Here is a 60,075-nt window from a genome sequence, read left to right as displayed (position 1 = left end):
ATTCTTCCGGATGAACCACTTCTTCCGGAAAGTTCCCGGAAGACGTTTTCCGGAAGTCTTCCGGAAGAAGTGTTCTTCCGGAAGAAGTGTTCTTCCGGAAGACGTTTGGTTACTTCCGGAAGAACACTTCTTCCGGAAACTTTCCGGAAAAGGTTCTTCCGGAACTTCCGGAAGAACCCCTAACGGGTCTTCCGGAAGTCTCCGCCGTCAGCCTCTTTTCCCCATTTTTTCCGGCGTCCTCTCCTCTCGTTTTCTACCGTCCTCTCCTCTCGTTTTCTACCCTAAAGTTACTATCCTAAGGTAACTATCCTAAGGTTCCACTGCTACAAGCTATAACAATGTTGTATCAAAGGGGAGTTAGGGAGACTAACCTCGTTCGCGGAGAAGAAGAAGACGACGTTCGCGCTTGCCTTGCCGGAGAAGAAGAAGCAGTTCGCGGAGAAGAAGAAGCAGTTCGCGGAAGGAATGAGCAGCAGCAGAAAAGTTTCTTCCGGAGAGGGGGGGCTTTTTATAATTTTTTATTAAAGGGCAAAATTGTCCATTCATAAAAGTTGCTGGGTGCACCAGCAATATTGCTGGGTGCACCTAGCATCTCCCAGCAGACTAGACATCCAATATAACAAGGGGTAGCCCAAGCAAGAACTTGGCAGATCAAACTCAAAAACATTGAAAAAAAGATTGGATCCAAGGCACTACTCATCCATGGCATGTGAATTCTACACTCCCTTATTTAAATTCCGCACCTTGCAAGCAATTTGGTAAAGACCAAATTACCCTTAATGAGAGCACCTCCCTTCCCCCAATCCTAACACCTCATTCTCCACCTCCCAAACTCTGGAAGACAACAACTTTGCGAAACTCTCCTACCATCAACCCTCCTACTTTGCAAAGTCCCTGCACCTTTCTCACGCTAGATTTTACATCTCACACGTTTTAATTGGTATTTCAGCCGTCATAACATTTGTGAAAAGAAAGAACAAAAAATGTAAAAAAAGACCAAGCAATAAAGAAAATGGTGAAGGCAAAATCTAACGTGATGATATCATTGAGCCTACACAGAGTTACTCAATCATCAGGCACATACAAACAAAACAAAACCTCTATTTAATAGAAAAAATGGTGAAGTGAGATAAAAGCGAGAAAAAGCCCTCAGATCTCATAGCTTAGACCAAATCACGCGGATGAAATTAATGATTAGGGAAAATCCAGTGACAAACCAAAAACCATTGAGAAATTGCTCAATGCTATCAGTGTTTTGAAAAAAAAAAAGGAGTGAAAAGTGAAAACAAAAAATGGAGAAGAAAGGACAATGAAAAAGATGGAAGGATACTTTGTGAAGCCTATTCCATAAAGGCTATTCCAAAGTAGGATATTTTTCTAAAATAATTATTCCATAATATAGTTTATCATATTTGGAATACCTATTCTATAATAGGTTTCAAGAATAAGATACTCTTTTGAAATAATTATTTTGAAATATAATTTCATATTCTAAAATAATTATTTCATAATAGGATAAACATTTTGAAAACCTATTCCATAATAGATATTCCAAAATATGGAAAATTATATTCCGGAATAGTCATCTATTCCAGAATGGGGGTATTTTGTAAAGGGGTACTTTTGTCCACTGGAGTTTTTTGGGGGTGCAGGATGCAAAATGAGAGGTGCAAAATATAAATGCTCTCATCCATGCATCTTTCAACTTAAAACAAAAACCTCCATACACCAACTAAAGTCCCCAGCCCAATCCAAGGCACTACTCACCCATGCATTTTTCATCCAAAAACACAAACCTCCAAACATTAACTAAAGTTCCAGGTGAAGGTTTATTTATATTTTTTATTAATATTTTATTTAGCATTAGCTACTTTGTCTCTATTAATATTTTATTTAACACTTACCCATAAGATAAAGGGCCTTGAATAACTGAATAAGTCTCCTTAAGACTTAACCAGCCAGATAACAAAAGAGAAAGAACTAAAATCTTCATTACGAACGATGACCCAATTTGAATGAAGCTGAAAAGCCCCTTAATTAATAGCTTCCTAGGATATTTATTTTTGTGAACAATAGCCTTCTAGGAATTGGAGCAATCCATAATTTATTCCCTTATGTGGGATAGTGTTACCTAGTGTGAGCTTCTACCCTAAGGCACCTCTCTTTGTTAGGACACATTCTATCCAATCTTGACAAATGGCAAGTAGTGGCTTGATTAACCCCAAGCCCTCCCCTAGGAAAGTTTATGGGAATCGTTTGCTCTCTTGTGGGGGAAGTTTCTATTCATTCACCCCATCAAGGAAGTCACTTATTCTCTTTGGAAGAAGATCAAAAGACGTGTGGTAAGAAGGGATAGCATAAGGGATAGAATTAATGAGGGTCATCCTTCCAACAGGGTGCACAAATATTCCCTCCATTCTCTGAGCCTCTACTTTGTCCACATTCCACAATACTTGCAAAATCCTTAAAGTATGTTTAGTCTTTGTATCACGCACCCCAATGCTTCCCCAATAATCAACACCAAGAATCTGATTTTCTCATTCCTTAACTCGTGAGATCAACATTTTTATACATTCTAGACTTATCAAAGTTCTCAAAACCATAAATATCAATAGCGTGGTCTAGGAGATCCATAATTCAATTGCAATTATAAACATTAGGCTTAGGACTTTGTCGTCAGCATGAAATATGTATGATAAGTGGATGCAATACATGTTTGCTATCTTGATCGTATCGCACTAATCAGTCATTGCAACAATCCCTAACAAAAGGGACAAATTCTTCAAGGCAAAAGATGAAAATATAGAAGAAGGGATTCCATTAAGACCACAAAAGATGGGATCAAGGCAAACACACCATTCAGAATAATTTTAGTGGAGACACTAGTGATACAATTCATGACAAGTTGAAACTTGAAATCAGTAATGCAATTCAGGACAAGTGCTTAAGAAGACATGTTTAATGTTATTTCATATAATTTTCTTCATCTTTACATAGCTCACAATTTTCATAGTATTTACATTTTTATTTTTTGCTTTTCTGTTTGTCTCTTTCTTCAAAAATTCGCACTATCGATATATTTTACTTTTGTAAGTTATGCGACTTGCCGACATATATGAAGCAAAATTTACTTTTCTGTGACAACATTATATTATTATATTGAAAAATGATATTTGGACACCCAAAAATATTAATTAGCATATAGTGAGAGAATTTTTTTTAAGTATGATAAAAAATAAATATTGATAGAATATTTAAAATCATTCATTGTTCACATATCATTTTCCTTTTATATTTAACGGGTAAAGTTAACTATGCAAAATCAATTTGAAAAGACATCAACCGTGTTTTTGGGAACTATGTCATCATGATGGCATCTTTTTGACAAAATCATGTCCGCTGATATATTCTCCTACATTTTTTTAGCCTATTTGTAAATTTTTGTGAGGAGCTATTTGTAGGAATTATACAAAAGGGCAGTACTTTTCTGTCCCATGGAAAACTTTGCCTCCATCTCTTTCGGGATTTCACTTGAAAAGAAAAATAAAACCAGGATCTTAATTTTTAAATTTTAGTTTTTTGGTTTAATTTGTTTTTTTTTTTAAATTTCTTTTACCAACCATAGGTATCTCTACTTACATGAGACAATTCTATTAAGTCAAACATATATAAGACCATTATAAATAATATAATTATTCCATTTCATATTTGTTCTATCATCAGAAATTTAGTTACCCCCCCCCCCCCCCCCCCTCATTAAAAACTATGTTGTTTAATCAAAGGAAAAAAGAAGAAGAAGGGTAATGAGAAATGCTAGAACATATTCTTCAGAAATTTTATGTTAGAGAATGTATTCTTACCCGTTTATTTAATAATTATACATTTATAGTGCAAAGTAATTTTGTACGGTCATTTATTAATAAATTATCGTTAATATAATTTTTAAAATAATTATTTTATTGATTTAAAATAAGGGTACAAAATTTAAACATTTAAAAATCATTTTTTGTCAAACTCAAATCTCAAATGATTATTCTTTTCTCTGGAAAAAAAACATTATTCTTTTCATTTTTTTCCAACAATAATTGAATTGATTAAGGGATTACTCTAGACATGACCACGACCAACAAATCAAAATTTTATGCAATTTCATTGAATCAAATTGTTCTTTTATTTTTTCATTTTATACAATGGTTAATAAATTTTTAAAGACTTCTTGCCATTGATGTATGACTTACACTAAAATTTTATTGTGTTTCGTTTTTAATTTAATTTCTGTTTCTAAATATTTGTACAGGAAACATGAAAATACAACATTTTTTTATTTTTCTGTTTCTTGTACAAATCTTTAAAAAGCGAAAATAAATTAAAAAGTGACAATTTTATAATTAAATTGAAATTAAAAACATAAAATAAAAAGAAAGTTAATAGACCCTGAATCTCTTTAGAAGGTCTGATTAATTTCTGTTATGACTATCGACCTTTTTTTTATAGTGACCACATGCATCTTAAATTAGATAAAATCATTATAAATCAAAAATTTCATTCTGTAAAAAAAAAAAAAAATCCTCAATAGTGTTCTAGCTACTAATATTATGTTGGATGTGATTTTTTCTTTTACAAAACTGGTGCATTAATCCTTGGTACTATTTAACCTGCTGTTATGATGAATTTTTTATAGGCGATTCTCACGGGCTTCCAATGTAATATGGGTTTCAGTTCCTTTAGCGATTTTGATAGTGATGTGCATATGAATTTGAGTGTCGCCCCCACTTAATATAGTTTTTCTTATTAAAAGATATTAATTAAGGTTTTAGATACCCATTAAATAAGAGCAAAATATCAATAACTATCAGTTATGCTAAAAGGTGCATCAAATGTTTTTACACTATATTTATAGACTGTGAGAGCCAATCTCCTATTAGTATTTGTAGACCTAAAACCCAATTAATACTCTAATGAAATAAGCAAATCTTAAACTATGATAAGATAATCCTTGCTCAAATATATAAAATAATATCAAATAACATAAACAATGTAAGATAATCTGCGTGCAAATAATCTTAAATTAAAAATTCATTTCACAAAATAATTAAGATCCTAAACTAAATTATAGACAATCTACTTCAAATAAGAGTTTTCTTTTGAAGGGCACTTACCTGCACTTTTTGCATGCATGTGTCCACTTCCATCATAAAGTAACATTATCTTGAACATTGGGCTACAGATCAGAAGATCCATTCCGCTTGGTCCCCCCGACATCTACTTGTAAACACTAAACAAGAGGACGCTAAATTTCAAATAAAGGATCCAACACATTTTCAATTTTAAAGTTTCTTATACTGAAAATTCTCCTATTTTCATTTACATTTCTGTTTTTTTTTTTAGTTTGCAGAATGATATTTTAATTAACGTTTGCAAAGTATTTTGATTACTTAATTAGCAGTTAGCATATGTTTGGATTTGCGGTCCTAGGATGACTCACATCCACGTTTAATTTGCAACGACAAATGGAGATTTAGGATATGTTTGTTACAAAAAAAATTCTGAAAAAGATTTTTTTTAACACGTTTATTTCAAATTTTTAAAAATAACTAGGAACCGAAAAGAATATAGCATTTGATTAAAATCAGAAACTATTTGAAATAGCCTCTCTTAAAATTAACTGTTTATTTTAAAAGTGATTTTTATGACCCCAAACAAACATAAATGAGCCTTTATTTTTATTTTTAAATCTCTACAAAATACTCACTAAACTATTTACGTCAGAATTATTATTTTTAATTTGTAATAAATTGACCCTTAATTATTTTCAACATGTTTGAATTTGCATTGAGTTGAAACAATTTATGGAGTAAACCTTTAAATTAGTCAATGAGATCATACATATATTTTTTTTTATAAACTACATGTATTCTCTATATAAAACATTCTTAATCGGATCGAATAAAATTAATTATTATGCGCGACAAGATGAGTATTTAATATAATTATATACCCATACCTCCAATTCATTATTATTGTTTAATTAACACATATATCCTCTACTTGTTCTTTCTCTTCATTTGTTTGGAAACAATGCTACAAATGGGCGGGTTTAAGTTTTGATGCCAAAAGACCTTAGGAATCGCCTTTAAAACATTGTTATGGTCTCATAGGAAAACAACAAAAGAGAGCTCGATGGGATTTGTGATTTGCTTCTATATGGTCTTTAATAGTTGCATAGAAATAATATTATTTAAAATAATGACGGTGCTAATGTTGAGTATGTAATAGATTTAATTTAGTTTAGATCCGGACCTTGGCTAAGGGCTAAGGTGGAGTGATTTTCTTTCTCTTATCTTGATTGGTCTAAAGAGCCTTTGTTGTGTATGAAAGTTTTGTAACAAACCTATCCCTTGTAGCGGGTTGGGGTACTCCTTGCGCCATTTATCTATCTAATATAATACTATGTCTTTGCTTATATATATATAAACATAATTTAATATTACTGATTAAAGTTAAAATAATGCCACCCCCATCCACTGGATCTATGTGTTGAGTGGTTAGCTTAATTATATGAGTTTTACGTTTTAGTTTTTAAAATTTTTAAAATTATCATTTCCTTATTGTCCTAGCGATAAATTTTCTAAGCCAATTTTAATTTATTCCTCAAATTTGTACTTTTAGTTTTTGACTACGTCTTTCCATGTTGACTACTTTTTGAAGAATCAGATGTTCCTCTCCTTAATTATGGCCTCCATTTTCCATACTAGGCTAATAAAATCCCATCCCTTAAAATTTCCTTTCAACCAATAGCCTTTTTCCCCAATTGAAGAGTACTAAGTCTTTGATTCTTAGACATCATCAATTTTTACTTACATACCCTTTCCCAATTTACCCCTTCCATCACCAAATTGCCTCAGGAATTATTTTTGAATCGTTGTAAGAAAATGAATTACCATCCTTGGCTTGGAGCTTTGTAGAAAAACAGAAAGTACATCAGAAGACAAGAGATGACAAAATTGAGGATAGTAATACATTCTCTGAAAGAAATGTGCTTGTTGTCTAGAAAATAATTTGTTCTCTCCTTATGTAACAAAGGTTTACAAGTGCTTACTCTTCTAGGATTAACTCCCACTGAAATTCCGAGATATTTGGTAGATCACCAATGTTGCAATTAAAAAAAAAGGTATTTTCTGCCTCCTCTTCTGAGTTTATATTACTAACACCAAACAAATTAACTATTCTCGTACAAGATTATCTTTTGCCCCGAGACAAGCTCAAAAATATGAAGCACACATTTCATTTTCCAAATATATAAGAAATTTCAATATGCTCGTATCCCCTAAAGAAGTTTTTTCCTGCTGCGGATCTCATGATTCCTCTAAGACTTTCTATTATAATCAAAAAAGAGAAGAGGAGAAAAAAGATTTCCTTGTCTACCACTCATGACATATATTTCAAACATGCAACTAAATTTTCAGAAAAGTAAGTTGTCTACCGATTGATATCACTTATTTTCATTATATTTGCTTTAAAAATAACATATGAAGAAAATAATGAATTAGACTAAAGTAAAAAAAGAATATAAGAATAGAACATCATATATTGTTTGGTTAGAGTAAAAAAGAGATTTGATCTCTGACAATCAACTTGGCGATGAAATCTCTAATCGAAGGATGCATGCTTAATGCGTATCCAGAATCAAAGCCTTCAGCAATATGTTCTAATCAACACCTACAAAATTTATTAATTCATAGCAATTGATTTTTGCATATTGTATTATACAAATTAATAGAAAAAAGCTAGAGTAAACTAAACTAAACTAAACTTCACCAATTTGTAACACTTGTACATTTTAATATAAAATGCATGCATTCTATCGCTATAGTAAATTTCAATTGTGACATCCATTGTGAAGATTTGGACGATCCCTTAACGGAGAGAATGATTGAGATTACTATATTTCATTTTAAAAATTATTTCCTAGCTCTTGAAACAATAAAATGATATTTCTCTTGTTTAAATGTACCAACCGAGTAGGGTATTTTATTTATTTATTTTTTTGAAAAGGCTTGCAAGCAGACAAGGCCTAATTTATATTAAGAAAATATGAAAATAGAATATTGGTGAATACTATAGTTGTGGCACAATATCCTTTACCTGCTGCTACCTTGCACCTATCCTTAATAGATGCTAACCTTTTCAAGTTCTTTTTACAAATCACTTTCTAAAATAATTATAATTATATTAAAAATGATAATCTAAAAAACTATTTTTTGTACGTAATACAATTAACATAGTTTGAGGTATAATTTGAAGAAAAATTATCCATTCAGTAAAATGTTTCTAGTAACAAGTTTTATTTACAAATTTCCAAAATAAAACAATTGTTTTCGATAATATAATAACCTAGGTGGACAAAATGTGCTAATGAACTACTTATATGTGAGCTAATGATATATAATATCAAAATATTGTAAAATAATCATAATAATAGATTATTATTATTATGAATTTAAATAAGCTGATTTGTTAAGTCTATTTTAATGACGCGTGTGACACCCTCTACCCTTACAATTATAACTAACTAATTAAATAAATCATACAAAATTTAATTAAAAGATTATAAACACATAATAATAAAAGAAGGAAAAAAAAAACATGCAAAATTAATTAATAATTTTTCTTTTTAAACACATTTAATTTAATCAATTCAAAAGGATAAAGGTTCACATCCACTTAGTGAAAACATAATAGAATATTATTTTTTTTAATAAAAGATAAGATTATCCCGGCTCAAAACAAGGCCGTCCACTCTAAATAAATAATAAAAAGAAACTAAAGTAGAAAAGTATAACACAATTATATCATTCAGTAAATCATAATCCCTATCACAGACTAAGTCTCTCTATCTCTAGCATGTGACTCATCATATGAAGGCTCACCTGAAACAAAGTGACAATCAGCCCAAACACAAACACACACCGGGAGTGAGTTATCACATTCGTATATAATAAAACATTAGAGCATGTGAAACATATAATACTTAAAGCTGAATTTATATAAATAACATTACTGTACAAAATCGCACACATTATTCACACCCATTCAAGTTTACACACTCCATAAAATAACATCAACCACAATTGTTAACTCAATGAAATTCAAACACAAGCGTTATGCAACAATTATACTGAGACTCAAGCCTATATGCAATGTGGTACCATGTCAGTGAAAAACAACACTGAGGCGCTTAGGAGTACATGACAAAGCACACCACAGAATGGGTATACTTGGTCACTCTCATTAAGTAACATCATAAGGTGACCAGTCAGGGTTACTCTGTTTTGCGAGAATGCCCCAACCACATGGGATCAACATGGGCTTAAAGGAGCACTCAAACCGAGTATCTTTACCACCAAGGCCTAGACTCTGAAGAATCCGTTTGGGTCTCACCTTCCTGATTCAGGTCCAACCCCAAAAATATTTTTTTTTATTTGTACGCAGACACTGTTTATGAGTTATATAATACCCACGACCTTACTCTTATATTTTAAACATATTTAACAAATTGCGCTATAGTTTAACCCTTCAGGATCCTAACTAGGAATCCTACAATTTTCTTTAACACTGCGCATAAAAGTTCTCTCAAGGTACACATTGGTCGGGTTACTGTATAACTCATAACTCACATGACAAGTAATATCACTACAAATATCAATCACACACTCATTCACAACCATGTTTCATGTCTACAGTTTAACATTTCACACTCTAACTAATTACAAAATATACTCAACAATTAGATAACAATGTATCATAATAATAATAACATACAATATTTAACTTCAAGGCTTATAAACAAGTAACTATAAAATACACGTAAAATATATATATATATATATATATATATATATATATATATATAAGTATATTATATTCAAAATATATAACAAAATATATATTAACGTAAACGTGCATATTATATATAACATATAAAAAGTATTAAATATATATTAATATAAATTAATCACAATAATATCAAATATATTATTAAGTAAATACAAATTATATATAACAATAAAATATATACTCATATTGATTTCTATGAACAACATGTATACCTATATTTTAAATATATTTCAACTAAGTTGTCAACATCAAGAAAATGCCTAATTACAATGTGAATACAACTTTAGTTAATTTCTTTAAATGATTTTAGCCAATTCAATTATCCAACAATTCCTACACCTATGAATTTCATGACAAGAAATCACCCACGTGAAATAAAATATACAGTTTGTAAAAAAAATAATATCAATATATATGTACACGTATACACTGCGGTGTAAAAATAATTATCTAGACACAATATACATTAGATTGAAAGGCCAACATATCTGGTATAAACAAAATCACCACCACACAATTTTTATGCTAATTATAAAGAATTCTAATTCTTAAGGTACACACCTAACACAGAAACACATCAATGCTACAACAAACTCGCAACAGAACACATCAATTCTACAACAAACTCGCAACAGAACACCAATTGGTTCATCAAACACACTCAATCCGTGATTAAACATGAAAACATAATTAAATTCATAAACACCCCAAAATAACCCAAAAATTGATCCTCTAGGGATCCCTACACATGTTCATTTTAATCCCCAAGTGTGAGTAACTCATCCCTTACCTCGAGGTAGTCGCTTAAATGTTCTCTGTTAGCAATGGTGGCATCTCTGGTGCTCTCTAGAGCTCCTCCTCTGATTGCTCTGTTAGGATTCTTGTGCATCAGAAAAGAAGAAAGGAACAGGATGTGTTTTCCAAAAAGTTGCTCTAGGTTAACATTTGGCTTATATAGTGGAAATTTATGACCTAAGAATTTTTATTTTATTTTTTTTATTTATTTATGTATTAATTTATTAATTTATTATTTTCTTATTTACTTATTAAACTTACGGCTGTTACAACGTGGAGTTTGACTTTTTAATTTAATATGCCTTTTTTTTTATTAATCAGAAACATAAAAAAAAAAAAAACAGAAGGAGCAAACTACAAGCGCCTAGTACGAAGTCAATATGCTTTTAAAAAGTCTTAACCTAACTTAATTATTTAATTAATATGTTTGACTTCGCTTAGGTTTGATATTAGTTATGCGTTAGGCCTAGGATCTTAGCAAGTAGTAGTATTATTAACCGATTGCAAATATTTTTCAAGGTATATTTAAAGAGAAAGGCAACTGTAAATAAGGAATAAGTGAACTAGGGAAAGAATAAATAATAATTTCTGATAATATGTTGAATTTAATTATAATTACTAATTTTGAATATTTCGTTCATACCACAATTTTTTAATAGTGTCATTGATAATAACATATATATTAGAGGAGAAGGATAAGGTAAAGTTTCACATCGTATGAAAATAAAAAAGTCGAATATCATATAAATGAGAACAAAATTCATAAACTGAAATCTTAAGGTTTTAGATTAAAGTATGATATCAAAAATTTACTTCATTGATGAAGATTTTTTTCAGTTTTCAGTGTTTAAGTTTCATGTGTGGTTAATTACTCACAACTTTATATTGTGTTTGGATGGAGTAATTTAATAGGGAAATTCATTTTTTTAAAGAATTTAAAATGATTCGTGATGAAATAGCTTGTTTGGATAAATTATTTGAAAGGAGATTCAATTTTTGGTATTTCTATGAATCATTTTGATTGACTAAAATAGTGAGATTTTAAATTTTCTAAAAAAATATAGAATTTGAAATTCTTTTTTCGGATATGCTCACTCTAACTCACGTTCTTGCTCGCAACTCTTTCAAGCTTAACACTCACAACTACGGGTGACCAAAGTTTTTACGGCCGATATCGACATAAGTTGTTTTTCAATTACGTTGGCCGAGGTTTTTTCGGTTAGAATTTTTTTGTATGATGTCAACCAAAACTATTTTTTTATCGATATCGACTAAGATTTTTTTTAGGTGATGTTGGTTAGGGTTATTTTCTCACTGACGTCAGTCATGAGAAATTTTTGCTAATGTCGACCAAGGATTTTTTTGGCCGTTGTTATCCAGATTTTTTCAATTGATGTTGACCAATGATTTTTTTTTTGCCAACGTTGGCTAGATTTTTTCTACTGACATCGATCATGACTAACTTTTAAGTAAATACCTGTTAGGGTTTTTCAGGTGACGTCAACTAGGTTTTTCCAGCCAACATCAGCCAAAACTATTTTTTAGCCAATATCGGCTAAGGTTATTTTTTAGCCGATGCTAGTTAGGGTGTTTTGGCTGATGTCAACTACATTTTCTTAGCCAACGCCGGTTAGGATTTTTTTGCTGACATCGACTAGGGTTTTCTGGCTGACATCAGCTAGAGCTATTTCTTAAGCACATTAGCTAGGTTTTTTTGGTTGATGTTGGCTAAAGTTTTTTCTGCTAATACCAGCTAGGTATTTTTGACTGACATCGAACATGACTATTTTTAGTCGACATCGACTAGGTTCTTACAATCGACATCCATTAGAGTTTTTTCTGTTAACATTGGTCAGAACTATTTTTTAGCCAACATCAGTCAAGACTATTTTATAGCTGATATTGGGTAGGTTTTTTGTCCAACATTGTTCAGGGCTATTTTTTTAGCTAACTTCGACTAGGGATTTTTTGGCCAATGTTGACCAATGATATTTTTTGGCCGACATCGGGTAGGTTTTATTGGTCGGCATTGACCAAGTTATTTTTTAGCCGATATTGGGTAGATTTTTTTGTCAACGTCTGCTAGGATTTTTTAGGCCGACATTGGCTAAAAATAGCTTTGGTCAATGTCGTTCGAAAAGATCCTAGCCGTTGTCGGCCAAACAAACCCTAGCCGACGTTGGTAAAAAAAATCTAGCCAACATCAGCTGAAAAATAGACTCAACCAACGTTAGCCAAAAAATAGTCCCGACTGACATCAGCTAACAAATATTCTCAGCATACTTTGACAAAAAAAACCCTATTTGATATCGATAAAAAAATAGCCTTGATTGATATCGGTTTAAAAACATTACTGGTTTTGGTCAGACAAAACAACCTGATTAAAATTATCAATATTTTATGTTTATAAATTATTAAAAATTAAAAATATTTTTTAATTAATATTTCAAAATTAGATTGTGTTTATTTTCTATAAAGTTTATTAAAATTTCATCTATTTAAAATATAAAATTAAAATTTTACATATGGAGAAAATTGAATTGTCCTATCCAAACAAAAAAATTAAAATGGAAGAAATTTGAATTGATTTATCCAAACAAAACATTTAAAAAATGAAAGAAATTAAAATCAAAACAATTCAAATTCTAGACATTTCAAATTTCTTAAAATTTTGAAATTTCTAATCCAAACATAAGGTTAAAGTTTTCCCCCCTAAAAATTGTCATATGAACGTAATATTCAAAATTAATAATTATAATCAAATTGATCATATTACAACAAACACCCACCAATAATGCCCTAATTTTCTAAACATGTGAGTAAATACAAGGAAGAACATAAAAGTTTAATGTGTTGTTAACTATACACAACTATGAAGTTCTTTTTCCTAATCACTGACTAATTTCTACTGCAAATCACTTGCGTGCCTTAAATTAGCTAAACAGCCGTCCTGCTTCTGGTTCTCATCTACTTCTGCTAAACTAGTTCCCTAAGAATTCATACTTCCAATTAATACAAATAAGCTATAATTGAATAATAAACTTTTTTATGTTATAATTTTATACCTGCCTTGAAATAGCAAGTTTAATTATCGTAAAATTCAACTTTTATTGATGTATGTAGTAAGCATACGTTTCTCTCTTTTTATTGCCAATGTATGTTTAAAAAGATGATGTTCGAAAGAATGGAACTGTATAAACATGACCTGACCAACGCGTTGATGGAAATGCAGTGTACGTACACAGGGCAAGGCACATTTCAAGCTTTAGTTTCATCAACTGATAGCTTCTTTCATAATCCTTTTTTTGTTGTTAAATTTAATAGCTGTTTATATATATTGAAAAAATCGATGCATATAACTTATTTGTGGCGAAGGCAACGTGGACGAAATGTACAAGTTCTTGTGGAAAAATAAAATCAACACAAGTGAAAATTAATAGCATGAACGGTCGATGTAAGCACGTGCTATTCTTGGATTTATAAGTCCCTTTTGTTTCAAAATGTTTATCCAGTGTTTAGAGCTGTGCAAAAATTAGATTTTTTTAAATATGAACAGACTTATTTTCAAATTACTTTTATAAAGTGAATTGGTTTGGATTTTTCAAAATAGTTCAGTTTTTTAGATTTAGTCCGATTCAAATCAATTATTCATTTTATATTCATATATAGATAATACTAAACCAAATCAAATTGAATCTCTTTTGAAAAATGGCTCAATTAATTTAACTATTTTCATAAAGTAGTTCAATTTAACTTTTTCTTCAAAATGATTTGATTTTTTCAAAGCGATTCACTTTAGTTTTCAATGTTATCGATTATTTTGGTTATCAGTTTATTGAATGAAAGAAGAAGACCAATGATAATAATAAAAAGACCCAGAACGACTAATTAAGTAATGATAAATGAAAATCCCAGGTGTAAGACGTTCACAGGAAAATACATGAACATGTACAGTAAAATGTCTATTCACTTTCTGATAAAAACAAAGGATCACTATTCACTTTGCAAATAGTACACCGCAATAGATAACCCGAGGCACAAAAATGGACAAAAGCCAATTTACAATCCATGCTATTTCCATAGTCCTTCGACGTCATTATTGTTACTAACCCTTACTACACCTTTATGTTGACTTACTGTGTAATTAACAAACATTAATAATAATTTGATTTAGACATCAGGTTGATTTAGAAGATTTTCTCATTTCATGAACTTGAACCCCTTGAGGGTCAGAAATCAGAATAGACTTGAAAAAGGTGTTAGTTAAAATATTTGTTTGAAAAGAAGAAGAAAAAAAGTGGTAATAAAAACTAGTGAAACATTTGTCAGCCTATCTGTCTATCTTATCTATCTATCTTTCACAATTCACATGCATACATTGAGTAATAAGAGCACACACATTCACACACTATAGTATTTCTTTCTATTTTTCTCTCTCTGTGTTAAACATTCCTAGCATTAATATCTCGCCCCCCTCGTCCGCTACAGAAAGCCAGTGAGAATGGGTCACTCCCACCCACTCATTTTCTCAATCATAACACATCCACCCCCAACACCCTCACTCTCTGCTTCTCTGTCTTTTACAAAGAAAAACATTTGATTGACATGTAATGTGTTATTTAACACTTAAAAGAGAAAAATTAAAAATAGAAATATAATAGAATTTATAATATGATAAGAAATAATATAAAAAAATAACAGCACATGTTAATAAAATATAAATAAAAGATAATTTATATATCATTACTCCTTTTCAAACACACATACAAACACAAAAATATTTTCACACCTCCTATAATCCATCTTTTCCAATTCATAATTCAAAAGTGTCACTAATCCCACTCACTTCACTGGTTTTCCCCGACCAGACTAGTCCCATCCTAACCATTCAGATTTTAATTTGTACACGTCCTCTCTCTCATACACACTCTCTTTCTTACCCCATTTAAGAAAAATAATAATAACAAAGTTTCTTTTCTTTATTTAACCTTTATGATTCTCTGTCTTATATTCTTCTGGGTCTTCTGTAAATCCTTGATCTAGCTTGTTTCACTTTGTTTCAGTCAAGAAACTCTCCTCTCTATAAATCTACTAAGCAAACACAAAGGACAGTCACAATTTTATTTTTTTTTATAAAAAAATGTCAATGGACATGATGGCAACCGAACGTGTTTGTTATGTTCACTGCAACTTCTGCAACACCACTCTAGCGGTACAGTTCTGAATTCTCTCTTTCTATCTTTCAATCTCTCTCTCTCTCTCTCTCCCTCTCTTTTCCCTGAATTCTTCCAAGTTTGTTGTTATTATACCATGTGTTTCACCAGCTAACAATTTGTCAATAAGGTTTTTCTATATTTTTCTTGAATCGAGATCATGAAAGCAAGGAATTAAAGAAGGGTCACTTCCCCCAAGGAATTGGAATCCATCATTGAAGTGAACTTCTTGACTGGAATAATGTACTTTAGATCATGAATTAATCGACTCCTAAGTCCTATCTTATATTTTATGGGAAAGTGTAACTGGGTTTTCTAAAATAGCCTCTATTTGTGCCAACAAGTTCAGCTAGGGTGTTAATTTGGTTAGAGGCAAGGCAAGTGATACACATATTTAACACTCTCATGAGTAATAGCAGAAGACAAATATTAAACTCGAAATCCAGAAACTTTCAACAATTGTAAGGCATATACTAATTTTAAAGGGTAACAAAGCAATTTTGTGAGCCTGAATATAAGAAATTTGACGGTTGTGAAAAGGTAGGGCTACTCCCAGGTATTAGGGTTCTTGTAATATAGGGAGCCCTTTCCCCTCTTTTTGTTTTTTTTGGTTTAATTTTTCAGAAGAGTATATAGCATCGTATGATCTCACATGCTATATATGTTATGTTGTATAAAAAGTCAACCGCTAGCTGTTTTTGATTTATCAGTATTTTATTTCTTGTTTTCTTTCTGAAGTATTCACACACAGCTCATAAAATTAAATCTATGTGGTGGTTTTTTTTTTCTCTTTCCTCAGTCTATTTCGCTTGATTCCCGTTCACTGATGAGTGATGAGGTTGAAGGTGGTGTATTCTGTTCATCATGATATGCCAGTGAAGCGTCATTTTTTTTTTTTGATGATCAAGAATTTTTCACAATTTCAGACTTATTGCTACCTTTTAAGTACTGAGACAGTGTCCTCTCTTTTCTTTCTACAAGAACTTGTAGCGATTATGACGTCCAGACAAATCCATTTACGCACCAGAAAAATGCCATGCCCTCTCTCTCTCTTTTTTATTTTCCTTTACCTTTCTCCCCTTTCATCATAATATCTCTGTTGAAATTACTCCTTTTGAGAAAGCATTATCTTTCTTTCTTTCTCTCCTCCGATCTTGACACTGCACAAGGAGCAGTAAATTTAATCTGCTTCATGATGGTGGCCATCACTTTTCTTTAATCATACCTGTTTGGTAGCAGTAGTGGTTAACGGTGTATTGTGTTTCAATTTTATTTTCATGGTTTCCGTTCCAGTCATGTCATTTTCATCTTTCTCTTTCCTCCTCGATCGCTATGAGCTACAATGTCTATCTTTTTTTCATCTTTGCCTTGCAGTATCAGCCAAAAAGTGAATGGAAACATTGTGAGAGTGCTAACTTTTAAATTTTGCCATGTCAGTTCCTCAGCTTCCTGCTACGCGCTATTGCTAACTTAACATGTTCTAGTATTCAATATAGCTTGCACTCACTTGCTCTCTCTCATAATGAAACAAAATATTACTACTTCCCTTACCTTTCTCTCTCTCTCAAAACCTCATTTGTCGTCCTCTTCATCAACCTCTTTCTTCTGCCTCACCAACCAATTTGTTTTCTTTTTGCAATGCTGGTGCTTGGAAGCATCTCTCCATTGAATGTGATAGCTTCAATTCTCCAACATTTGTATAAATACTTTAACATCGACAAGTGTGAAGCTCTGATATTAATTTGGTCATGGCGATGGTCCAGACAGTTATGTACGAAATCATTTAATAAAGCATTGAGAATCCCAACTTAGATGATGTATATACATCAAAGTTTGATTTGATCAGTGTTTGACATACACACTACTCTTCTTCAATTCCCTTGTGTGTGAAGGAGAGACAAATTAAGATTATATATTTAGCTTAGTTTCTAGCTAGTGGCTACTGAAATTGAAACTGATAACATGTGTTTGTTTTTGTATTCCGAAACGGGTTTTTGCAGGTTAGTGTTCCATGCAGCAGTTTGCTCACCATAGTTACGGTTAGATGTGGACACTGTGCCAATTTGCTGACAGTTAACATGGGAGCATCACTTCAAACTTTTCCTTCTCAAGACACTACTCAGGTATATATTTCACAAGCTTAATTTTGGTTTCTTTCTTGTATGTATTGGATAATATATACTTACTTCCTTTGTTTCAGATCATATGGCCATTTTAGAAAAAAAAATCATTTCAAAATATATGTCATTTTATAGAATTAATGTTGCATTAAAAAAAAATATCAATGCCATTAATCAATACTTAATACTTAATGAAAGTAGTATGTAGTAAGAATAAATGAATAATTAATTAGAAGACTAAAAGGTATATTAAAAAGTTACTTAATGTTTTTTTTTATAAAATTCAATAAATAAAGTACATTCTTTGTATCAAAATCTTCATCATCATATAATATGAAACGGAGAGAATATCTTTTATTATTTCTATTTACATTTTACACGCCTTTTGTTGGGCTATATACTACATTTATGTGTGTCTTGTCTTAGCGATTTTCTACCGTTGGTAAGTTACAGAGACAGCATCTAAGTGTTCAAGAAGCATGCAGCAAGGAACTAGGATCATCATCAAAGTGCAAATCATTTGAGACTGTAGACCATGAGCAGCAACCTAGGATTCCTCCCATTCGTCGTAAGTTACACAAACTATATTTAATTTATCTCATTAATTCTTATTTAGCTTTTTGGCACACTATATAATATCTGAGTTAGTAATATGAATGAAGAAGCCGGGTCCTATAGCTAGACCAGCCTGAACTTTTTCCGTTAAACTCTGAGAAGGTTTAAGGACAAAATGATTCAGGCTAAGTTATGCCAATTAATGTAAGCAAGCAGAACAATGTCATCATTGAGGCCAGTTGTCCTTAAACTCAGTTTTTCATGAGAGTGGGCGTCCATCTCTCTGAGTAAAAAAAATTTTGGGTACAAAGGTACCCAATTTGGTCTATATTTTCTTCATCCATTTAAGTGTCCCCAACCAGATGGTGACCTTTCGCAACAAATTGACCTATCCTTAATCGATTGCAATCATGTTGTGCCCTAGCTACATTCATAACACTATTTTACATTTACAGTTGCAAGCTAGTTACAACTCGCAGTTAAATAATTCTTTTTACTAATGTTTATTATAATCACATTAATCAATCAGTTGAGATATGTGCAAAAGGATATTTTAATCAAAGAGAAAAAAGCTTTTTCTAACATGATTTGAGAAAATTATTTTTTGCACATTTAAAGAGACAATTTTTGTTGTCTCCATTAATTTTAGAGAATATTTTTAATTGCGTGTGTACGAAATAAAAGGTGAATGAAAGATATAGAAATAATTATATATAGTGTCTAATATCGTATTAATTGTTTGTTTTTCAAATAATGGTACAATATGACTTATATACACTTCTTCATGTCAGATTATTGATTTGATTGTTTATAATAAACTGTGACTACATAAGAATTTTCGTCCCTCTCTTCGTACAAGTAGCAGCTAATGATAATTGAATTGATATTGGTAAGTGATATATACTTTAGTAACTTTTTAGTGGATTGAATGTGCCCCTGTGCCGGCCAGTTCGTCCAACTATATATGTATGGGGACGCCTCTTGCTAAAAGTTCTAGCTCAACCTGATTTAATTTGGTTGTTAGAAAGTCATAGTGTTAATATGTGTTAATTAATTTAAAATTGTTGATTTATGATGTTTATATTTATATTCTATGCAATCTGTTCAATATTTTAACCAAATCATTTTTTTAACACAGCTCCTGAGAAGAGACAACGTGTTCCTTCTGCTTATAACCGGTTCATTAAGTAAGTGATCTTTTCAAATTTACATTTTAAATAAACTTCCTGCCATTTCCCCAGCTACTTTGTACATAATGTATATCCACGCATTCTAATTAGTATATATGGTTGAATAGAGTTTGGATCCCATGATTAATATGTTCCAATTAAAAAAATAAATAGAAGGATTAATGAGAATGACTATTCATGATTCAAATAATATAATTGGTTAAGTGATGGACAAGCATGAGATCATAAATGCATACATTTGAAATAAATCATACTAATATAAACAATTATATACAAATGAAAATTCTTATGTATATAAAATTATTAACAAAATAAAATTTTAATATGACAGTGGCAAAGGGAATGACTACATATTAAAACTTTAGAGTATGTTTCTCAAAAAAGAAAAAAAAAACTTTAGAGAATGTTTATAAATAAAAATATAAAAAAATTCAGATAAATTTGGACACTATTATAACCTGAAACAACATGAAGATAGCTTACAAATATTTGCATCAGTTCCTTTTATTTATCTTTTTTTATAATTAAAGATAGCTTACAAATTAAAAATATAATATTTTAATTTCATTTATATTAAAATTATTTCTTAACTTCTTAATATTCACTATTTTATTTTTCATTTATGATAAACATGTAAAATATTAGGAATTAGGTAAATTAAGAATATATTTAAAAATAATGATTAAAATTGTTTTGAACTTTTTAAAAGATAATAAAATTATCAAGGGAATCTAATTCAGTTGATTGAACAAATTATACAAGTTATTATAAATTTTCTGATATTTTTTCTATTCCTACCAATAAAAAAATAATAAAAACTTCAAAAAATGGACAAATAAAGAAAATTAAGGAAGTAACTTCATTTAAGAAAACGTGTTATGTGGTTAATAATCAGTGCATTTATTATTTTTATAACTCATAATCATTGAATAATGATAATAGGCATCACAGAGATAAAGAAATGTAACAAGTATAATTTTTAGATTTGTTAAACATATTTAGAATTGTAACTTATTAAAATATTTTTTTCTTAAAAGAAAGTTGAAAGCATATTAACACAAGGTGTTACCAAAAAATATATATTAATACAAAAGGTATTAATATACTCTTCTTATTTTCCAAAATGAATATTTTAATTAGTAAATTATGACTTGAAATTGTTAAATTACTTAAAGATATAATTGGTTAACATATTTTTCTAAAAGAAAAAATAAGTCAACAAAGTCATTATGTGCGTTTTCATGACATTGTAATTTTTCTCTGAATACACCTGTTATTCCATTTGGATATATACATCATTCTGGTTGCAGGGAAGAAATACAAAGAATTAAGGCTAGTAATCCAGATATCAGCCACAGGGAAGCATTTAGCACAGCAGCCAAAAACGTGAGTTTAAGCTTTATTACTATTTTTTTTCCATTTTTGCATATGTATACCGGTATATGAATGCATGCAAGTTCTATCTCTATTTTTTTCACTCACATGTGATGACTACACAATAAAAAATAACTTTGTCGTTTATATGAACTCGGTGAAGGTTGAAATCCAATATGCCCACAATTATTGTAGAAATTTTACCAATAAAGCTAATGTCTCCTTCCAGTTAGATGCTGCAGGTTTATATCAAACTTGTGTGTAGTAATGGCAACTGATCATGTCCTTCTACTACTACCTATAATGAGGGTTGCTCTTATTTAAGCAGTTAATACAGTGATAAATACAAACATGCATGTAGAGCTGAGAAAATGGTTTGCATTGTAAAAGACGGAACTACAAAAAAAGGAAAGTGTTAAATAAATTAACTCAAATTTAAGAAGTGTTGCTATATATTGCTATTAGAATAAATTAAGATGATATGTGCAGTAAAAAAAATGATATGTAAAGTTCTGTATATGTCTAGAATATGATGCAAAACCGTATGCAACATTATAAACCATTGCATGTTATTATCAGTATTGTATAAACTAATATCTTGTTAATTTAACCGAGACTACTCCTGATATGCTTAACTTATACTAAGAAGTCGATCTAAAAATACGTAACACTTGGCCTTATTAAAAATGGGAAACACTTGAGAGATCTATAAGATTCAATATCTGATAAATACATGCATTACATAAATTATATACATTGTTGAATGGTGATATTTACACATACATCACACTTTTTACATTTTATTAATAAGATATAAATTTCAGTGTACTTACACATTATTGGTCATATACAATGAAGTGAGTTCTATATATAAGGCAATGAATTGAATTAACTCAATATGATTTCAAGACTTGACTTTTTAGTTGAAGTAAATAAGTTTAAGTTAAATTAAAATTGAATTTGTTAACTAATTAAGCTGAACTTGAATTAAGTATTGTTTGATTTATTTGGTTCATGAATTAAGGATGAGTTATGTGAATTATTTGAATAAAGTCCCATTTTAGTCTTTAAGATTATAAATGTTAGTTATTTTAGTCTATTAGTATATATGGAATAGTTGTTTTGCTTTTCATTTCATTTCTTACTATCATTCTGTTCAAAAGAAGAAGTAAATGATGTTTTGTTAATGACTTGAACTCAGAAGTCAATCAAATTGATAGTTCGTAAACGTAAATTAAACTGAACTTAAACTAAAATAATTAGTTCTAGTAAGCTAATTTTGACTCACATTGACTAATTTCTAACCTTATCTACATAAGTTGGTCATGCGTAACAATGGTGATTTACAATTATTATTTTTTACATTATTTTACGTTTTTTATAAGTGAAAATAACATTTAGCATGAGAACCAATTCTCACATAGTTGTGATTTTTCATTCCTTTTAATGACTTTCAATTGTTCACACCTCTCTCTACTCGATCTTCCTTTCGTTTCAATGACATGCATGTTTCATACTGGACTTTCTAATAAAATTCTACAGTATAGGGTAAATATATATTACGTAACGTAAAAAGATTGTCAAAAACCTATCCTCCTTCGTAGAAAACCAGTTAATGTTCTATACATAAATTTATACATTTCTTTTAACACCAGTCACTTTTGAAAACTGAAAAATAGAATGGGGAAAGTGATCTGATGTGGTTTTGATATGTGTAAGAAGTAGGCAATAACCATTTAGATGTTGGGATATTATTGTAGGAAAAATGGTGTAAAAAGTAATGTATATAAGTTAAATTAATACAAGATCTACGCATTGATTTTTTTTTTATCCATCAAAATCGAAGGTGTTATCAGAGATTATTTATAATAATACACACTTTGTTCAACCAATTGAATCTAGATCACCTTAATATTTATTCATTGGTTATGACAAAATAATTTTTTCTCAAAAAAATATAAATGAAATGGCTTGGTCAAGTCTGTAAGAAGAAGGATATGATGCAATTCTTTTATGACTGTTTCTTTTACCTGACTTTGTTGAAAATTTGATTTTCAATTATGCAAAATAAGTTTAACATTGAAAAGGAATGTACAAAGTACAGATTTTAGAAGTATAAGAATTATGAAGCTAATACTTTGAAGTTTTGAAGAGACGGAGAATTATGGTTTCTTTAATTTTTTTTGTATGTTAATCTCCGTAGTTTTCTTTTTTTTTTTTACTCCTTGGTTTTCAAACTCTCTTAACTTGGTAATATTTTATGGTCTATAGTTCAGTTCAAAGTCAAACTTTTAACTTTATAAAGGTTTAAGCTAAGATGAGTGAGTATACAATGGTCTTTTTTCTGATTGATGTATACTGATCCTGCATGTTATTTCTTTTTATGCTTTTGATTTGGTCTTATAAGACTTTTATATATGGGTTAGAATACCTTTTATTCTTCATTTCTTAATAAAATTTTGCTTATAAGAAAATAGTTCAGTTTAAACTCAACATCACAGTTTTTTTTTCCTTATCACATAACCTATTGCATTTTTTACTTTCTTTTTCTTGTCTTTCTATTAATTTCTCTCTTCTTCACACTCCAAGATAAGGTGTAAAAATATTATTTTTTAAAAAAATTAATTAGAATACATTGATATAGATTATTTTATAATATTATCCAATTATAAATTTCTATTCATAATAAGATGAATAAGATTGTTGACTTTTGTTATTTATTGTTTTAAGAATATTTTTTTAATTAATTAATAATATAAAAATATTTACACTCACAATATATCAAAACTAAACTCTTATTTTTATTCTTAGTTTGTCTTTAGATCAGTAAGAGAATTGCCTTTTTTTTAGGTCTTGTGTATATATACACACGTTTTTGAACATTCAAGTCTAAGTTCTAAGTGGATAACGGCATAAAAAAAATCCCAAATTAGGATATTATAAACAAAGTGAAGAGGTGGAAGGACCAAAGACATAAGATTTTTTAACTGAAACATAATTTCTATTTAAACATATTGCAAGTGTCTGATCCTGATCTCTGGATAAATAATCATTTTGCAGGATTTTTTTAGGTTTATGTGCACACACACATTCACACCCATGTAATTGACTTCTTGATAAATCATCATTTTGCAGGGCTTTTGTAGGGCAAACACACACATGATTTGGCGTGTCTATATATATAGAAAAACATCTAATTTCTCTTTTGCAACCATTAGGTACTGTATGAAATCAAGTTTGATACCTAGCAGAATTTATGGAATCACTTTCTTAAACCAAAAACATTTAAAACAGCCCCATATATATAGCTTATGATTCTAGATTTTGTTTTTGTAGGCATGTATACTTCCCCTGTTCATGATGGTATTAGTCCAAAATTTCCAATCTTATATGCATTTAAGTTAGATGCCAAAGTCTGCAACATGCGATTCCATTTTATGCTTTCCTCCAAATTTATAACTCCCATGCACTGTAACATGCTCTGCACGATATTAATTTGTTGGCCAATATATATAATTTAAGCCACATATATACAGGTAGGAAATTGAAAAATGAGACCTTAATTTATTACTGAAATTATTGACAGGTTAAGTCAGAGTTATTCTAATTCCTACGTTTTAGTTTGTACAAGAATTATCTATCACAACTTCTGTGAGCCAATTTGGTGTTTTTATATCCTATATATATATATATATGATTTAAACTGATATATTGATATTGTACTAGTATATATCCAATTTGAAACTTTTATGGTATGTTTGGTTGGATGGAAGGAAAATAAGAAAAGAATGAAAAGTTTAAAATTTGAATCGAAAGAAAATAATAGAAGAAAAAATTTAAATTTTTGTATCTACAAAAACAATTTTTTCTTTCATTTTCTCTCCAAAGCAGAAAAAAATATTTGGTTAGTTGTGTTTTTTTTTTTTTTATTTCTTTCCTTTCATATTTTTTCTCCTACCAAACTGAACCATTAATTTTCCTTTCTGATTTGTCTCATCTTATATGAATTTATATGCAGTGGGCACATTTCCCTCACATTCACTTTGGGTTAAAGCTAGACGGCAATAAGCAAGCAAAGTTGGACCAGGGTGATGGTACTCAAAAGTCTAACGGATTTTACTGATTACATATATATAAACGGAAGTTTATCATTATCAACTGGTTTTTTCTGTGCTTGACCTAAATCAGTGAAAAATGAGGTTGATCAAATTTCCTAATCATACCAACTGGATGGGAAGACTCTCCTGAAAATTGACCTCAGCATCTCACCCATCTTTAATATATATTATTATTATAATATGTATGCATGTGTTGCGCGCCCTATTCTAGATGTTATGAAATGATTGCTATTCTTGTGATTGCATTAAATTACTATGTTGAACTTAGTCTCTTAAGTAATTAAACATTATTGTAAGTTTCCTTCTCTTTATAATAATGTGTCTTTCTATTTAGTAACAATCTATATCTGCTTCCTCTTTTGGATGATTGCGTCTCAACATATCAAAGGACGATTGCATCATTTTATTCTTTTGATGATAAGCAATGAAGCTAGCAACCATGTGTCACTCTCTCATCCTCGAAGAGGACCACTTGAACAGTGCTTTTCGTCTTTGAGATGGTTACCATTTGACCCTTCTTTAGGTACATGGTGCTTCATCCAGAGGGACAATCTTTTATCCACCATGTTTCATGAGGGTATTTTTATTTTCTCTTTTTTTGGAGGGTGTTGTTCTTAATACCTTGGACTTTTGTGCTGTGGGGCTATCTGAACCAATTCGATTCCACAACCAACCATCCTTCTGAAATAAATAAAAATCAAATAGTTGGAATTGTTAATTTTCTCTTCCTCGATCTGTTTGGTTGATTCTTTTGTTGTTCTTCAATTCTTGGACCGTCTTGTTCAGTTAATGCAGTGCAGCCTTCTGAAAGGACACCATACAGTGCAGGTGTTGCATGCATGTCTTCCTCTGTCGCGTTCACAGAAGTCAAGTTTTTTTTTTTAATCTTTTAAGAAAAGGAACTGTACAGAAGGAAGTGATCAAAGAAAAACTACAATTTCCTATAATTAAAACCTAATTCATAGCATCTTCCAAGTTTCATAAAAAACAATATAAACTTCATTGCAACAAGTATATTATTGACTGAAGCGAATTAATAAGAGACTATGATTTGATCCCGGAATAAAATCTTATTGAAACTACTCGTAAGTCTACTACTTTTTTTTTAACCACTGTAATGGCCCTTTGTTTTCAGGTGACACATCAAGATATTTCTTCACACAAGTTTCAGTCATTTGAATTACACTAATTGAATAAATCATATTTTATGATAATCGAATTCAGGTTCTCTCCCCAAATTTACTTTGTGTTGCACCTACACCCATTGAATAGTCTGTCAGTCTAGTTAGTGATAGTCATGTTAGTTCATAAATCTAGCTAATACTCGGTGAAAGGCTTATTGTTTTGAAAATCTATTTGTCTGTTTAAGAACAAGATCATTCGTCTATATATTAAAGGCTTGATGTAAAATACTACAACAATAAAATTTCATCCTATTAAATAACATCAACTATATAGATCATATGGCGTCATTTCATATAAAATCAACCTTTAAAAAACTAATAAAAAAAGTCAGATATTTATAAAGACCAAGTCAAAAACCTAAATTAAAATGCTCGTGATGATAGAATAACATGTGACACTTAAATGGTAAGAATAAAGCAAGTCACATGCTTAGGCAAAATTTGACTTAGTCTAACTTACTACCACAAAATAAATTATGCATGCAATACAAGAAAAGGTTAAAAAAAGAAAAGAACAAAAAAATTCTTTTGACCGCTTTTGAGTCTTTTTTCCTTTCTATATCATTCTCCTTTATTTCCTTCAAACTCTCTCCTTAATTTATATAATAATAATATAGGCAATCAGCAAAAGATAAACAATAACAATAATAACAAAATTTGTGTGCATTTACGCATAACTTTGATAATTTAAGTTATATATCTTTTTCTGAAAAGATGATTTTTTTATTGAATTGAATTAGATTTTATATTGAAAACCAATCGAATCCAAATCAAATCAATTTTTTTATATAAAAAAGTTTAGGTGAATTAAATTTTAGAGACTCATAAGATTAGAACTTAATTGTCTCAAGATTAGATTCACATAGTATTTACATAGTTATTTACAAATCGTCAACCAACAAGATTTACACTTCAACAAGATTTTCAAATCAACTTTTTTATGTAGTCAAATTATTCAATAATTAATTACATGATCATGTATTTAAAAACTTCTATAAAATATCTTCTAAAAAAACTTATATAAAATAGAAATGTGTTGTCTATTATATATTTGTTTTTTTATAAATTATAAAATTATACTAAACATACAACTTTAATTTATAATTTGAATTGTGAGATGTGATGTTTGATGTTGAATTAATTTGTATGCTTTATTTTTTTTTTAATATTTGTATACTTTTTTAATTTGACCAGACTGAATTTGCTTTTAAAATTAAACCGATTGAATAATAAAAAAAATTATTAGATCAAATAATTATCTTCCTCTGATCTAAGTCAAGCTGTGAACACCTCAATAAAATATTTACAACACTTCTCAAATAAACTACAAATGCTAATATTTTATTAAAAAAGTCTTGTGATTTTTCTTTGATCGATTTTTTTAATAAAGCTTAAACCTTCAAATTTTACTTGCAAACTGAATTTTAAAAATTTCAAAAAGGATAATTATTTAGGATTACTGTTACAATTTTTATAGTAAGTATATTATAAACAATCTGTTCATTCATATCTTATATAATGCATGCCCTGCCCTACCAGCACCCATAAATTTATCATAACTTATCAAAATGCTCTAGCTGGTAAGAATATTGGAGGGCACATGCAGATAGAGTTTGTTGTTCTCACGAATCCATGAAGTGGCTAAAGATACAAAATGCTTCAGTAATGTTGACAAGACGTATGGTTTAACACAGTGGCATGAGTGGGCTCTATATGGGTCAAAACGCGCATGCTTTGTTGGAAAATCCGACTATTTTGTGATGCCCTCAATCTAATGGGGTCGTGACTGTCTCTGAATCATCACATTGCAATCCTTTATTCAAGGGAAAAACAGCTCCACAGTCACCAGATACTCCAACAAACCACCCTAATCCCCTTATTCGTGGGGTTTTCTCTACTGTTATTATTGTCGCATTAAATGAACTATCAATTGATTATATGGAAGAATTTTTTTAAAAAAAAATAAGTTAAAATCAATTTTTCATTTGTTAATTTATAAAAAAATAGTTCTATAATTTTTTTAAAAGATAAAAAAGACATCTACAAATTAACTAATAATTAATTAATAGAGATATCATTTTAACTTATAGAGAATTTTATTTCATTCTTTTCTTCTTGTTTTATCATCCTAGAAGTACTTCTAGCTAAAGAAATTGATCCAAATAAGCCCATATATATTGTAGGCTTAATTTGATTTGCTTCTACTTTATGACTTAATTAGTGACTTTAATTAATTTAGACTAAAATCTTCAAATGAAAAAACTTCGATTTGGATTAATTAAAAGTCAGTTTCAGCCTCCTCCTACATATAAAAGCAAATAAAGAAAAAAAATATTTTTTATGCATTAGCAGTTTGACAAACAATATAGATAAATTTTATAATGTTAATTAATTAAAAATTATTTTAAATATAACTTTTAGAATAATTATTATAAAAAATAATTTAAGCATTGAAAATATATAAAAAAAAACTTTTATACTAACACCTAATTACAAAATCTCATGTATGATCAGTTTGTTATTAACTTTTATGATAACACCTTTTAAATTATATTTATTATAATTTTTTATTAGTTGACAGGATAAAAAAATTTGCATTATAAAAGTTAAACTCTTATTATAGAAGCTTATAATTTAATTTATCATTATATAATAATTTATAATTAAACAAAAATGTAAAATAATAATTTTCTTACTTTTTTTAAGCAAATGATTTTCTTACATACTTTTGTAAAGTTTCATTTTAATGTTAAGAAAACATATAAAAAAAACTCTGAAATTCAGATATGGGAAGTCTTCTTGTTTTCATTTAATAGTGTCCAGCTGTTGAGCACATGACATGATTATACACTACACACTACTAGTGTCATTCTATTTGCACCTGTTGATATATATATATATATAAAAGTTAAATTTCAATGTTTGTTGAAATATTAAACAATGTAGAGTATAGCAAGATTATATATACATAATAGCATGATTGGCAGCACAAGAATATATGAAAAGGAAATGAAAAATAATAGTAATGGGCAGAGAGAGAGTTTTGAAAGTGAGGAGGAAGAAGAGAAGAGGTTGTCCAGTGGGAGATAAGGTTAAAAGTAGAGAATCTGAAACGTCAAATCAAAATAAGTTGGTGGGTTAATTGGATGCATGTGTGTATGGCATGGATCTTGTCTGAAAGAAAGATAGCTAGATAGATGGGTGACTTGACTTTATCTTTGGGTTGCAGAAAACAATAAATGAATGTTTCTGACTGTCATTTCACTTACGCCGTTGCCAATTTGCAGTGCCCAGTAGGACCATCAACCATCGAGAGATTCCTTTCTGGACCAAACACCCCCGCTACTCTTTTTGGCTTCCAATGCCCTACTTCTCAGGGCATGCCATTCCTTATATTATTAATTAATCAACTACTAATATATATGAAATTGCATTATTATTATTATGTATATATCTCTTTCTATGTTGTGTTTATTATTTTTTTAAAACCACTTCATTTATCACGGGTGATAATTTTATTTGAATTGAATAAGATTATTATAAACAATTTTTTTTAAGAATTTAGTTATTCTTTTTGAAACATATGAAAACTGATTAATATTTGTATACACTTATATAGAATTTAATCATCCTATTTTATTTTCTCTTTCCCATTAATTTCCCATATAATTTTTTTTATTTTAATAGGCTCTACACATAAAAAATTATAAAGATCGGTATAATATTTTTCAAAGACTTTTCTAAAAACATATTTAATTTGATCGATGCAATAGATATTTAATGATATTTTGACTTCAAAATTCAAAGAATATTAAATAATATAAATAAGATAATAATCTTATTTAATTCAAGTAAGATGTGATGATGGGAGAAAAATAATGTGGTTTATGGTAATGGCATGAACACATAGTAAGCTACTAATTTCATGATTACAAAAATATGCAATAACAATAAACTCTTACTCGATGAAGTTGATTAAATAAACTACCAGACACTGTTTAACACAATTAAAAATTAAACCTTCAAAAATATTATTTACCTGGACATTTTCCTTGACCTTCTTTTAAAGTTTTTTTTTATCTCCCTCTCCTCCTTTTCACAAAATAAATCATGCAATCTACTCATTTGATAGGTGTTTCTTGTTACCTTCTTGTGTCACAATTACCTTAACCGATTCTCTGTGAAATCTTTTTTTACAAAATCTTGAAACTTGATCGAAATTTCACACCAAGCATAGTAACAAATATTGAGTACGGAACAAATCAGTGTGATTTCTGGAAAATAACAAACAAAAAACACTTATACTTATTCTAAAAAAATTAAAAATTTTACCACATGTTTGAATAATTAACATCATGAACACATGTATATTCGATTTTTTCTCTCTCGTTAAATCAATTGAAAAACGCAAAAACATGTATAGTAACTTTAGATTACATGTGGATCTATTGTTTTACGAAGTAGAATCGAAAATAAACCTAGTTTGATCACAAATTACACAATTCTTTTTAGGAAATCCACCTAAAGTTCAACTGCCAAATAACACATTTTCGTGAACATTTTGATTTTGGAGTTCAAACGAGAACATAATTAGTTGTGGAAATTTTAAAATTTAGTTTACTTGAAATTATAATTAAAAGAAAAGTTGCTAGTATTTTGAGCTGATGTTCTCTCTCTCCAAAATCCTTCCCTCTACTAAATAAACAGTAAAGCAACTGATATCACAAATATATTTTATAATTTGATTTCCCTGATCTTTTTCTACTTTACCTTTCTTCTTTTTTTCGGACAAGATAACTGAAACCCGCAAAGATTACCAGCTTCAGCAGTTTGTGTAAGCTGGGTGCCTGGGTGATCTCAAGATAAGTCTCCCGCTAAAGAGGCTAGAGAATGTTTACAACTAAGAACGACATAATGCTGATCAAATAGCAGAATTCAAAAAGCCAGTGGTCCTCCTCCTTGTTAGGCTTAAGGCTGCCTCAAGTACTATGGTGTACTACAACAATCAAAGAGGGGTCTGGCACGTCTTACACTAAATTGGAAACCAAGGAAATGTGGTCCATCCTGATGAGAACTAACAAGTGTTAAGACATTAGGGGATTATTTGTGACACTCTCTATCTCACACATATATACTAATAATAAAAAGAATAATAAATCAGAATTAATTAAAGAATTTTAAAATGCATCTAAATAAAAGCATTTTAAAAGACTAAAAGGTTCACATTCACTTTTCACTATTATCAAATAAAACTTGTCAGAAATATTTTTGGCTCAAAACATCATGTAATTAAACAAAAATTATATCTAAATGTCATATCCTATTAGAGCATTGTGTCCAAAACGTCCTTCAACACAAGGTTCCTTAAAGTAATTCATCTAGTCATCTACTCTCACAAACACAAAGTTCGAGATCATCACAGGATCTAAACACAAACAACACACGGGGAGCGAGTTATCACATTCCTAATTAATAGAGAAAAACAAGATAACATGTAGATATACATATCATACAATCGAAATACAATTTACTTAAACATAGTTCACGTCAGTCCACCACTTTGTCGGGTAACATCACAACACAACACGTCTCATTCATTTTCACATCATTCACGTACTCAAGGATCAAAACACAAGCGTTATGCAATAGAAACACTAAGACTCAATCCTATATGCAATGTGATACTATGTCAGTGAAAAACCTCGTCAGACGCCTAAGAGTACATGACAAGACAAACCACACACTAGTAAGTCAGGTCACTTTCACTAGGTAAAATCATAAGGAGACCAATCAGAGTTGCGCTGTTTTGCGAGAATGCTCCAACCATGTGAGATCGGCACAGACTTAAAGGAGCACTCAAATCGGGTGTATTTACCCCCAAGGTCTAGACTCCGAAGAGTCCATTAGGGCTTCTCCCTCCTTATTCAGGTCCAACCCAAAAAATATTTTAGCACACAGACTCTATCTATGAACTGTACAAAACACACGATTCCTCAATTGTTCTCAAAATAATTTTATCTCGTCGCGCTTGTGATTAAACTTGTTGGGTCCCCACAGTGGTTCCCATCACAATACTTGTCAAACACAACAATATCATATTTATAATCGTAAAGGAAAATTATAATTCAATAAACATCTCAAATAAAACCCAATTTAATCTTTTAAGGATCATTACACATGTTCATTTTAACCTCAATTGTAATAAACTCATCCCTTACTTCTAAGCGGGCTCATGGATATAGTCAGATAGTAATAGCGGCATCTCTAGCGGTTCTGTGAGACTCCTCAAGTTTTTCCTTTGATTGTTCTACTAGGATTTTCAAGCGTCACAGAGAAAGGAAAAAGATTGTAACCTCCAATTCACTGTCAACATGCAAGACTAATTTCTCTACAAGAATATTATTTCACAAATCCCAACGGTGAGTCTTTGCAAAAATGAGTTCCAAAGGTGATGTTCAAATTTCACGACGATCTAACGGTTAACGAGTTCGAGATCTTAGTTTTACAGGAACGAATTTGGGTGTATGCATGAAAAGAGAAAGCCCAGTGCGAGAGACATTTCTTTCACCACGAACATTATCTTGAAAATCCCAATAAGTAACGAACCTCATGTTCAAATTTCACGACGATCCAACGATTAACGAGTCCGAGAGTCATTTTATTAAGAAAAATTGAGTGTATCGGAAAAAATAGAAGATTTTGGGAGGAGAGAAGGGAAAACAAAACTGGGACGTTGGTCTGAAAATTTTATTTTATTTTCTATCAAATGAATAAATAAAATATCTTTTTTATTTTCTTTCAAATCATTATTTTAATTAATAAAATTATTTTTCCTTATTTATTTAATTATAAAAATCTCAATATTTTTTTAAAATCCTATTTATTTTTAAATAAAAATCTTTTTTAATTTATTTTACGATGTTTCATTTCTTTTGTCTGTTACTCTGTTATCCTTGTTCGCTGCTCGGTTCATTTCGTCCATCCATCACTATTCAGTCTATTCTCGATGAGAACACTACATATTGGCTAAATATATCTTTAATGCACTATCGAACTGAATATCGGCATCAAATTCAACTACTTAGTTTCTATCAATTGCATTGTTTTTCCCATGTTTTTTTCTCCTCGAATTGTAGAACTTTTATGATCCAAGACCACGACCATTTTATGTCCTGGACTGCTAATCATCTTTGAAGTATTATTTATCAGGTTCCAGTCACACTACTACGGAAAACATTTAAATGAGGTTCCCTCTTTTATTCAAGCACAAGGCTTTGTACTCGGGGAAAAAAGAATTATTTATACTTGTGCTATCCAAATGAAATTATATATCAAGAACTTCAATTATTGAAAGAAAAAAGAATTCTTTCCAAGACAACTCTTACAAATGTGAATTTCTGACACGCCACATTCTGATCACCATAATAGGAAATACAAGATCAATATGCTGAGCCAAACCTGAATATGTAAACAGTCTTCACTAAACGAACAAAATAAGAACAAAATATAATTGGAAGTAGAATTAATTCACAGGATTTGGTTCAACTCTCTTTAGAATAGATATTCTCTTTACAAGGTTAAACAGCTGTAAACACTATGCTTTCATTTCTCAGGTATGTCCCTCACCTCTTAAATTGTTACTATGTTATAGTCTTCCATAGTACTGCCTGAAGTTTTCAAAGTTTCCATTTCTTGCCTACCGAAACTCCAGTTAGTCTAAAACTTCTAAAAGAGTAAATGACAAAAGAATTACCTTGTTAAGTATACTTGTAAGACTATAGAAAAGGGGTGGTCCAATACTCATGCACCCCTATTGTGGGGTGTGAAGATGCTAAGATGTACATAAATCTTAATTCCATGAGCAGAGACTATTTCTGCAACTAGATTCTCTGACCACCAGGTCACAATGCAATAATCTTACCTTTGAGCCAAAGTTTACCCTCTGTATCCTTGTAAGACTATGGTGGCAATAAAGTTAATAAAATGGCATCTAGCTTCAATAGGCTGTTCGAACTACATGCTACTATATCACTATGTTGATACTTCGAAATTTCTTCTGTAGAAAAGAACATAGGCAGCTGAAGACTTTATCTTCTCCTTGCTGATGGGATTAACATGGCTATCATCGAAGTCATACCACTGATCACCGCCTCGCTACATGAAATAAAGAAGAGCATAAACAATGGATGAACATTAACAATTGCAATAAGAACACTTTTTTAACAATTTACAAATAATAAAAACCTTCCACAATTTCATAATCAACATTTCACCATCTACACCAAGTAAGCCATTGGATAGAGGCCCAAAATTCAATCCATAATCATGACAATAATGATGAGAATTGTTTGAGTTCTCAAACCATTTCAAATGTTTCAAAACCATTTTTCATATCCCAAATTATAGGCTTAAAAACAGAGAAAACAAAAAGTATTCAAAAAATGAAGAGTACTTACATGGACAAATGCGGTATAATGACCACCTCCCATGCTTCCATAATGGTTACTGACAGCATAAAGTGTGTAATGGTAAGACTCATCATTCCCATAGGTAATATAAGCTGACAAATCGAGATTATCTACAGGGAAGTCAACATATGTCTCCAGCTTGTTTTTCAAGTAACGACTGTATTGAAACCTCTTAAGATGAATGACCAAAATTTCAGGAAGTCTCCAAAGATCTAACTTCTTACTAGCTTGACGATGTTCTTTACAGCCAGGACAGTACCTAATATTTCAGAAAACTGCACCTTAGATAATAGCCAGACTGGAAGATAAGTAATTTATAGAGAATGATGGATATGTTCCTATTAACCTTGTGAATAGAACTTAAAACAGAAGATCAAAATAGCTGTATGAAATATTGGCACAGCAGTATTTTCTGATGGAAAACAAAGTTTAGCAAATAATACTTTCCTAGCAGTGTTTATAAGATTAAAATTAGGAAAAGTGACAGTTTCTCTAACGTATACTAATAGAAGGGAAGAACCAGGGTGAAAAGATTAACATTGAGATTTAAGTTATATATGCTAACAAAAGTGTAAGTAGAAATCCAAATCATTACAAAACAAGCAGCTGCCCCTGATCAGTCTTTCATTCGACACTATTTAGGGTTTGAACTTTAATGGCACTAAGTATCCAACCCTAACCTGCAAATAAGATAATTTAATGATGATGGCAATTGGTAAATACAGGATACATAGAAGTTATGAGCTGAATAATAATGCTGAGCTAATGTGAATCGCAAACTAAAATTATTTGGAAAAGCTTAATATATAGTAATCCAGTTTAAAATATCTTCCAGATTGGACAAAGTAATATGCATGCCAATCAAGGTACTTTTTCTTAAGGCTATAAAAAATGGTTAACTAACCACATGTCTTCTGGTCCAAGAGGTTCTTCTTGCAAAAATGCTTCAAGGCACTTGTATAGAGAAACTGATTCTTGAGGTCTCTTTGCTAAAAAGCCAGACTTGAAAACCTCAGGCAATGAACTACAAAGTTGCGTGTCATATATCTTAAGCTGTTCTTCTGACCAACACACAAGCACGTGCAGCAGCCTTAAGTCTCCATTTATTGCTAGAGGCTCATTCATTAATATCTTGGAATTTTTTATAGTTCCCTTTTCATCAGTAACATAAAACTCCATTCCTCCATCTGAAGGAGTGTCTAACTCATTCACATTTGAACCTAAACTAGGAGTTGTGACCTCCGTTTCTGCATCTTCTTCAGTTTCCTTAGACACGAGACAATTTTCTAAGGCCTCTTCAATTGGATTTTGAAATGGATAGAACCACTTTAGATACAAATTGCGGAGATCAGATCCATTTGTAACACTATAAAGCCTATCTACAACAGGAATTCCAAAGGCTTTCCAATTCAGAGTCTGCTTCCCATAGACATACTGCCTGAAAAAATTATATCAAACACTAACTTTGTAAGTCAAGGAAATCAGAAGTGACAATAAAGAAGCCCATGTAAAACATGTATGTGAGCACGCCAGTGACAGCGAGATTAAATCCATACTGAATCCTAGCAGCATGTTGTAGTGATTATGAGACAAGGAAAAATAAAATGAAATCATTCAGCCTATATTTGACTGCATATCCTTTTATTCTCATTAAAGGCTTCATACTTCAGATATGAAAAATATATAAATAGATAACAATTGAATTCCAATGAATTGTGACATGTGTTCTGTTTTTCCAAAATTTTACAAAATGTGCCTGTAATGCTGATAAACTATTTGTTTAAAGGCTGATGAGAGATATTGGATAGAAACTAGTTCACAACACTATCAAAAGAAAAAATAATAGTGAAAAGTTCTTACAAAAGAAAATCAATCTTATTAGTTATTACCACAAACATATTAACTTACTCCTCCATCCGCTGGTTTATGAAGACAACCAAAGGGGCATCCACATTACATTTCAAAAATCGGTAAGCAACTAGTTTGTCAGCATCTCTGATTAAGGATAATGAATCAGTTGGATCTTCAAGAAAACGTATGATGCAATTGTTGTATACCTGTACCAGAGCTCTAGCTTCAGACAATGGTTTTCTACAGGATTAAAATGTATCAACAAAGAAACTCAAAATGGAAGGGAAGTGACTTCAAATGAGTTTAAACAAATAATAAATAAATATAAACCTCAGCTACTAATAAGGTCTCATCAGCCCCCAAAGAGCATGCAATGCCAAGAGCACGGGTCAGATCTTCAAATCTTCCATTTTTTGGAACAGTAATAGTGTATGGTGATAATTGAGACATTTCACCACCATTGCCACTAACAACAGTTATAGTCATTGTCCGCACTGTTGTTGAAGGTAGAGGTAATGATAAGTACATGAATGGATCAAATGTCACAGAGACCTTCCTACAAACAGGACAAACTAATGTTGATTTATATTGACCCTGCATAAAATGATGAATGCAATCCATAAGGTAAAGAGAGTTGCCATAGAAAGAATAAATATTAAATTAGTTCTCATGAACATGAAAAGGACCTCATATTTCATCTTCAAATGAATTTAAAAAAATAGCAATCTCTTAGTGGTAAGAGAGGATCGCTCAATGTAGTAGGTTTTCTTATTATTATAACCCTTCACAATTAACTGCCATTATGAATTATATAATTTGTTTTAGATTCAATAAATGGTCAAGACTACAACATAACAAGAATTGATTATTAATATTCTTGACCAATTATGGAAGGTCCAATGGTCATTGTTCATGCCTCACCTCTCACATGAAACCATTACCTTCAGCAGAAATGTCACCCACACCCCTTTCCCCCCTCCCCACAAAGAAGCTAATTATTTTTTTCCGAAGCAATTCAATGGCATGATATAATCTCTAACACAATACATGCAAAAATTTCAAATTAAGTATTGAAATTAGATTACTATAGATGTTCTGCCCAAATAATGCTATGTCTGAATTCATTAAAAATTCTCTTTCCAAGATTATAGACACTAATCAAGCTGTAATTTCCTGAACTTGTGAATTTGGCATGACAAACAAACATAAGAACCTGTTACTTATGCTATAACCAATTGGTTAAAACAGTAGTTTGAATTTGCTTTTACTATACTTATAAATGTTCAGGTAAAAATCACCAATTTGCCATGGAAGATTCTATAAATAACTACTTAATAACCACCAAGAAACTACGAGGTTCTTCACATCATCTGTGTGTACCTAATTAATTCTACAATTGCATACAGGGAGATGAATACATACTTGGCACACATCAACAATGACAGAATCATTGCGAGCCAAATGATTATGCCAATATTCATCAGCAACCTCTTCATCTCGTCGACCATCTCCATCCTTGACTTCAATATAAGGCTTACATTTAACACGATTCAGATCTTCATGAAGACCATCCAACAAAAAAGCAAGAAGTTCCTATTAAGATGCATAAATATAGTTGACAATGTTAGGGAACATGAGACAGGAGCCTTGTGAAGCCAAAAATTAAAAAGAGAATGAAAGGGCCAAATGCACTCACTTGGGAATCATGCTGATTAAATCCACTGAACTGAGGTGCAAATCTAGCAAGTTTTGATTTGAATATTCTTGGTGACACAGGACTTGCTCCAGGGGCCCATAACTTCCTGAGCAGATCTCCAAATGCCAAAGCTATCTCACCCTGGCAAAGAAGCATATACCAAGAAAATAAAATACTGGAATACATCACAGGCACTGAAGTTTTCAGGTCCCAACCATAAAATTTCTTGAGATATAAAGCTATTAAATTATTAGCAGTGTTCAAAATGAATGATTACATACATTCATGCCCAATGGGTTATCATGATTGATTTCTCTAATATAATCTTCCAGAAAATAATCAACAAGCTTTGGTGTATGTGCTAAACACTGTAGGGAACTGTTCATGAAGCAAGTGTTTCCTAGGTTTTGTAACCCAGTTAATCCCAAGGAACCAGCTTCACCAGGGCCTGAAGAGAAGGTCAAAGAATTGGCATTCATACAATCAGAATTTGCACCATCATAAGTGCCATTCATCTTCAGTGAAGCACTGCCAGAAAAATTTGCCATCTCGTCTTTTTTACCTTCCCTACATCTAATTGAGTCTGACAACCCATAAACTTGCAACTCCAAAAGAATCTGTATATCATTCAAAGTTAACATTAATATGGCACATGAGGGAATCCAATCAACACAACACAAGCCTTATCTTACTAGAAGTTAAAGACTTTTAAGTCATAGCCAATATTTCAGAGATTAAATTCATTATCATAAATTTTAGTAAAAGCCTAGGGGAGACACTCAATCAAGACAAGTTAAACAATAACTGATACAGGTTTTGACACTCAATCAACAACATCAATAGCCTTTATCCCATTAGTTTAGATCAACTATACATAGATCATATAACACAACCAACTTCTCAGGAGGCTACCAACTTCCAAGAAAATATGCAAGAAGCTATCTTCATCCTTAAGTTATTCTTGACACATAAAATAAAAGAAGCTACCATGTTCCAAGAAATTATGCTTTTTGCCCCCAATCATTCAACCCTAGGGTTCTTGCATCAACAAACCTAATGTATAGAGTCAATTCTCAGCAAGAAAATTTAGAGGACAAAATTATTTATTACTCATAAAAACTGGTGAGGAATATAGGAGAATTTTTTTTTTCTTTGCATAAGGAAAAACGTAAAGGAAACAGGTTGCTTCTTCATAAGACTACTAAACATTTGTCCAGGGTCAAAAACTAATATTTGATCGGATGTAAATAAGCCCAACCATGATAGAACACCATATAATTTATCTGCCACATTAAATAAATAACATTGGAAATATAGCAATACCAATATCATGAGCCAAACTGTCAATATAGTAATACCTGATATTGACCAAAATCATATCAAGATAATAACATTTTGCCAAAGCTATCAAAGTCCTGTAATAAATACAAATAAAGTCCCCAAACAAGAAACACGGTGCAATTCATGTACAGGAGAACTTGTGTACTAAATGTCTAAACCTCATGCAATTTTTTCCATAAATTTTAAAATTGCCATTAAAGTATCTAACAGTCTTAATATGCAAAAAACAATAATCTTAGAAGCATGCTTAGTCGTGAAGGAGTTATGGCACATACATAACATACACTTATCCCTAACGCTGGGGAAATGGAATAGTTTGTAATCAAAATAGGATCTGTGACTGCGAATATAAATTACAAGGACATACAAGCATAAAACAAACAAATTTTAATCAGAACATAATACCACATACCTCCTGATCAGACTGCCTTTGACAGTCAACTGGGACCTGATTGTTGTCATTCATTAAAAATGTTATCTGATCTGAATAGTCCCAAATGCATAACTGCAATAACAGGTTAAAAAGATGTCAATTTCTAACAGTAATAATAGACTTGTCTATTTTTTTGTGCAAAATATAGGAAGGGGATCCACTTAATAACATTTTCTAGAATAAAATTTGACAAATTTAACTGTTGAATCATGTGATATCCTCTTGATAATCATGCATGAAAATTTTTATATAAATTGAACATTCATAAGTATGTAAATTTATAGTCAACATTTACTTATATTTTGAAAAACACATTATACATTAAAATAAAGTTGATTGATGAAGTATCAAATAATATGTAAGTTATATGAAATTTTTTGGACTTGATCTATTTAATGTCAACTCTTAATCCAACTGTTGGATTAGTGGAATTTAATTTGTATAAAAAGTTATTAAGTGGATTTAGACAAAGCTTACACTTAGAGTAAGTGAATCCCTTCACACACATGCACACACACATTTAACTATAGCTTTAAAAAGAAAATTCTATTACCATCTCTGAATCCACACTGAACATTTTGCAGGCTCTTTTAAAGAGCTCAACTGCATTGTCCTAAAAAGAAGGGAATAAATGGGAACAGCAGATTAGAATTCGAATAACAAGACAATAATGAACAAATATATATCACGATTCCTTAATGATGTTGAATATAAAAGCACTCATACAAATGATGGAAGACATATAAATTATGTATCTAAATTCTCAGTATCCCATGAAAAAATATAAAATTGATTAATTAAATGAGCCCAGTCAATCCAACACCTCACCACTAGATACCTCATGGACAAGAACAACACTAAAAGAAATTGGAGAGGGGAAAAAAAACTAGCCAAGAGAGACAGACCTTTTTGCTTATTCTTACTCCAAATGAATTTGTTTCCCTCTGAACAGAAAGCCTGAGTTGTAAAGGATATACATCTGCCATATCACTGTCAGTAGCTGAAAAGCCTTTGTCATCCTTCATTACATTTTTTGAATCACTATGCCTACATGAAATATCAAAGCACATGATCATGCAGATATAACAAACAAAATATTCTGCTTATTAGGCAGCATGCAATTAACTACTTGAAATTCTATACAGGAAGTATAAATATGCTAATAAAACAAAGACATGGTAATATGACCTAAAATTATGAATCAATGCATCAAATTAGGAATCATTAATATGCTAGTTGTTTTTATGTTCCAGGTTTACATGCATTATATATAACATATGGTGCCATCAAGGAGGACTCATTTAGCATATAATTAGATATTAATGATCAAGTGAGAAGCTTTTATTCAAAAGTTGTGGAGCGAGCTACTGATACAATGATACCTAATGGTTATCGTATAACAGTTAAGATAGAAGAATGAATACCAAAATTATTTCGAAAATTGATGCAAAACATAATAATTAACACCACCAACCCTCTCACCCATATCATCCATCCCTAAAGGTGACAAATCTGTTTAACCAGAAACCTTTCTTCATGTGGCAGTAAGTATACTTGATCTTGCACCTTCGAAAGGAAGCCCATCACTAATATGAAAAGTATGCTTAGGCGAGCCCAAAAGTTATGGACAAGACTCTACTAGGTGCAAACTAGCTACCTAAAATCTTGCAAACAGTCACAGAGATTCTGACTATCTTGCATCAAATCTGGCATACCTTCAGTTAAAAACCCAATTTGTCCAAATAATTAATGGACTCGTATTATGATAACTACGTCCAAGACTTGAAATTCTTTAAGTTCAGCAGGCAACATGGTTATTTGACTCTATGTCTATGGAGTGAGACAAACTATTAAGCACGAAGGCACTGCACAAAGCTGCACCATAAAGTTGCAAAGCTATGAGAATTTCACACAGCACAAAGTACAACACCAGCTATCAAAATTTCAAAGCTACGGGATCCAAACCACAGGTTGAAGTAAAAAAGTGTTGCATCCGTGCACATTCGAACTTAAAACATTCATACATTTTAAGTCACTTATCCATCTTTACTCACCACTTGAGTGCCTGCAACCACATATCCCCAGACACCAAAGCAAAGTCCCGGCCAGACACACCAACCTCGCCATTTTCACGAATGCGTGGTGAATCCTCCTCCCTCCGAAGACTGAACACAAGATCTGAGTTGAAAATGTTATTGATAATCTTCATAGGACCAGCATAGGACGAACCTGGAAAAGAGGCAAACGCAATTCCCTTCTTCTTATCCGAATCTGCCTCCGGCATTGAATCCTGAGCATCCTTCCACCACCTGAAACACACAAAACCAACCACCAATACTCTTCACATCCAATCTCTATCAACCAATGCAGACAAGCTCGGATCACAGAAAAATCCAAAACAAGAAAAATCAAAACGCCAGCCAGTTCGATCAATCAACGGAAAACACAAAATCAATACACGAAGAAATCGAATTGAGCCGCGTGTCGATTGGTCCAACCCTAAGCGCGCATTGCTAGTTCCGTTGCTTCCGATTCACAGTGAGAAAATGGAGTCAAAGATTTAGGGAAAGTAAAAGAAGGCGCGAAATGAAATGAAGTGAGAAATGAGTGGAATCTTGAAAGAGAAAAGACCTGTGAGGAACGAAATAGACTCGCTGGTCCTTGTGTGAGTCCGGTCGCTGAGAGTTATCGGAGCAATCTTCGGAGGCACAGTCCATTGCAGCGAGAGAGACAGAGCGATTTAGAAAATTCGCTTCCAAAATTTGCAGATTATTAACATTTATAGAGCAGAATATGAAGGATTTGCAGAGAAAGAAGTAACATGACAATACAATACAATACAAGTGGAGCTTTTTCTTTGAAGAGGAAGATGCGATGCAATACAGGGAGGGAAAAATATATCCTACGTTTTGCACATTTATATTCTTATTTACTGCCCCCCTTCAATTCATTTACTACTTTTTTCCGGAAAATGTTCCGAGTATTAATGTCCATTAATTTCACCAAATTAATTATTCTTACGTCAGTTTATAAATAGTATTAAATAAAAATAATATTTTTCACTATATAATATTGCTTTCTTCAATAAGATCATAAATACCTGTGTTTATTTATATTATTAAATCATATTTTAAATAATAAATGTGTTTTCATTCTCTGGTCAAAATTTTGACGTAAGTTTATAGTAATATAAAAAGTATAGGTTCGAAAATATTTAATGTTTTATGAGTTTTATTTTATAAACTATTATAATAGAAATAGTTCTATTATTAATTAATTAAAATGTATTATAAATGTAATTTTTAAAATAGTTACTAAAAAGTCAATAATTTTATAAAAATGATAATTTATTATTAGATAATAGTATTAAAAAAAGGTGTAAATAAATTTTATACTGTCTTTAACTTTTAAAAATTTTACTTTTTGAAGTTTAATTTATGTATAAATTATTTTTATATAATCATTCCATAAGATTTGACATTTTACCATCCCGTAAATATTTTTATCCCGAACTATAAATATTTGCTAAAAAGTAATTTTATGCTATTTTTAGACTGATGGAAACAGATGGAATGAAATGGAATAAATTAAAATAGAATAAAGTGGAATAGAACATAATAATAGAATAATGTTTTCATTTTACCGTTTGAATATTTTATGATAGAAAGGAACAAAATTTTCATTTCATTATTTGATAAGTAAACAAGCAAAATAAATTATTATTTTTTACTCTTATATTATCCTTATTTTAAAAATATTAAAAGAAATATCCTTATTTTTTTCAAGAATAAAATAAATAAAAGGAAACATTTAACACAATAAAGAAGTCATTTAAAATACGAGTTTAATTATTATTTACTGTTGATATGGAAATTTTCAAACTGTTAATTAATTAAAAAAACACTTTAAATATGACTTTTAATTTACCGTAAAAGTCTATATTATCAAAATAAAAAACAACAATAACCATCGTTTGAAAACCAATTTGGTTGTAATTACCAAAATGCTTTCAAAGACATTGTGAAATTGATTGTCGTTACCAATGTCATATGTCCAGTACACAATCATATTCGGGGGAAAGGCAGAGAAGAAAAAGGTCAAGATTTTGCGAAAACTTTAGAACAACTTATTTTTTTTCAATCTGTATGTAATATAAATATTTGATTATGAATTTAGATCTGGGTAAATAGAAGTTTATGATAAATACAACACTAATTCATAGTGGATCTAAATTATTATTATGGAGATTGTCATATTGATTAAGTTCACTTAGCTAGCTAGGATGTCATTATACATAAAGTTTAATAAATTTGTTAAATAAAACATGTTTGAATAAGTTTTGAAAAGATAAAATAAAAGCAGATCTCAAATATCCTTTGCCACGAGCCTATGACACATAAAATGATGGTTGTGGGCCTCAAGAAAACCCTAATGGTAGCTGCTGCACAAAATAATCTTGCACTATTTTATTGCTGTAAAGTTGTCTGTTCACGTGATGAACCAATCTCATGTGTTCATCTACTTTTCATCTTAATTTGCAATGCATAGTAAACTTCGTCAACCTTATCACGTGCCTATGAGGTTAGTATCCTATAGCAATGGCTAATAATGTCGCACTTTGAAAATAGATCTGTTTTGGCTTGGTCTTTCAGTCCTATTGTTAACTGTCGAATGCATTGATGAATTGGTATAGGGTTATTTTAATTTAATTATTAGTCTTAAGTTCAAACCACGGTGTACAATTACATTAAAAATTCAGAAGAAAATTTTAGTTTATAATATTCATGTTTAATTTGTGCAAAAATGTGTTCCATAAAAAATACATCTAATCTCTTAAAAAGAAAATTATTGTACTAATACTAAATAGATGATTGCTACTACCTCTAATAAGACTCAAATTATAAGTATCGTTTATTCTCTTCTACAAGACCCAATTTATAATTTCCATTATATCGATTATTCATAGACTAAAATTTTCCTAGTTAATTGTATTAGCAAACAATTAGAAGAGAAAAAAAATATTCATGATAAGGGTAATTTAAAAATATAAAAATTAAAATAAATTTATTAATTGTTATCAATTAAATTAATCAATTTTTTTAATTTGAAAAATTAAATAATTAGGTCTTATAAATTAAAACAAATGTAATATATTATGAATGATGCTTTCAAAAATTGTACTTAGTTTAATGTGTAGCATTATAATTAATAATCTCAATATTTAGAGTTCTTAGTTTAATTATCATACAATAGTATTGTTAGTATTACTAACCATAACCTTAAAAACAATGCTTAATAAATCAAAATAAAATATTTTACTAGAATACATAACATTTAATATTACTGTAATACTTTTACTAGTGTAATTATTATTTAATTATTACTTTTTTTATCGGTAAAGGTTAATCGTTAGAATGTTAATTTTTTTGTTAGAAAAAGATATCTTTCATAAACATACATGGAAGATAGAAAATAAAGATAACAAATGAATTTACTTTGTCACTACAAGACATGTACACCTTTGTTCAAATAAAGAATAGTTTTGCAAAGATTCCCTAGATCCATTATTCGAGTATCCACATTAAGATTTCTATAAATCAATAGCATGCCTCCAAATGTTGATAGAGCTACCTAATGATAAATATTTAGAATTCACCAATTTCGATTCTAAACAGAAAGCCAGCAGTTTGGGCCACCCTTATCGTTTGCCTTCGACTCTAAAATAGGAGGGAAATCTAATGGTGGAATTCTAATTCCATGCATCCTTATATCTCATAAGAATTGTTAAACAATAATAAACGTGTTTCTTCTTCTTCATTTTTTTGTTGGTCTACAATAATGACCATGTTTCTTGAAGTCATTGTTTTTTTCTTTTTTTACTAGAAATAGTTTACAACAATGTCAAAGTAGCAACCTATACCGTTAGAGCGATGGCCACTTCAGATATCAGACACAAAAGATCCAAAAACGATTTTGAATTTAAAGGTGATGCAAGTTAATGGTTCGTTGTTGTCATTTTTTAGTGTCATCTCCACTGTGTAGCTGCCCTGTAAACACTGAAGACGTACAAGGAATTGATCTCACATCTCAGCAATACATTGTTCCAAATTCAAAAATAGAAAAGGTTTACCTCCCAATGAAACTGTCATCATAGAAAAGCATGCTTAAAACAAAAACAGTAGTACAGGAAAAGTTTACATCACCACCGAAGGTAATTAAGAAAATTGATGAAAAATCAAGTCCAACATCAGGAAGACGATATCAAGCAAACTGATAAACAAACAACTCGTTCTTAAAATTAAGCCTGCTATAAATATTGCCAAGTAACTTGGACCCAATTAATGAGCTAACAAAAATAAGTCCTTAAGAGTATTAGTATTAGCCTATTTGGGGGTACCACTGGAAACCCTCAAACGTAATTTTGCCAAAGCAAGCTATTTGTAACTTCTCCATTCAAATGCATTGGGATTGATGCTACCAATGTTTGAATGGAGAAGCAAGCATACGATATATAATGCAAACTTGACTGAGATATCAGAGACATTAAAAGAAAAGAAAATAGCAACTGCAATAAGTAGTACAAAAGAGATAAGGTCTGATATGAACTAGCGTATCCACAATTTTATAATTTGTAATTGAGTGTGGAAAAAAGCTATTCCAATCTTACCATAAATCTATAAATAACACGTCTATAAGCATTAACTCGTGTAGTTGGGGGGCTATTGCAAAAAACAAGGCCTTACTCACAAAAACACTAACTCCAAGACTTGTCCATTTTACTGAATTGCTCTTACCTATCAGAGTTTAGATGACTCTTAATGATCAACAGGATAGTTATCGCGCCTATTGCCAAACTCTGATAGGTAAGAGTCATTTAGGTAAGGATAGTTATCATGCCTATTGCTAAACTCTAATAGGTAAGAGTCATTTAGGTGAATATATGTGTGATAACTATCGTGGTTGATCATCAAGAGTCAGAATCTTGAAAACAACTCAAGAAGGAAAATGATTGCAAGTCTGTGGGTTGTAAGCATTAGTAATTTCCCTTAAAAACAACTCGAGCAATTATGATCAACCAGCTTCATGAAATTCCATAAATTCTAAAAGATTCAGAAGCTTGAAAACAACTCAAGAAGGAAGAATGAATGCCAAATATGAAATACCTTAAACAGATGTTAAATATATCAACAGGATGTAAATCACATATACATGTAAGGAAACATAACATATTTTGCACTAAAGAGTGATTAATGCATGTGGAAAAGAGTAGAGGCAAAGAACATGCGTTGCTGCTAAAGAATACGGAATATTATCTCAAATATAATGCTCTACAGAAAATTAAGTGTTTGCTAACATTCATTTATGTGTTAAGGGGCTCTTTATAGATGTCAAAGGAAACTACATTTCATGATAGGGTGAAATTTATAGATTGGTTTCATTGCTAAAAGATTATATATGGTAAATTGAAACTAACTGGTGGGGCAAATGCAGGCAATTTTTGGGTGTGAGCAGCCACAAAACTGCCAGTAGCAACAGGACATGATATTTCCTCACAAAAATCATGGATTTCTTTGAGGACAACAAAACCGAAGTATGCAACTGCAGTTACCCACTTTCCTCCATAAATAGCTTCACCTGCATCAAGGATTGACAGCAATTCTATTCACAATCAACTAAAAATTATTAGAATAAACCATCAAATTTCATCCCTAAAGTATTACTCTCCCCTAAATAGTCCCTAAGTTATATAGGTAATCCCTCAAGTATTAAAAAACATACTAAATAGTCCCCTAAGCATAAAAAAAATCCTTCAGAGTTCAAAATAGTCCCTGGATGTTAGTGAAATATATCAATGTAGGGACTACTAAATCAATGAATATTCAATACTTCAAAACTATTTATATAGTTTCATCACTTTAAGAACTATTAAGGAGAGAGGTTAATACATCAGGAACCAAATTCATGAGTTTTTCAAATAAGTAAATGACATGTTAAAATGCTACACAAGATAAGTGTCTATAATTTCGTTTGTCCCTGTAATCACCACACGGGCTATACGCATAAAAGAAAAATCAAAATTGGGGAAAAAAACTCATAATAACAAAAATAAAGATAAAGAAGAGAGGGGTTACCAGTAGCAGCTGAAATCTTAAAGGTGGCAGGCCTAGCACGCACAACAGGGTCTGGTGTAATTTCAATTCCAGACACCTTCACAGCATAGTTTACATCAGCTGCAAAAGATTTTAGTGGAAAATTAAATATACAAGAAAGTTACTAAAGTTCCATGAGCATGCATGAGTAATTAATTGGGTACTATTTGCTGTCAATACATTATACATAAACTCGTGCATGACATCACCCTAATGCCGTCGAGAATCCCATCCTGTCGTCGTTGCCTCCGCTTGTGATAGACAATAACTTTGCCTCCATCCCATCCTGTTGTGTTCACTCTCGTTGCCTCCATAGTTTGTTTGAAAATATGAGATTTCATTAGTGCAGCAACATGGTTGCTAGCAAATGCAGTGTGTTTTTCTGATCTTTCTTTTGGTGGGTTGTTGTGACAAGAGTGCAGTTTTTTTGGATTTGTGCGGTTACTAGTTGCTGGCATAGTTTTATTTTATTTATAGAATAGTGCAAAGCATTTTGTGTAGCTATCGAGAATGTGAGGTTCTGGTATTCATGTAATTTTCATTTGCAGATTCTTGATCAATCTGGTACACCTTGTACCAGTTTTGATGGTTTAATAAATTTTGCATCTTTCAAAAAAAAATTCCCGTTGCCTTCATTTGATTTAATTTTGCCTTGATCTCTAATTTTGGATTTAGATTTGTTGAGGGTTTCTTGATGAGGATTGATTTTAGGGAAGAGGGATTCCATTTTTGCATTTTTTTTAATTTTTCAATTTGTGACTGTTTTTAGCCGAAATTGTGTTTTTATTCTTCGAAATTTAATGTTGGTTCATTACAGCTATGTATAAAAAGAAGAACTTCCCGCAATGTATAAAATAAATTTTGTAGCTGAATACAAATGTTTTTTTCACCCCACGTAGATAAAAGTAGATAAATAAAAATTAATTCTAATTCCCACATAAGAAGAAAATGTTCCTATTTGACATTTTTTATGTATTTTGTGATGATTTTTTATTCCTAAAATTTATATTTAAAAATTTAATTAAAAATGTTACTTAAAGTTTAAATTTATCCACATCCAACTTCAAGCAAAAAGTAATAATATATAATTTTATAGGGATGAAAAAACAAATAAAATTTTACAGAAACTAAAAACATATTTTGAATATTTTAGAGAGACGAAAAATATATTTTAGTCATATAAAATTAATAAATAATCTTAAAAAATATAAAATCACACTATACATAAAATTTAAAATTATTGAAAATAATATTAGTTCAAATTGATTCGAGTTTTATATGGTGAGATTCCATATCCAAATAGATAAAGAACCTAAATTATTTCTTTCAATTTAGTTAAAGTTAATTGGATCGTGAGTCAATCAAAACTTATTCCTAATCTACTTATAAATATGGATATACAAAATATGGCATCGCCACGTATTTGTATGAAGAAAAAGATAATCTTAAATCATCATCTATCAATGATTCATCCTATCTTTACGAGATATGTATTTCAGTTTCTTAAATTATGAAGAAAAAAATAATCATGTGATATGTATGTAGAGATTAATAGAAACGGTTAACTATTCTATACATGGAGAGGGATAAACATTGTAAAGCATGGGATCAAGCAGTGAATATAGCACATAGCACATGGATGTGAGCACTACCATGTTAAAGAAGAGTCAGCAATGATATAATAGAAGCAAAGACCAAAACTAGAACTAGACAGAATCCAATGACGTGCAAAGAAACACACTCATGTAGCTGGGGTTTCTCCGTTGCTGTTCCCTGTTCAGGATGTAGCCATGTAGGGTTATTCCTTCTCCCTTTCAAGAGAGAAAAAAGAACATCCAAAGATTGCTAACGTGATGCCAGCCTGCCACTGCATGCAAAAGATGTATAGAAGTTTATTTAAATTTATTTGTTGAAATAAGTATTTATTTTAATAAAATAAATAGTTTTTTATTTTTTTAGTATATTTATTTAAACTGTTCTTGTTTTAAAAAAAATCTGCTTATTTTAAAAAATAAATCTTATTTGTTTATTAAAAAAATATTTATTTTAAAGTTACTCACCTGTAAAATATAATAAAATAATAAAATCATGTTTTCACCACATGCAATATCTGTCAGAGTATTAACAAATCTAGTTGAATTAATTAAATTGTTTATATATAAGTTGTCATAAAAAAATTGTGCCCAAATTTGACTCTTTCCTTTCAATAAAAAAAAGTGAATTTAAGTGAATAATTTATAAATATTTTTATAAGTATTTTTTTTCAGTTTTAAAGTCTGTCTCAATAATTTTAATAATATTTGACTCACTTTAACTTTTTTTAAAATGTGGTTGTCTTTAAGTACTTAAAAGTGTTTGCTCAAAAAAAGGTATATTTAAAAGTGTGTTTTCTGCATAAATGAAAATGTGTTTTTTTGTTAAGTAGTTAAAAGTGTTATCGATAGGAAAACACTTTATGATGTTTGTTGTACCAGTTTTTTTTTCTTTTTTCAATGAGACAGCATTTGATCTAGCACATGTCATGAACAAATTTGAATTTGTAAAACCAAACGAAATTGTAATGACACCGTGCTTACAACAAAAAACAAAAACACCAATGAAATTAAACAACCAAAATGGTATTATAATTAGTTCATGACTACCTGAGTTTTTTTATTTTACCAATGCCACTATTATATTATATGATATTTTAGTAATCTGAATATCTCATTAATTTCTTTGATAGAATGAAAATTTTTAAATGTAATTAAACATCAAATTTATGATATTAATTTTAGTCCTATAGTTGGTCTAAAAGCCTAGACCTTGAGAGAATATCTTGATATCTCATCAAGGAGCCAGAATTTTTAATTATTGATGATTAAAAAAATTAAAAGTTAATGATTAATGTCTTGAAATAGATTCATTTAAATGACCAATACATTTTAACTAAATTTTTTTCTATAGACACTTATCTATAATTGATTACCTAAATATATTTAAAAAATAAAATTATTTATCAATTATATCACTATAATTATGTTATTTTCTATTGCATGATATAGTATATAACCGGTATTTTGACTCCAAAAATAAGAAAGTAAATGTACATTATTTTTTTGGGTGAAAAACTTGGAACATATTAATTATGTAGAGTTGTCAACATGTTGACTATTTGTTTCCAATAATTTAATGTTGACCTAAAACATTAAATTCTATTGAAAATTAAAGGAAGGATAATGTCAAAAGCTTAGGGAGTGTTTGGATTAAATTAATCATTAAAAAAGGTTGTTTTTAATAAACTATTTTCAATATATCAGAATAAAAAAAATTAAATAAAAAATAATAAATAAAATCAAAAACATTTTTTCTTAAAACATGACAAAATCAAACGTGCATTTAATCTTAGTAGAGGAGTTGGAAGGAGAATTTCAACCCCAAAATTATATATGAGTCAACGTCTATTTTGGTGTCAATTCAACAATTTATACTTCTAGCCACTCACATTTATTTTATTTTTATTTTAATTAAACCAATTATTTTAGATCAACCAAATGCTTGTAGTTAGATAATCTTATAATCAATATTTAGTTATATTTTAATAAAAAAATATTATACGTGCAGAGTAACTTGATTTCTATCTCTCTATATATATTAATAAAATAAAATTCTTTTGGCACATGTCAACACCTTATTAAAAAAAATCTCCAAAACTTCTCCGTCTTTTCTTCTTTTTTTTTTTATCTTTTCTCTTTTCTCTCTCTTTCTCTTTTCTCTCTCTTTCTTTTTATAATTATCTTGAAAATAATTCAAACTGTAAATTATAATTAAATAATAATATAAAACTATTTTATATTATCAATAAATAGTTATTAAATTGTTACTTTTAATTATAAAACAAAAAAATCTTATCATTCTATTAGCAAAAAATATCTATTATTATTAAGGTATTATATAATATTTATGTACTTTATTAAATATTTTTTTGTGTAATACTATATTAAAGTTATCATGTTCTTTTTTCCTGATAAGTAATTATCATGTTCACATATAAAAGATAGTTTATATTACATTAAAAGTATTATAAAGTTAACAAATATAAAAAAAATAAAATTTATCTATTATATATTATTATATAAAACATAAAAACATTACCATTCTATTAGCCAAAATTATCTATTACTATTATTTATGTAATTTATTAAATATTTTTTTGTGTAAAACTATATTTAAGTTATCATGTTTATGTTTTTTTTCTGACAAGTAATTATCATGTTCATAATTAAAAGATAGTTTATATTACATTAAAAATACTAAAAAGTTAACGAGTATAAAAAAAGTTATTTTATCTATTATATATTATTATATTAAACAAATAGAAAGTTTTGGTCTTTTACAAAATACATGTCACAATATAATTAAAAAAACTACTGTTTAATTTTCTTTTATTTCTTCTATTTTCTAAAAAAAAAAACCAGAACAACCAACTCCTTTTCATTTTTTTTCCTTTCTCTCATTATTATTACATATGTAAAAAGATATTTACAATTTATCATATTACTGTCATATTACATACTATTGTTTATGTACTCTATTAAATATTTTTTTTGATGTAGTGTTATATTATATTTTTTTGTTTTAAAATAATATGAATCAATATTTTTATTATTATTATTATTATTATTATTATTATTATTATTATTATGTCCGTAAGATACATGTCTTCTAATTTTTTCATTCCAAAACTTTTTTTTCTAGCTTTTATCTGTCTCTCTTTATTTTTAATTTTTTTTTAATCTGTTTTCCTGTTTCATGTTTATACTTATATTTATTCCTTAAAATTAAATTATAAATATATTGTTTTAAAGTAATAGTCATTCGAGAAGGACAGGGATACGGCGGATATATGCGACCTCCAATGGTAATATTTTCACTTTAAAATTTTATAAAAATATTTTTACTTAAAAATTATATAAAATAAATTTAAATAATTTCATAAATAAATGTTTTTTATTAATACTTGTATTATAAGGTAAGATTTTTATACTAAAAACTAAATTAAATCTAACTTAAATATCTATAAATATATTATTTTTAAGTAATAGCTATTTTAGTGGTTGATAATGAGAATGAGACATATATATCCAACCCTAAACAAGGATAGGTGGATAAAAATTAGTTATCTAAATTTATTTTTACTTTAAAATTTTATAAAATGGTCATTTAAATAGAAATTGTATAAAACAAATTTAAATAATTTTAAAAATAAATATTTTGTTGATTAAATATTTATATTATAAGATTGAGATTTTTATACTAAAAAATATTTTATATCTAATTTAAAATAGCTACAAATATATTTCTATTAAATCATACTAATTTTTAGTGGATAAGGATGAAAAAAAAAAAACCAAATATACCTAATCTCATATGAGGAAGAGAATGGATATAAAATTTTATCTTTGACATATATCAAGGATGGGAACATGACTAGGAATAGGGACTAAGGTGGGACATACGCACCTTTAGCTGTTCCGTTATTATGTTTGTTTACAATCATCACTTATATGTATTTTTTATGCTAAATAATCATAAATTTTGATATATTTAAAACACCTTTTATTTTTTTAATTATTTTATTATTTTATTTTAATTTTATTGAGTGGCAGGAACACATATACATCCTTATTTTACTGTGTTATATTTATTCACAATCATTACTTATATATTTTTATTTTAAATAATTATAAATTTTGGTAAGATTAAAATATTGTTTAATCTTTTTGAGTATTTTATTTTTTGGTTTTAATTTTTTTTTCTAAATTAAAAAATTATTATGAATCAATGGAATAAGAAAAACATGTTTTATTAATAGATATAAATTTACATTCTAAAGATTTTCATCTTATTATTTTGTTCTTACTTACTACAAAGAATATAGTTTATATTTTTATAGACAATATATTCATCACATAAATATTAATTCATTTAATAGCAATTACCTTAATAAATTAGATATGTATTATATTATTTATTTATTATAAAAGATGCAAATGAAGTCGAGTAACCTGGAGACATAGGTATCATGCTAATTTTTGCTTATAAAATGAAATAAAATTCTGTGCACACTTACATACACACATGATTTTTCGTCATTTTTTTAGACCTTTATTCTAGGAGTTTGGTTTAGACAGTAGGTTAATCACTTAATCGGGTCAAGCAGATCAAGTCCATGTTTTTGGGCTTTTATTTAAAGAGTCCATCGTGATCCTAATTACGGACTGTTTAAGGTAACACACATTCAATTTTTTATATATCAATTCGTGTAACATATTTATTTAAAAAATAATTAATAAATCAACCAAAAATTAAAAAAATGAAATATTTAGATTTAATTTAATATATTAAAAAATTAATTTAACATTTGAATTTAAATAAATGTAAAATAATATAAAATGAAATATTTATGCGATTATACACATGTATGTGTATCTAAGTTAAAATTTTAATAAAAATGAAATATTAAAATTTACGTTTGAGATGCTGAAAATAAGATATATATGAATAATATTCTATGAAAAATTTCTACTCTTATTTCATTTTAAGTCCCAGTAAAAAAATAAGTAACTAGATAAACCTCTTATTTTAATTGAAACCTTTAGAGATAAAGAGAAAAAATCGAGAGAAATTTAATGTGATAAAATGAAATAATAGAAAAAAGGATAGAAAATAATAGTAGGTATTAATAAAGTCTTTAAAACCATGAGATATTTTACATGAATATTTCTCTCTTGATTTATTTTATATTTGTACCACTTGATTAAAAGCATAAGTGACTACAAACGTTTTTAATATCCTCTTATGAGATTCTCTCTTACATTTTTTTTTTTTTACTTCTTACGTGATAACTATTATTAAAAAAATTACATAACTGGGAGTAAAATTCATTAAATTAAGAGTGTATTGTTAACATTTTTCTTTATTCTTACTCCTCTAACCAAAAACCGTATTTAAAACGGAAAACGTTTTGGATTAGCATCCCGTTCCGTTAATACTTTTTTTAATTGACTTTCAGAGAGTAACGTTGACGCACGTTGAAGCTGTTCCTCTGTTCTGTTATCAGTGTTATGTGTCTCACGTTCTCTAAAACCGAACAGAATCCGCAGATTCGTTTTATTTTTTCTTCATAAAAAGGCCGTTGTTCCCGTTTCACCAAACACCTACAAAGGCGAATGGAATTTGACGGAGTTACCTCCCCCACTCAACTCCGTTACGCTCTCAACCATGGATCCCTTCATCCACAAGCTCCGTCGCCACCTTCTCGCATGGTTCCACCGATCTCGCTCCGGTAATCTCAATTCTCACTCCACCCTCCTTCGTTTCGATCAATCCTATCTCAATTTCAATAAATTCTAATTCATTTATCAAATTGAACACAAACACCACACTTTTTGTGATGAATTGTTCAGGTGCGGTGTTTTTTGTGCGGAGAATTTCGTATAAGGACGTTAGAAGAGCGACGGACGGTTTCCACAGAGTCCTTTACAGCAATTCCGAGGTTTCTGCGTACGCTGCCAAGTTCGGAGACGGCGGCGGCGCTTGTTTGGTGAGAGAAGTGAAAGGCTTCGATGAAGGAAACGACGATTTCTACAGACACGTGCAGTTCTTGGGGCGCTTGCGTCATCGCCACCTTCTCTCGCTCAGAGGCTTCTCCGTCGGACGCAATCACAAGAGGTTCGTGTAGACAGTGTTCTCTGTTTCGCGTTTTCTTTGTGATTCATAAAATAATTGTGAAGGTTTTAAATCGCGGTAGCAATGATTTTGTTTCGTTTCTTGGCATCGCAAGAAATTACAGACAAATGTGGCCATAATTGCGGCTGCGTTACACTAAAAAAAAACCCTTGAAGTTGCAGCCAAAGTAACAATCACGAACTGTTTTATTTAAAATCTTGGAAAATGTGATTTGTTTTATCTTCTTGGTTTTGTTTTTTATTTTTCTCAATAAAGTCATTTGTTGAATAAGAAATGGACATGAGCCACTGTTACAGTTAGAGTGTCCTCGGTATAGGTGTGGATAATGGTATAGCGATTTTGTAACTTTCTTTTTTGGGTCATCTATGCAGATTGCTCATATTTGACAACATAGAAAATGGAAGCTTGAAGGATCATCTAAATGGTAAATTTAGAAAGCCGAATAAAAACAATGTTTAGAGGATCTTCCCAATGACATTTTTTATTTTGTTTCTATGATTGGGTGTTGGCAGATCCTTTGAAGACTCCCTTGGATTGGAGGACAAGATTACAGATAGCTAATGGCGTTGTGGCTGCACTGGTAAAATCTGCTTTTTAAAGCATGTCCAAACCAGAAGTGTCTAATATTTTGAGCTTGAAACTGCGCTCTTCTTATTCTATTTTCTGTGACAATAAATTTGAATAACCTGAAATTTTAATGTCCGGTTGAGTTTTTCAAGTTGATTATGGATACGGGGAAGTCCCTGTTAAGTTAGATATGTGGTAGTGTTATACCCGTGAAAGAAAAGTAACTTGACACATATGGCAAAGTTAGTGAATATAGAAAAACTAGGTCACTTGGTTCCACGGACCAGGGTAGAAGTTAGCTTCTGTGTATTCAAATAGCTATTAGTGTCATCTTCTCCCTACTAGCAACTAATATGATGTGGGACTTGCTAACTGTTGTCATAGTCAGCAAGGTTAAAACTTCCAAAAATAAACTTCGAATTGGGACGGTTATCGGTACTGCAAATTGACAAAGGTGAACAAGTAGAGTATACTAGAGTGCTTGAGAGGACCATGTCAAGGAACTTGGCAAAAGCCACGCAACTTTGAGAGAAGAGGTGATCGCTATCATATCTTTTGATTAGGAAAGCAGCACATACCAAGTGTCAAACTCACATTGTATAACCTCTAGGAGACAGGATCAAATAAAGGCAAATTAAGCTGCAGAGTGGGGAAGTAAAAACAGGATAAATAGCATAAGTAAATACAAGAGGTAAGCACTGAGCAGGAAGACAAAATGTTGGCAAAGAATAATGTGATTCTAACAATAATAAGGATCATATATGCTTAATGAAAAAGAAAAGTTTACATATTTAGCTGCAAGATATATTTTATGTAATTTGGCTGGTTTTCAAACTGTCTTATTTTGGGTTATATAATGCTAAAGAGGAGGCAGTTTAGTATCGAACAATTGTGACATTGACTTATCATCATCAAGGATCGATGTAAGGTTCCACGTTAACAATACAACATGGAATTCTAAGAGGCTTTTGATACCCTCTCCATTTAAAATTATAAAATATGAACAAACAGTAGAACTACAAAATTTGCCGAGCATGGTTATCTGATTTTTGCCCATATGCTGATTTTGAAAGCAGGAATACTTGTTTCTCTTCAGTGACCCACCAGTATGTCATGTCTCTATCACCTCAAGCAATATCATGTTAGATGAGAACTTCACAGCCAAAGTAAGGAAATAGTTCCCTTTATCACTGAATTTTTTATATCTCATTTCAGATTGACATGCCGAAGGCAAAAAAAACACTCTAATTTAGAAATCGCATTAAGTTAGATTGCCTTCTGCAATTACAGCTATCTGACTTTGGCCTTCTTACATCTGGTGGAAATTCTGTTATGGTGCCATATTCAGAAGGTCACTTCTTGTAAACTACTCTTATAACTAAATTATATTTGTAAGTGCTTACATTTTGTTGCTTTACATTTATGTGCTCACCATCCTCATCCACATCAGATTTGAAGCAGAAAAGTTGTAAGATTATATTCCAACTTGGAGTGCTCATATTGGAACTGGTCACCGGTCAGTCATCAGAGATGGAAGGTTCGGATTTAATCGAATGGATCCAAGAATCCCGTTTTTACAATTCCATAGATAAGATGATAGATCCTGATCTTGGTAACAATTATGACTGTACGGAGCTCAAAAGTCTTCTAGCTGTGGCAAAATTATGTATCAAATCATGGGACAAGCCTTCATTTACAATTCCACAGTTATTTCGGCATCTCCAAAAGAAGATTGATATTAGCAATTACTAGGATTCTTATATGTTTTGTTTGAAAACCTTGTGGTTTCTTGGGAGAATATTTAGCACTCCCTTGTGTGAATGCTTTCAGTTTTCGTACCTCTTGAAGAGTCAGTTTTGATAACTGCGATAATGTTCATTTGAAATTACATGAAGAGAAAAATGTCAATAGTTGTCATTTTTTTAAACACTCCTTTTGTCGGGTGAAATTCAGTACTATATATATTTACCAATTATTTTTAAAAGGAAATATTATGTTAGAAGTATGGTGTATTTTAGTTTTGATTTGCATGCGTCAGATCAATATAAAGAAGTGATCTATAGGGATTGATTTACACCTTGATTATAAACAAATTCTATTTAATAACGTTAAATACGTATTTCTTCCCTATTATGACAAATGAAAGAATAAAAAGAGATAAAGGATAAAGAAGATTAACACAAAAGTTTATACTTATTAATCTCACAATTCTAAACTGCAATAGTTCTTAACAAACTAACACAGATTTACGAGAATCATATTCTTTACACACAGATTTAGGGCTGTTAAAAATAGTTAGTTTTAAAAAAATAACTATGACAAATTTTATATAACTAGTTATATAAAAGCAGTTATAAAATTATAACCAATTTTATGATTATTTTAAATAATTTATTTTTATTTAAAAAAGTTATAAATATAAAGTTATAACTAGTTTTATAAAAATTATTATTTCAAATAATTTATTTTTATTCATTCATAGCCGGTTATATATACTCATATTTTAAAAACAATAATTAATTATATAGAATTAATTATGATTATAATTAAACTTATAATCTAATTATTTTTTATTTTAGTTATATAAATATCCAAACCAAACCATGAGTACCTTTACACAGATTAAGACCTTCGCTTCATTTGCCTCCTGTTTTAGGAACATCTTAAACTTAAGTTTAATATGAGTCGAATATCTTGACAACTTTGGTTATTATTACAATCTAATGTGAAAGGTCTCCGGTCTCTGGACTTTAAATTTTTGAATAAGGCTTTGTATTTAGAGAGCTTCTATGGTAGTCCAAATGAGGATTTTGGTACTCTTATATTTTTAACCAATAAAATTGTTAATGTCATATGTCTTCTAATTAATTAAAGAATTTTTTAAAAAATTAGTCCTTGATTATTTTTAAAAAAAATAAAATTACAACTATTTTAAATTTTAAACATTGGATTGAAGATAAATTTAAAAGTATGAACCTTAATATAAAATTCTTTAATTAATGAGAAGATAAATGATATGACAATTTTATTGGTTAAAAAAATAATAGTTTCCAAATCCTCACAATTTTTTTAGTACAGCACAGAAATTCTCTTGTATTTATTCTACTTGACATTAATACAAACTACAAAGTTTAGATCAACGTCATATTTATTGTATTTGTAGGATGTTGCATGTTGTTAACTCAAACTTTTTATATTGTTAAGCATAAGTTGCACCATTTCAGACTCAATTAATATGATTTTCTTCAAAAATAAAATATAATTAAGAGTTACAAAGCATTTGTTCACTTGTCTTTTGACCAAACATCGGGACTTTTTTTTAGATGAAATAAATAATAATAATTTTATTTGTACTATCTCAGTTCACTATAGATTGATTGTAATACATTGCT

General features: G+C 30.0%; 4 protein-coding genes across 13 annotated transcripts; 2 read left to right on the top strand and 2 right to left on the bottom strand.

Moving 5' to 3' along the window:
* Positions 1-15,541: 15,541 nt before the first annotated feature.
* Positions 15,542-25,602, top strand: LOC114378659 (putative axial regulator YABBY 2). Of its 6 annotated transcripts, none has more exons than XM_028337303.1 (7): positions 15,542-15,904; positions 17,906-18,028; positions 18,452-18,593; positions 19,719-19,767; positions 21,081-21,156; positions 24,280-24,362; positions 25,163-25,602. In XM_028337303.1, exons 1-7 carry the CDS (start codon positions 15,833-15,835, stop codon positions 25,194-25,196), a joined length of 579 nt encoding a protein of 192 aa, XP_028193104.1. In that variant the 5' UTR covers positions 15,542-15,832; the 3' UTR covers positions 25,197-25,602. The 6 variants fall into 6 exon arrangements, with proteins under 6 accessions (XP_028193104.1, XP_028193108.1, XP_028193107.1 ...); XM_028337307.1 differs by having other exon boundaries at positions 15,545-15,904; positions 18,479-18,593; XM_028337306.1 differs by having other exon boundaries at positions 15,554-15,904; positions 18,473-18,593.
* Positions 25,603-33,922: 8,320 nt separating this feature from the next.
* On the bottom strand, positions 33,923-43,135 carry LOC114380035 (ubiquitin carboxyl-terminal hydrolase 8-like). 4 transcript variants are annotated; one of them, XM_028338936.1, is made up of 14 exons: positions 42,867-43,135; positions 42,290-42,544; positions 41,141-41,282; positions 40,789-40,848; positions 40,215-40,307; positions 39,024-39,078; positions 38,743-38,909; positions 38,462-38,602; positions 38,188-38,358; positions 37,096-37,359; positions 36,823-36,971; positions 35,819-36,352; positions 34,903-35,173; positions 33,923-34,600 (listed from the first exon to the last, which is right to left on the bottom strand). In XM_028338936.1, the coding sequence occupies exons 1-14, from the start codon at positions 42,950-42,952 to the stop codon at positions 34,478-34,480; spliced, it is 2,511 nt and encodes an 836-aa protein (XP_028194737.1). In that variant the 5' UTR covers positions 42,953-43,135; the 3' UTR covers positions 33,923-34,477. The 4 variants fall into 4 exon arrangements, 3 of the variants coding, with proteins under 3 accessions (XP_028194737.1, XP_028194736.1, XP_028194738.1); XM_028338935.1 differs by having other exon boundaries at positions 38,743-39,078; XM_028338937.1 differs by lacking the exon at positions 42,867-43,135 and having other exon boundaries at positions 38,743-39,078; positions 42,290-42,400; positions 42,465-42,544.
* A 4,276-nt stretch (positions 43,136-47,411) lies between these two features.
* Positions 47,412-48,699, bottom strand: LOC114379018 (putative phosphatidylglycerol/phosphatidylinositol transfer protein DDB_G0282179). The gene is made up of 3 exons (XM_028337582.1): positions 48,579-48,699; positions 48,368-48,466; positions 47,412-47,870 (listed from the first exon to the last, which is right to left on the bottom strand). The coding sequence occupies exons 1-3, from the start codon at positions 48,697-48,699 to the stop codon at positions 47,677-47,679; spliced, it is 414 nt and encodes a 137-aa protein (XP_028193383.1). The 3' UTR covers positions 47,412-47,676.
* Positions 48,700-55,509: 6,810 nt separating this feature from the next.
* On the top strand, positions 55,510-58,672 carry LOC114378053 (probable receptor-like protein kinase At1g49730). Of its 2 annotated transcripts, none has more exons than XM_028336562.1 (7): positions 55,510-55,712; positions 55,834-56,098; positions 56,488-56,540; positions 56,629-56,696; positions 57,757-57,849; positions 57,974-58,034; positions 58,134-58,672. In XM_028336562.1, exons 1-7 carry the CDS (start codon positions 55,649-55,651, stop codon positions 58,433-58,435), a joined length of 906 nt encoding a protein of 301 aa, XP_028192363.1. In that variant the 5' UTR covers positions 55,510-55,648; the 3' UTR covers positions 58,436-58,672. The 2 variants fall into 2 exon arrangements, with proteins under 2 accessions (XP_028192363.1, XP_028192364.1); XM_028336563.1 differs by having other exon boundaries at positions 55,512-55,712; positions 57,760-57,849.
* Positions 58,673-60,075: the final 1,403 nt, after the last annotated feature.

This window comes from Glycine soja, chromosome 12 (genome assembly GCF_004193775.1).
Source record: "Glycine soja cultivar W05 chromosome 12, ASM419377v2, whole genome shotgun sequence".
NCBI classification, from domain to species: domain Eukaryota; kingdom Viridiplantae; phylum Streptophyta; class Magnoliopsida; order Fabales; family Fabaceae; genus Glycine; species Glycine soja.
Note: the sequence above shows the minus strand (reverse complement) of the source record. Positions and strands in the feature narration are given on the sequence as shown.

Excerpts from the sequence above, each read along its gene's own strand:
- LOC114378659 (XM_028337303.1), top strand. The coding sequence starts at position 15,833 with ATGTCAATGGACATGATGGCAACCGAACGTGTTTGTTATGTTCACTGC. Across the intron at positions 15,905-17,905 it reads TCTGCAACACCACTCTAGCG|GTTAGTGTTCCATGCAGCAG; the intron begins GTACAGTTCTGA and ends GGGTTTTTGCAG. Across the intron at positions 18,594-19,718 it reads TAGGATTCCTCCCATTCGTC|CTCCTGAGAAGAGACAACGT; the intron begins GTAAGTTACACA and ends TTTTTAACACAG.
- LOC114380035 (XM_028338935.1), bottom strand. The coding sequence starts at position 42,952 with ATGGACTGTGCCTCCGAAGATTGCTCCGATAACTCTCAGCGACCGGAC. Across the intron at positions 42,545-42,866 it reads GTCTATTTCGTTCCTCACAG|GTGGTGGAAGGATGCTCAGG; the intron begins GTCTTTTCTCTT and ends TGTGTGTTTCAG. Across the intron at positions 38,603-38,742 it reads ATAACCCATTGGGCATGAAT|GGTGAGATAGCTTTGGCATT; the intron begins GTATGTAATCAT and ends CTTCTTTGCCAG.
- LOC114379018 (XM_028337582.1), bottom strand. The coding sequence starts at position 48,699 with ATGGAGGCAACGAGAGTGAACACAACAGGATGGGATGGAGGCAAAGTT. Across the intron at positions 48,467-48,578 it reads TAGGGTGATGTCATGCACGA|CTGATGTAAACTATGCTGTG; the intron begins GTTTATGTATAA and ends AATCTTTTGCAG. Across the intron at positions 47,871-48,367 it reads TAAGATTTCAGCTGCTACTG|GTGAAGCTATTTATGGAGGA; the intron begins GTAACCCCTCTC and ends TCCTTGATGCAG.
- LOC114378053 (XM_028336562.1), top strand. The coding sequence starts at position 55,649 with ATGGATCCCTTCATCCACAAGCTCCGTCGCCACCTTCTCGCATGGTTC. Across the intron at positions 55,713-55,833 it reads GTTCCACCGATCTCGCTCCG|GTGCGGTGTTTTTTGTGCGG; the intron begins GTAATCTCAATT and ends TGAATTGTTCAG. Across the intron at positions 56,697-57,756 it reads ATGGCGTTGTGGCTGCACTG|CAGGAATACTTGTTTCTCTT; the intron begins GTAAAATCTGCT and ends TGATTTTGAAAG.